Source organism: Canis aureus, chromosome 1, assembly GCF_053574225.1.
Source record: "Canis aureus isolate CA01 chromosome 1, VMU_Caureus_v.1.0, whole genome shotgun sequence".
NCBI lineage: Eukaryota > Metazoa > Chordata > Mammalia > Carnivora > Canidae > Canis > Canis aureus.
Genome location: NC_135611.1, coordinates 24,161,696 through 24,227,707, shown reverse-complemented (window position 1 = coordinate 24,227,707; position 66,012 = coordinate 24,161,696). Strand labels below are relative to the sequence as shown.

Sequence of the window (66,012 nt, the reverse complement as noted above, 5' to 3'; positions counted from 1 at the left end):
GACAGAGGCATTGGTCCCTGTGGTTATGTTTGCACTAAAGTCATCACCAGCAAAACTTCCCCAGGGCTATGTTTTTGTGCTTCATTTTCAGACTTGGTGCCACAGGAGCGGTTAAAATTTGCGAATAATGCCTGTGTCCCCCGTGGCAAACAGGGCGGATGGCCTGCAGTCTGTTCATATTCATGGCAAGGGATTTAACAGACTATTGTGTTGGTAACAATGTGGGTACAAATTGTAAACATTTATCATCTCCAAAGGTTCTTGCAATTTCCAAAGCAATGCCAGTTGAAACAGATGCTCTAAACCTCCATCAAATAAGACAATCTTTAGATGATTTCTCCACATTCCTCAAAACCATTGTCTCCCCGTAACAGCTAATGTATTATATCAAATAATATTGTAAAACCTACTAGAAAGTGAATAGTAGGGATCCCTGGGTGGCGCAGCGGTTTGGCGCCTGCCTTTGGCCCAGGGCACGATCCTGGAGACCCCGGATCGAGTCCCACGTCGGGCTCCCGGTGCATGGAGCCTGCTTCTCCCTCTGCCTGTGTCTCTGCCTCTCTCTCTCTCTCTGTGACTATCATAAATAAATTTAAAAAAAATCAAATTAAAAAAAAGATTTTAAAAAAAGAAAGTGAATAGTAATGGATAGAAAATGTAATGCAATGTCTTCTAAAATTGATTTCCTGTCTCTTTAGTTGCTGTGAACTGTTATTCGGATGTACCAATAACTTCTGGTAGAAAGTTTCCTTTGCAGGTTTATGAGGAGGTAAACTATGTATATGGTAATGAAAATTTCCTGGTATATTTATCTACAATCTCAGAATTGTACGATTGATAGTCTCTTCACTCATGAAAATCACTGATCCCAATAGGAAAGGCCAAGGATTTGGAAGGCTTACCATTGAACTAAGAGCGAGAGGAAGAAGAGGAAAATCTTTAAGGATTATTATGCCTCCTAATACAGCAGGTTGGAGGAGACAGACGTGGATCAACAAGTATTGACTCATTTCTTCTTATAAGACCTTGGACTAAGCATGTGGGAATATGAAGAAATATGAGGCATGGCCTCGATCCCAAAAGGTTCACAATCTACCTGGCGGGATGGTCAAAAGTTAAAACAGTACACGGGCAAAAAAGGCAAACAACGTGGGTATCGGAGAAGCATGTTTTAGGCATTTTGAAAAAACTATTTTCGTGAGGTAATCAGGAAAGCCTTTATGGAAGAAGTGAAATTAAGCAGCGATTCAGGGGAGATGAACTCTCAATAGGTGAAAAGGGGGGCGCGGGGTAAGGGTGGGGTGTAGGCAGAGCATTGGGGAGCAAGTACTTCTTCATCCCAAGTAAAGAGAGGAAGACAAAAGAGAAGCCCGCAGGCTTGGGATTAGTGGTGGTGAGACTGGGAGGCAAATAGGCAGGTTTGATTAAAGTGAGAGATGGAGGTATAGCAACAAAAGAAAGCCAAGCCTGGAAATTTGGAAAAGTTTGAGGTGTTTCGACTGTACTCTGAGGCCCATCCACTGTGAGGAACTTGGTTTCCGGTATAAGGATTCAGGCAACGTAGAGTAAATCCCAGCACCACCACATCCATACAACATGTTCCTTAGTGATTTTGCTTCTCTGAGGCTGCGTGTCCCTCTCTCCAATGGAGATTTTATCTACCAAGCAGAGTTGCGAAGGTGGACGAGACCCTTTCACTGACACTTTAGCTGCCAGAGGCAGGGAGGCTTGGAAGAGGAAGGTGACATCACTGAAGGGATGCTTGGGGTATTTTGGGAACATCACTTTTGTGAGGGCCTGCAGGAGGGACTGAGGAATGGGAGCCTGTGTGGGAGGTGGGAGGAATCAGGAAAATGAGCTCATTGGACCACACACAAAGACACAGGGCCCCGAACTAGCCATTCTGGCTACGGCCAAGCCAGTGAAAATGATGAAGTGAATGTCAGGAGGGGGAATGAGGGATTTGGTGAAGCTAGAACCAAATGTAAAAAAAAAAAATGAAATTCAAAAGAAAAATTTCTTGATTTGGGGATGAAGAAAGAAGCATCATACCAGTAGAAGAAAATCCTAAGGAAAAAAATCTCTAATGGACATTTAGTTTTTTGTTTCTGTATTATTTTGCTTTGTCCACCTAGTGCTTTAACCCATTCTTTCCTTCAAGTTAGCTGCTCTATTCTCTCTTGATATATCCTTTATCTGGCAAACCAGAGTCCTTTATTTTCTTGGCACAAGGGCTGGTCTGGAGGTGAGCTTGGCACAAGGCTGAGCCAGCCAGAGTCCTTCTCTAGGATTTTTCTGCCTGAAGATAAGTCTTCTTGGCCTCTCTGTGTATAAAAGCTAAAAGGATATCACTCTGGAGAAAGCTGATGGAGGAGTATATGAAGCCAGATGGAGACCAGGGGAAATGAGAGAAGCAGAAGGAGGACAGAGTTTTAAGTTTTATGATGTTGAGAGTAGTTGCCTTTCCTAGAGTCCACAGACTTGCCCTGATTTCTGTGGGATCTCTTTTTAAATTTCTGTGAGCTAACTACTATCCTTCTAATAAATCCCTTTTCATTTAAGCTAGTTTATACAAAGAAGACACCAACAGATTTGACTGAACAGAGGTTAAAATGTTTCTGCAAGCCAAAATATTATAAACAAAAACAAAACAAATCGGGAAGCATTTGCAATAAATACATTATGACAAAAAAAAGGGTACATGCTCTTGTTACACAGTTTCTATATCAGTAAGAGAATACTAACATTGCAAGAAAAAAAATGAGCAGAGGCTGTGAACCATTTGCAGAAGAAAAATTACTGTCGATAAGTAAGAATCTGCCTCAATAACAATAAAAAACATGAATCAAGATCATTGGATATCTATTTCACGAATCAAATTGCAAAAGTGAAAAATTTGGTAAAGATGCTCCGGTACCATGTGTATGAGGGGCATCCTGCTTTTCTTGAAGACTTTTCTCTGTTTTATGTATCAAGAGCCTTAAAAATCTTCATCATCCTTTGAAACATTTTCCTTCAAGGAATTATCCTAAGGATATAATCAAAGATGTGACCAAGGTTACATGCAAGGATGTTTATTGCAATGATAACTATATTAGCCGAATTGTAATGCTCTAATTGAGTGACAGGTGAATAATGAATGAGGAATGGACAGGTGTATAATGAAACATCACAAGCCAATAAAAATCACATTTTTGGAAAATACTTGCTTGACATGGGGAAAGCTCACCGTGTGATACTAATGGAACTCAAGCAGGATGCAAAATGATGTGATGTGGTTCCAATTATTATCATTATTTTGTGTGTGTGTGTGTGTGTGTGTGTATCTACGAGGATGTGAAACGGAACTTTCTCTTTTGTCTATTTTAGGATAGACAAAAGCTGAGAATAATTGATAATAGTATCCTCATATTCTCAAGCAAGGAGTTAAGGCAGTCCCACAGCATTTAATATAAATTTTAAAAAGAAAAAGAAAAATTAAAGAAGTCTAGTACTCCTGGCTCCCACTAGGAACAATCCATATTAAGTGGTTCTTCAGGAGGAATTGTTTGAAGTGCATTTATAGGACTAGGGTGTGCTTTTCAGGATTGAACCTGATGGCAAGACGCTGCCCTGGAGGAGGAATCCGAAGGTGGAAGCTGGCTGGACAGATGGCAGGATGAGGCCGTGGGACCCAGGCCTTGCTTTACCTTTGGGGCAGTGCATGTGGATTTCCCCCGGGTTTGGTGGGGTGGGATGGGGAGCAGGAAGGACCAGGCCATGCCTCCGTCTCTGCTCCTCATCCACGAGCTCCACAGAGGGCTGGGCTTGTAGGAGAGACGAGCACTGGTGTAGATCACACAAGACTTTTCCATTTCTGTGCTTGCAAGGGTTCTGGTGTCCCACAGCCACGGGGCGGGTGGCTCGGCCTGCAGCCTGGCCGGGGGCCGAGCATGCGGGACTGAGGAAGCAAGCTTGAAGGCAGTGGTGGGAAAAAAAATCCAGTTGTCCTATCCCCGTAGTCTACCTCCCTCATCCTGTTTAGTAGTTAGTCCCAAAGGCGGCGAGCAGGGCTGGGAGAGAATGCGCCCCAACAGGTATTGAAGTCATCTCCGGGCATGAGGGCACCGGGGCTTCTCAAGGCCTTCCTGCTCTTTTCTCTCTAGTTTTTCAACCTTTCCAAAATAAAACACCGGCACTTAATAGTTTAAACAGAACATAAAAAGGAAAGGAGAGGGACTGGCTCGAGAGAGAGGACCCCAGGTCAGCACTTCGCAGGGAACGACGGCCTCCGGGTCCGGTTTCCCTGCGGCGCCCCCTGCCCGGCTCCCCTCCTCGTGCCCAGGCCACGGCGGCTGGCCTCCCCCTCCCCCCCGCAGGCCCCCTTCCCAGGCGTCCTCTCCTCTCCTGCACGGTTCCCGGTTGTCCCTCAAGGCCCCAGCCCTCCGGCCTGCAGCCAACAATGCCCTTGCAGGGGGCTCCCCTAAGCTCTGGCCTTGCCCTCCTGTCGGAGAGCGAGGGGCACCTGCTGTGGGAGTTGGTTCCTTGTAAAAACACACAGCTCTACTTTTCCATGCACGTAAGTTGAATAAAGACGTGTGGACTGCACGGTGATGGGGCCACATGGTGTGCCTTGTGTGCGTGACTCCGGGCCACACCCTGCGGGGTTTGGTCCGTACTGGCTTCGGGAAATACCGTGGAGTTGATTGAATCAAAGAAGTTACTGACCTATTTACCTGTCCATTCGTTACCAAAGCTCCTAGGATTGTGGCACATAAACTAGCCCATCGGATCCAGCCTTCCCTGAATCTGGTAAATTCTCTAAATCATCTTTCTCTTTTTTCACGTCTGGCATGGGGTCGTGGGAAAGTAGTTTGGCCTCCGAAGGTCTCAAATGTAGAATAAGAGAGTGGACTTAGATAAGAGAAAAAAAATCCCTCTTTACATCCGTTCAGTAGGTTGAGGGTTGGGGGAAACAGGTGATGGGGACTAAAGAGTGCACTCGCGGTGATGAGCACCGAGTAGCGTATGGGATTGTGGGGTCACTATGCTGTACCCCCGGAATTGATGTAACACTGTATGTTAACTCTACTGGAATGAAAGTAAGAAAACCCTAAAAATTAAATAAATAAACAAATCCACTTGTACCTGCAATTAACCCCCCCCACGCCCACCCCCCCACATGTTACTATTGTCTGAAATTTACTTTTTGGAGGCTCCAAACAGGAATCATTAAAAATACAGCAGTCACCCTTTATTTGCGGTTTTGCCCTCCTTGGTCTCAGCCCCATCAACAGCCGACTGGAGCTGCTGCTCCTCCTCTGACACTTGGTCAGGGGCAGGCAGTCGCCTCCCACTGAAGCCACAGCGGCCACTGCTTTGTCAAGGCGCCTGGTGGTCCACAGCACTGCCACCCAGCATGCCGGCGTTGTGTCCCCTCACGCCGTCACGAGAAGGGTGGGTACAGTATAGTGGGATATTTTAAGAGAGAGAGAGATCATAGTCTCTTACCTTTTATTACATTACACTAACTTATAATGGTTCTTTTTTTATTATTCTCCTTAATCTCTTACTCTCCCTAAGTTACAAGTAAGACCCTCCTAGGTAGGTAGGTGTGTACAGTAAAAGCATACACAGGGTCTGTACCATCTGGGGCTTCAGACATTCACCGAGGGTCTCGGAACCTTGTCCCTTGGGATAACGGGGGACTACTCTACAGAAAATATGTGCACCCCTCTCCCTACTCCAACCTAGGAAAACATTTTTTTCTTGATCTTTCAAATAGATCCAAGGAAATAAAATGGAATCTCACATACCTGTTTTCTCCAGACTTAAATTTTTTTAATTGCAAGTAAATTTCCCGCGGCTCCATGCAAGCCAAGAATTAATTAAAGAGCAAATAAGAGAGAGAGAGAGAGAGAGAGAGAGACGAGATGGGACATAGAAGCCAAACATGCTCTCCGTCTGCAAAAGGGGGTTCGCGAAGACTGCGTGTTCCGTGAGCTGTGTGTCGGAGGGCGGCAAGGCGGGGTACTGCGTTCGATTTGACCTCCTAAGCGTAGCACTGACCATAACACGCCTCTAGCTTTAGTTTTTAAAAGTGGTTTCTTTTTAACTCCTTGTTTGACCTCACAGAGAAGCTCACGGACACAGTTTCCTTAGTCCCCGCCCCGTCTTCCCCTGGAACTCCCCCTCTTTCTCCCCGTAACAGACCAGGCCCGACCAGGACCAGGCGTGTCTTCTGGGTTAGAGCCTGGGGGAGAGCCCGCCTCTCTGGAAGACCCTGAAACCCAGAGGCAACTGGGCTCTTCCACCCTCAAACCTCCCTCTCTGCTCTCCACAGCCTGGTTCCACCTCCCAGAGTTCCCCTCCCCCTCAACCCCTTTCTTAAAAACAAAACCCACTAGGCCTCTGGCGTTTCCCTACCATTGGGTGGGCCGACTGTGGAAGGTGAATGCTGGGCTGTTCCTGCTGATGGCAGAGGCAGAGGTATGTTCGCAGCTGGAATTCAGAACTCATTTTTTCCATAGAAACTATAGGAACAGTGGTGTACTGTTAGGTAGGTTCTAGAGTACATGTAGAACTCCAGATGACATATGTTGAGTCAAATGGACTTTTTTGAGTTCTGGGCACCTACGTACTCCTTTTAGGTCATTTCTTTAGGAAGATGGCTCTGAATTCCAAACAATTGACCTTGAATTGTCTTTGTGTAGAGGGAACCCCAGGGGCAGAGGCCTTAATTGTTTGCTCTGAATACAGACTGGTGTGGGCCCCTTTGAGGGGCATAGCCTCCTCTGCCCTGCACCAGGCCCAAGACTTCTGAGCTGTTAGAGAAACCACAAGCCCCCTTAGAGTGAGTACCAAAAAGGGAAAGAACAGACCTGAGCAGGGAGAGGGTGTATATAAACTTGGTACAAAGACTATGGGTAAGGCAAGAAAGCAGGAGGCTCAGGAATGGAAGGAGTGAAGGTTTCCAGAAGGTCTTTAGGCCTAGTCCCTAGAGATTTTAACAGTGTTATTCTTTCTTTCTTTCTTTCTTTTTCTTTCTTTCTTTCTTTCTTTCTTTCTTTCTTTCTTTCTTTCTTTCTTTCTTTCTTTCTTTCTTCTTTGTTTTTAGAGAAGGAGGAGAGAAGGGGCAAAGAGAGAGGGCGAGAAAGAATCTTAAGTAGGCTCCACACCCAGTGCAGAGCCCAACTCAGGGCTTGATCTCACAACCTAAGATCATAACTTGAGCTGAAATCAAGAGTTTGGACACCTAAGTGACTGAGTCACCCAGGTGCCCCAGCAGTGTTATACTGTTAAGGTAGTTTCTAGAGACAAGTGCCAGGGTTGTTGGCAGGAGGGTTGTAATAAAAAAACAAGTGGAATGAAGAACTAAATCTTCAGTTTTCTATGGAATGGAGGCTGGGAGTAGACTTATTTTGTGGCCTGGTAATAGAGTACATCACAGATATGTGTGTGTGTGTGTGTGTATGTGTGTGGCACTCTAGTGTTCAGCTGGAACAAAATAAATGTGTGGCTATAGCCAAGGCCACAACAACCTGGTGATGATAGGAGGTATGACAGTAGCAGCAGGGAAAGCAGATATGCTTTTAAAATGATAAATGAACTGGAAGCCACCATAATGTAGGAGAAAAAAATGATCATGGCCATTGGTGAATCTGTGTGGGGTCCCGTAGGATCAGAAGGAAGAAGTTTAGTGGCATCGGAATCTAGACACTGGGATGGAGGGTCTGATCTAGATTTAGCAAATAATTACTATCTTTGTCACTCTTTTGATTGTGCCCTGGGGACACCTGGCTGCTTTTATATACCTTTTGGTGTTTAGTACGGTATCCTGCATAATAGAGTAGCCCTCCGTAAGTGTTACCGACAGCCTAAGCAAATAAAACTCCGTAAAAGAAATATATTGAAGTTCAGACAAAAGGCGAACAGTGTCATGTGCCACAATATTGAAAACTGTAGGCCTGGAAGTTGATTTTAGTTCGTAACGGTTGAGCGTGCCCATCCAGTCTTTGCCTTCAGAGGAACTCAATTACGAAGAGAAACCAGCTTTCCCTGTGAGGGTTGTTTTATGATGCTGAAAAGTGGTCTGTTGGGGCTCTGAGCCTTCTCTCCTAACTTGTAGGTAAAAATGTGGGGCACAGGTTTGTAAAATCTCAGTGGTGATGGTAGCAGTGCGGGTGGTGGTGACTAGGGAGGAATTTTTTGATGAGAGGCCTAAGACGCATCATGACTCCTGTAGCCAGGAGGAGCTCGCGTAGGCATTGCAAGTGGGGTATGGCTGCAGACAGAATGGCCAATGGGTATGGCTGGCCTTTCTGTCAGAAAATTCTACCTATGTGTCATATTTGGCACACGGGTTAGGTGTGGGGACAGAGGACTGCCTGGCTCTAGTCTCTGTAATAGATAAAATGTGTGCAACCAAACGATTTCATAAATGCCAAATGATCTTACTCATGGAAAGTACCATTAATCATCTTTTGATTTAATGAGCATTATATTGAACTCCTAATATGCACCAGGTTTCAGCCCTCTGGAGGTACTGGAGATAGCCTCAAGTTTCTGTGCTTTTATGACCATGTCTCCTGAGACCAGGGACTTAGACCATCTCATTCATTCTTTTATTCCTTGGGGTGTCTATGGATTTTTCCATATTGGCAGGGCAAGTTGTAACTCTCTTTCTTAGATTCCAGAACCACTGTTAGACATGTCCCTTGCCACTCGGAGGGCCTTGACGGAATGAGCCCTAACTGCAGGTAGAAGCCAAGTGGAGAGAGAGAGAGAGGGCAGGACAGGGAGAAAGTCCTGATGATTTTAGATTTAGTTGTGAAATCTTTGCTTTCTCTACCTTTCCATCATCCAATTTTATCAACTGTGAAGTCTCCTAAGGTAGTTTGACATGGGTTTCCATGACTTGCAGCCAGTGAGTCCTGGTTTACATGATATGCAACTCTGAACTCATGACCTTCCTTTCCCAAGGCTGCTCCTCTTCCTGTATCCTGGTTAATGGTTCCACTTCCCACCTCATCCCCTCAGGTCAGAAACCTGGGAGTCATTCTAGAATCCTCCCTTCCCATCACCCCTAACAGTCAGTGATGGTCATCAAGTCCTAATGATGTTGCTTTCAACTATCCCTTGATCCCATCTCCTTCTCCCCAATCCTGTGGTCACCACTGTCGGATAGGCTCCATGACCTCTTGCCTAGGGCTTTGCCTTCTACTTGGGCTCCTGATTTAGTCTCATCCTTGTTAAGTCCATCGTCCACGTAGCAGCCACAGTAAGATGCAAATCTAGCTTTGTTAGTACAACGTTCCAATTTCCCATGACCCAGTCCTAACCTCCAACATCTCACTTTTCATTTTACACTGTGTTGATCAACAAAAAGTTTATTTCTCACACAAACCGAGTCGAGGCTCTTGTGTCCATAGCTATGATGGCTTTAATACTGAGGAAGAGAGATGATCTGTATCCATCGGCTCAATCTTTGGCAGTCCTTGAACTTTATTTCCTACAAGATGAAGCCTAAATTTTACAGGCCATCATTTAATGACTTCCTGATCCTTTCAAGCCACCTCCCTCCAGCTAAAACTCTGTAAGAGTCATTGCTTTAGCAGACGACTCTATGATACAGTTACCTACCAACACCTTTCTCTCTGCTTCTTTGTTAATACAGAGCTTTCCGTCTGCTGAGCTCTTTATTTCTGCCCATTCACCCGTGCCTACCCTCAGGGCATTCTACCCCAAACTGATTTCTTCTTCTCCCAGCATCTAAGGTCTTGTTTGTACAAATCTTTTTTATCGCGTATTAGATACTGTTTTATATTGATGTGTGACTCTTTATGAATATGTCCTACTTTTGCCACAAGTTTCCAAGCTCTGTGAAAAGCAAGACAATTCCTCAAGCCTCTGAGTGTGCCTAGCACATTGTCTTGTATATGGTGGGTATTCAGTAGATGCTCATAGATTTTCTTCTCCTAGATCCATGCTCTTGAGTCATGGCAGACCCATACTTTGGTGAATTTTTAATAAATGGGTTCAGAGAAGATAAGGGGTTAGTATCCAAAATATATAAAGCACTTATACCACTCAACACCCAGAAACCAAATAATTCAGTTAAAAAATGGACAGAAAACATGAACAGACATTTCTCCAAAGAAGACATCCAGCTGGCCAACAGACACATGAAAAGATGCTCAACATCACTCATCAGAGAAATGCAAATCAATACTACAATGAGATACCACCTCACACCTGTCAGAACGGCTAAAATAAAAAAACACAAGGAACAACAAGCATTGGCAAGGATGCAGAGAAAAAGGAACCCTTTGCACCATTGGTGGGAATGCAAACTGGTGCAGCCACTGTTGAAAACAGTATGGAGTTTCCTCAAAAAGTTAAAAATACAACTACCCTATGATCCAGTATGGGGTATTTACCCAAAGAATACAGAAATACTAATTCAGAGGGATGCGTGCACCCCAGTGTTTATAGCTGCATTATTTATAATAGCCCAGTTATGGAAGCAGCCCAAGTGTCCCTGACTGAAGAATGGATAAAGAAGATGTGGTATATATACACAATGGAGTAATTACTTAGCCATAAAAAGAATGAAATCTTGCCACTTGCGACAACATGGATGGAGCTGGAAAGTACAATGTGAAGTGAAATAAGCCACAGAAAGACAAATGATTTCACTTATATATGGAATTTAAGACATAAAACAAAGGAAAAAAGACAAACCAAGAAACAGACTCAACTACAGAGAACAAACTGATGGTTACCAGAGGGGAGGGGGGTGAGGGGGAAACTGATGATAGGGATTAAGGAGTGCGTTTCTGATGATGAACGCTGAGTGATGTATGCAAGTATTGAATCACTGTATTGTATGCCTGGAACTAATGTACCACTGGATGTTAAGTATACTGGAATTATAAAGAAAACATAAATGGGTTCAGAGAAGCTGAGGCCAGTAAATTTTAACTTCCCAATGTAAAAGTTATTCAAGGTCAAAATCCTCAATTCCCACAAAGGGGATAATCACTTTTGTGAGGTGCCTAGCAACAGTCTTAAGTTCTACTGAGCAAGTCCCAGGAGTCTGTAACTTTTGTGTCAATGAAAATTATAATTACTGAGTACAATTACAATGCCATGGAAATCATGAATATTATAATTCATGCATCTGTAAAATTGCCATTTCAGGGCTCATGAAAGATACAAGCTCAAGACAAAAGAGAACAAGAAAATCTTGGAACCAGATTTCTGGTCACAATAAAGAAATTACTTTAAGACAGCCTGGGACTATAATTTTTAACTCTAATTTAATATATTCCTATTTGTTTCTGAGTGCTTCACAAATTGGAGCTCATGAACATAGAAACTCTTCTGGTATTTCTAGCTATTTTATTTTCCTGCTTTCAAGTTCTGTTATCTGCTTTCACAATCTCTTATGATTTTGATGAGAATTTTAGTCAACATCTGATCATCTTAACATATAAGGCAGTTTTTCAAAAGGTCTTAAACACAGATTTCATTTATCCTCCTGTAGAATTTAGCATTCTTCTGTTGTAAGTGACATTTTGTACTTATTTGGCTTATCAAAAAACAAACAAACAAAAAGAATTTATTGGCTCATCTAGGTTGAAAGTGTAGGGCTAGATCAAGCTTCAGGCACAACTGGAGTTAGAACCAAAAAGATGTCATAAATATTTGGTTATTTACCATCTTTCTTTTCTGCCAAGTGTTGTTTCTAGTTCTAGACTAGTAGCAAAATGGTAGCAATGTCTTCAGGCTCTTTATCTCCTCAAGTATCTATATCTCCTCAAGTATCATTCCCAAGACAGTGGGAATGATACGCTCTTTCCTTGAAGTACCAACAAATGGATCTCATTAGCTCCCTGTGGTTATGTGCCCACCTCTAAAGCAGTCACCATGGCCATGATTAACTTAAACTTGGTACAGAGGCATGGCAGGCAGCCCTGGCCTTACTGGTGTAAACTAGTAGAAGTTTATGGACTAATAGTGTAGGTGAATTCCTATTGGTCTTTCAGAAATCCACTTACTGAATTCTCAGGAGTAATCAACTTTATTGACCACATCCTCTTTTAATAATATATTTTTTTGGCTTTTGTGATGCTGTAGGCTCTTGGTCTCTTTTTTATCTGTCATTGAATGTTCAACTCTCTTAAGGCTATGTCCTAGGCACTCTTCCTACTGGCCTCTATTCTAGGTGTTTTCATTTATACACAAGGCTTTAATAACCATGTAAAAACCAAAGCTCTGAAATTCTTCTGCTACCCAGAGGAAACTCTGCACTTCTACCTCCAACTGCCCCATGATTTTCTATCTGGTTCCCTTAAAGTCACTTCAAACCCAACATGTTCAAAACTGCATTCCTTGTCCCCCAAACAAACCTGGTCTGAGAGGTATTTTTTTGTTGTGGTAAACGGAACCATTATCTATCTAGCTCAGGAAGTTGGAAACCTAAGTGTCATCTTCAACGTGGCCTTGACCCTTAATCTCCATTGCTTAGCTTATCTATTGCCAAGTTCTACAAAATTTACTTCCTCAATCTCTCTCAAATATTTCCGTTTCTCTCCACCTCTACAGCCACCTCCTTAGGCCAAGCCATTACCTTCAAACATCTAATTACTACACAGGGTCTCAACTAATTTTCAATGTTTTTTTTTTTTTTTTTTTGCCTTCCTTCAATCTATTTTTAATTTTTCAGTTAGAATGCATTTTCTCAAAATGCAAATTCAATGACTTTCCATTGGTCTCAGATACAGAACGAAATCCTTGCCGTGGTCTACAAAACTTTGCTGCTGTGGCTCCTTCCTCACTTACCATCACCATAACCCTCCATATTTCCTTCTTGACCTTTCCATCCATCATTGTTGTCTTCTTTCATCTTCTTGACATGATAGCCCCCCAAAGATATCTACAACCTAATCACAAAAAACCTCTGGATATTACCTTGTATGGCAAAATGGACTTTGTAGATGTGATTAATTTAGGAATCTTGAGATGGGGAGATTTTCCTGGATTATCCAGGCAGTCCCAATATAATCACAAGGGTCCTTATAATTGCAAAGCAGGAAATTTAAAGAAAATCAGGTGGAGAAGGAGGTGTGATGATGGAAGCAGAAGTCAGGACGAAATGAGCAGATGGCAAGTTAAGGAATGCAGGCAGCCTGTAGTAGCTGGAAAATGAAAGGCAACAAACAGATCTTCCTCTAAAGCTCTCCAAAGGAATGCAACCCTATCAACACCTCAATTTTAGGAGTTCAGAACTGCCACATAATAAATTCATTTTGTTGTAACTCACCAAATTTGTGATAATTTGTTATAGTACAAACAGCAAACTAATACATGCACCTTTGAGCTGCATTCTAATTCTAACAAATTAAGTTTAAGAACTAATAAAGGTAGCAGAATTTTTTTTTCATTTTATTTATTTTTTAATTTATTTTAAATATTTTATTTATTTATTCATGAGAGACACAGAAACAGAGAGAGGGGCAGTGACACAGGCAGAGGGAGAAGCAGGCTGCACGCAGGGAGCCCGACGTGGGACTTGATCCTGGGTCTCCAGGATCAGGCCCTGGGCTGAAGGCGACGCTAAACCGCTGAGTCACCCGGGCTGCCCCTAGCAGAAAATTTTTAAGTATGTTTGAAAAATCTTGAGCATGTGAATCTACTTTATCAACTGTAAATTTATGAAAATTAAACACAAACTAATACATCTGATGAAAATTTAGCATCTGAATAGAGATAGGCTGTAAGTATAAAATACACATTGGTCTTTAAAGAGTTCATACAGAAAAAGGTAAACTATGTCACCAGTAATTAAAAAATGTTAATTACATGTCAAAATGAAGTGTTGGATCTATTGAGTTAAGCGAAATATATTATTAGAATCCCTTTTACCTGTTTCTTTTTACCTTTTGTAAATATGGCCACTGGAACACTCAGAATTATATATGTGGTTCACACTGTTATTTCTTTTGGTAAGTTCTTCAGACTGGAGAATACAATTCATGAGAACAGTTTTTTCATCCTTGTGTCCCTTTACACACTGATGCTTCTTAGTGGGTGTTCCACAAATACTTAATACATGAGTGAATGAATGGAGGTATGTACTCCAGCAGGGCTCACTAGCCTTAAGGAACACTTCATCAACAGATTCCTAGTCGGCCTCACTATATATCTTAAGAGTCAACGTTTTAGCGGCAACAATGATACAACCAATAAGTTTAGTGAGTTCCTAGCATATTTCTATCTCCTGGAAGTGAAGATGCCTGCAGCCCGATAGGTGTAGTAGCTGTATCTAAGCAGTGGCAAACGAGGCCCTATCCGGTGATGGGGTAGAGAGTGTGCTGGTAGTGGCGCAGTAGACTTTGCTGCACTTTGCAGGAAGCAGGCTTCTAGGTGGTCTCAAGAAGGGGAGAGCCAGCTGTGCCAGAAAGTGCTGTGGCCCTCACATAGAGAACAGACCTGTTCCCTGCGGGCAGTGCTCCCTTCTCTACAACACAGATGTTTCCTTTTTGTGACTTTCCCTTCCTTTTTCCCCAACAGGATCATCCTTGTCATTTTACTCTGATTTCACCCAGACTAATCCCACTGGGTGTCCTACCCAACACCCTACATCCACCTGGGGATGCTTATTTTGTGGACGATAGGCCTCTGGACCCTTCAAAGGAGATGGGGAAGCTTAGGTGAGGTGACAAATAGATCACCGCCCAAACTGATTTTTGTTGGAAGGAAGTCAACTGTGTTGATAAGACCTCTGCATTTCAGGTCACGCATCTTCATCTTTTTAGCCCCAAATACCTTTTTCCAATTTACAAAATGGCATCCTCCCGATTCCTTATCTCTTGTACCCACTCAAGCTCTTTCCTCTGTGTCAGAAGAAGTGCATATAGACACAGGCAAGACAGTGACCTCATATCTTTTTGATTAAATCCCTTGAATATTTACTCTGCCCGTCTGACTAGTAATGCTGTAAGAGCTGAGTCATGGGGCGGCTAACAGAGGGGACTTCCTTTGCTGGCCCAGCCCTGCCACTCTGCCCATCTCCTTGCATTTTTCACAAATCTCACACAAGCCAAATCTAGCAGCTTATTTTCATTCATTCCATCTTTATACTTTCTTTAGAGCAATGACCTACTTAAGTTAAAGGGAAATACAAACCCCCAAGGAAATTTGCTGACAGCTGGTTTCTGGGTAGAAGTAGGTTGGGCATGTGTCTGAGAGAAGCTTATGAGCTCTAAGAATCATTTTGGCTGGGGATGGCAGTGGAAAGAAGGGCCTGAAGGTTTAAAAAAAAGGTGTCCGATGGCAAGTGTCTCTGGGTAAGTGATGGGAGATGGCTGATGGTGGGAAGAATTGGGTAGGGGACAGTTTCTCAAGAGCAGATCTCAGCTGGAATTTCCATGTTCCCTTTAGCCCTCCTCCCGTGGTGCCTGCTCCAAAGCTCTGCTCCTTAGGTCATGGGTCTAAAGAATATCAAGGTCCAGATGCAACGGACAATTCCAAACCATTATTTGAAATAAAGCACACTTTTTGACAGGTGGTACATGAAAGTGCAGTTTGGAAGATACATTAAAGATGAAAGATGACAGGTAGAAACAGCTTTTTATTTATTTATTTATTTATTTATTTATTTATTTATTTATTTATTTATTTATGATAGGCACACAGTGAGAGAGAGAGAGGCAGAGACACAGGCAGAGGGAGAAGCAGGCTCCATGCACCGGGAGCCCGACATGGGATTCAATCCCGGGTCTCCAGGATCACGCCCCGGGCCAAAGGCAGGCGCTAAACTGCTGCGCCACCCAGGGATCCCTGGACATTTGAATTTTTATCTTGAATTTGCCAGAAACTGCCTATGTACCTTAAACAAGAACTGGCTATGTACCTTACACTACAAAAGCTGACCTTTCTCAGCTTCCCCTTTCTCATCTGTAAAATGCGTGGTTTAGACTAGCTGATGGCTAAGATGCCTTTCAGCGTTTCAGTTCCTTGAAAACCATAAAATGATTCACCTATTGGCTAAGTTAGCTAATAATCAATACTATTTTGTATAGTTGTTAACAAGTCATCAGACTGATTTATGTTTTATCTTTTTCCTTTTTAGAATCTTATTTAAAATAAAAAAAATAAATAAATAAATTTCCTCTTCCTTTATTTGACAGAAGTATTTTGTAGGATGGCCAGAAGGTGGGGCCCAGAAAAGATCAGAGATTCAAATAAATCCCGACAATAGGGCTCTGCGCTGGCTGTGGACTGTAGAATCCTTTTGGCGCCCTCTGGTATGAGTCACAGGCCTCATGATCCCAGGCATCCAATCCCACGAGGTGACCTTTATCTATTTGTCTGGAATGTGGGAGGGCCAACTCTCTCCATGACTAACCGACCAGATGCTCCTGGCTGAGCCCTAATGCGCGGTTTGCATGCTGGCTTCATTCAACAGTAAGAGTGTGAATGCGGTGGGCGCTGATGCTGTTTGATGCTACCTTCCACAGTAGATCACCTACTGTTTATTAGAGAACTGTCAAAACTAGGTATAGCAGACAAAACTCCCCTTAGGTCAGTTTTTAAGCTTAAGCGTATAGTGCTATAGAACTTTAGAATTAAAGTGGAGTCTGTCTCATTTAACACTTTAGAGATGAAGTGCAGATGACCTGATTTGCCCAAGGTTACAATTTAATTAGCGCAGAATCAAGACGTGAAAACACCACCAGATTCTTAGGTCTGTGGTCTTTCTACTATACTATATTGCTTATGTAAGAGCTACATTTTCCAACAATTAATTTTAAATATGCAACGCGTGCACAACAAAATATAAGACACAAAGGGTTTTTTTTTTTTTAAATAAAGATTTTATTTATTTACTCATGAGAGGCACACAAAGAGAGAAAGGCGGAGACAGAAGCAGGCTCCATGCAGGGAGCCCGATGCGGGACTTGATCCAGGGACTCCAGGATCACGCCCTGAGCTGAAGGCAGATGCTAAACGGCTGAGCCACCCGGGCGTCCCAACACAGGGTTACAGTGAAAATGCAGCCTCCTTATCCACAGCTTTCTCTAACTACTTTGTCTCCTCCCTCTTCAATCAATCTGGACTTCATTTCAGTTTAAGGTGTGATGGAGGGATGCAACTGTATTTTCTTTCAGATGGCTCTTCAGTTATTTTACTAGCTAATAAGGTGCATTTCCCTTATTTGTGCCTCTCTTTTGGAATTTTTGAGATTTGTTTTTTTTCTCCTATGTGAATTTGATAATCAGCTTGCCTATTTTTTTAAAAAAAATTATGTTGGTTTTTAAAAATAGGATTGTGTAAAATTGATAGATTAGGAAGATTGGATGGTGTTATGAAGCTCTAGAGCTTCTGGATGTAATTCCTTCCCTGTTAAAAAGAAATGTGGGAGATACCATCCTTTCTGTCGTTTCATGTGGTTCTGTGAGGGCGTGGTTGTCACACCTTCAAGCAACACATCTTTTCTCACACCTTATACTACAAAATATGCAGCTACATTGTCTTCCTTGCCATTTCTTGAACTCAACTGGTAGGTTCTCTCCCCCCTTTCCCAGAGAGCTGCAGGTGCTTCCTCACCCCCTCAAAGTATTTGTGACAATGCTGCCTTCTTGTTGAGCCTACGCTAACCACCCTATTTAAAATCACTACTGCTGGGCCCCTGCATGGCTCAGTTGCTTGAGCGTCTGACTCTTGATTTTGGCTCTGGTTGTGATCTCAGAGTCATGGGACTGAGCCCCCTGTTGGGCTTCATGCTGGACGTGGAGCCTGCTTGAGCATCTCTCTCTCTCTCTCCTCTCCCTCTGCCCCTCTCCTCTACCTCCCTCTTCCTCTTTAAAAATAAATTTTAAAAAATCACTATTACATCCACTCCCAGCTTTCCTAATTTTCCCCATCCTACTTCATTTTCCATACTGCACACTGCCTTCTGACATATTAGGTAATTTGCTTAATCATTATGCTTATTTTTATTGTCTGTCCCCACCACTACAATGTAAACCTCAAAAGGGCAGAGATTTTTGCCTGCATTATTCACTGCCATATCCCAAGTGCCTAGAACCGTGCCTAGCATATAGTAAATGTTCAATAATTCTTTGTTTCGTTGTTTTAAACTAAAGATGGTCTTTATCCAGTAAGAGATTTTAAGAGTAGACATTACATTTTTATCAAATATCAAGTGTGCTTTCAGCATCCATAGAAATAAGCATGACTACTTTCTCTTTTTTTATTCCCTAGACACGGTCAATGAGATGTTAAATTTCCTAATAGTGAAATATCCTTGCATTTCTAGAATAGCCCCTACTTGGTCATGGTATGCTAAGTATTTTCTGAATTGCCCAATTCTGTTTACTATTTTATTTATTATATTTAGGTTTTTGAATTGATACGCAAAGTGAGATTGGTGTGAAGTTTTGCCATGACATCTTTGGCTTTGTTATCACATCACACTAGTTTCAATAAGTAATATAGACTCTCCCACCCACTTTTTAAAATGCTCTAGAATAGTCTAAGTAGCACTGACTTTATTCTTTCTTTGAAGTATAGTTACTTGTGCATTCCCATGATTGTAATCTCTGGGTCCTTAAATTTTCTATTTTGTTATGCTCAGTATTTTATAAATATAGCTATATTGTTTTTTATTTGCACATTCAAAATTGAACTAGAGTTAATTAGCTCAGGAAATTGTCAAGAACAAGTCATCTCATTCCATACATTCTTTTTAACCAAGTTTCAGTTAACTTGAGAGTGTAGGTAACATTACTGCAACTTTCCTCCCCTCCTCTCTCCTTCCCCCCTTACTTCTTCCTTCCTTCCTGCCCCCCTCTCTCCTTTTTTCCTTTGAAATAATCAAGTCTTTGCTCCATTTTAGATTTATGTCTTGCAGATGCACATTAAAACAAACAAAACCCAACTCCTAAACTATGTATTTTTCTTGAATGCTCATAGTCCTAACTTTATAAATTCCTTGTCTTCTAGATGATAAAATAGAAGCCCAGGAAGTTCAAGTGCCTTGCCTTAGGAGGGTCAGAAACAGGTCCCAGATTCCTGTGTGTGTGTGTGTGTGTGTGTGTGTGTGTATACACATGTCCTCTGTTCTGTTCTTCCTTCTTGCCTTCTTTCCTGAAATGTTAAATATCAACTATGTTCCAATCATTGTTCAAGGTGTTAGGAGATATGATGATGAACCAGACAGTCTTTGTTTTCTAGAAATTTGCCATTTAGTGAGAGAATCAGACAAGTAGACAAATAATTACAATATAGCACAAAGATGGTGCATGCAAAATGAAAAAGAAAGGAAAATACGGTGTGGGGGAGGGTCACTAAATATGACTGGGGCTCAGGAAAAGCTTGACAGTCTTGGATTTGACCTGACAAGGAGGATTCTGTTCCTGTTTATCATTTCTTGAACTCAGATATTCTATCAAGAACCACATGTGTCTACACATATTGTCATTCCTGGGAAGTTACTTTTGTCTATAGAGCTCTGCAGTTAGTTAGAGGCCCTATATTCTCTGTGCTATAGTCTCCATAATACTTTCTTTCTGTTGGTTAACACTGGGTCTTGAACCTCTTTGTGGAGTTACCTGCTCCCTCCTCTGTGGCTTCTACTCTCAGATCCTCTAGGTAAAAACCATCCCTTTGGGAACGTTCAAAGCCTTCAGTGGTTCTCGGGAGGTAGGAATTTATTTTTGAGAGAGCAGAAGATGAAGGGTCTCATGGCAAATGGCCAAACTGTTCAGTTGGTGCACTGAGGTTCAATACTGATTTATCTATCCCAAAGAATCTCTGAGTTTATTTTTATCATCATTCTCAAACTAGCTCTTTTATTTAACACATTGTAAGTTCCTGCTGTGTGCTCATCTCTGTATAAGGCATATCCTTCCTGCCTGAAGGAGTTTTTAGTTTAGTTGGAAAGACAAGACAGATAAAAACCAAAGATAAACAATAAATCAGGTCACTGTATGATATGTCTCAAACGAATGTTAGAGACAATTATTAGTATTGAGTGCAGAAGAGGGAGTGATTGCTATAGAATATACCAGTTTTATTTACCCATCTTCGAGCCTGTGATGGTGCATTTTATGTGTCAAATTGGCCAGGCTATGATAGTCAATGGTACTCGTTAGTTATCTTTTTTGTGTGACTATAAACCAGTGGCACTATGCTTGGATTTGTAGAAACAATGGAAAATATTACATAGAGCTAACTCTTAAGTCGCTTATGGTCTATTTGGGGAGCTGGAGAAATAAAAGTACAGTTCCAGTAGAAGATGCTAGGAATGTTGATGGAGGTATGTACAGGGCCATGGCTGTTCAGAGGAGCATGGAGTTGGTGCTCAGAACCCTGAATGGTCTGGACAAGGAAAAGCCGTGATCTGAGCTGCAAAGTCAGAGGAAGTGACCCCATGGGAGACTAGAAGCTGTGGTGGACTCAAGGGAACCGTCTGCCTAGAGCAGAGAGTATGAGAATGAACTGGTGGCAGCTGAAGCAGAAGAGGTAAGTCTGGGGCCAGATGACGGAATGCTTTATATTGTGAATAACAGATCATCTGATCTTTACGTTGCTGGTAGTTAAGAGCACCACTTGCCCAAGGGCCTAAAGCCCTTTGAAGTGTCCTGGAAGGAGAAGCAATATGGTAAGACAAAGAGGTATAAACATGTATAAACAGGCACCATGAACACATACATATATAATTGAATGAATAAATGAATGAATGCTTTTTTTTTTTTTTAAGAGGGAGAACAATGAATTGATTAGTACTTTGGATGTGTGAAGTTCCTGGAGAGTGATGGCTCTTAACTGGGGTGATTTTTGCCTCCAAGAGGGCATTTAGCAATGTTGGGAGACGTTTTTGATTGTCATAATTGGGGTGGGGAATGTGACTGGCATCTAGTAGGTAGAGGCCAGCGATGCTACTCTCGGTTCCATTGGCACAAGGCAGTCTGTGACAACAACAAAAAATCATCAGGTCCAAAATGTCAATGGTGCTGAGCTTGAGAAATCCCACTATAAAGATACTGAGAAATAAGGTTGGAGGAGGAGGAAGTTATGTGCACCTTAGCATTCCTTTAATGCCTTGACAAGTACTTTGGACTTTATTGTACAGGCCATTGGGAAGCCAGGGAAGGCTTTTGAGTAGAGAGTGACAATGAAGGCCATGTTATGGACTAATCTGTTTGTCTGTGCAGGGAACTGAAGAGTTCAGGACATGCTACCCCAAAGTATGCTGCTTTGGGATATTGATTAGTTTGAGCTGAAGACACTTGAACAAACACCAGCTGCAGGGAGAGGCTTTCTCTGAATTCCATAAGGGGAATTCAGAGAATTTAGGGACTTCATTATGGTTAAGTCTATTCCTTGGGGGTTCCATCAACTAGGGAAGAGGAGTTCTGATCACAGGAGAGGACACTAGAGTTGACACCCAGATAAACCTTCTCATAAACTGTCAAATCTCCCATCTATTCTTCTAGGGCCCCCTCATTTTCCCTAAAAAACATTTACTCTCCTTCAGTTGCCTACATTCCCCCTTTCACCACTAAGACAGTATATATGGTTTCAAATCTCACCACTTTTCTGGATAATCACTTCTTCCCCCTGTGGTGCCCCCATCCATGTAATTTTCAAAATTAATAAATTTGTATGCTTTTTCTTCTGTTAACCTGGCCATTGCCAGTTTATTTCATAGACTCAGCTATGGAACATGGAGGTAGAGGGAAAAGTCTTTCCTCCCGTACATTATATTGGAGGGTAGGAGGGACTGAAAGTAGGAGAATCATGTTGAAGGCCACCGTGATTATTCAGGCTCAAACGCTAGGAGCCTGACGGGGAGGAGATGGAGAGCAACATAATGAAAAGTGATGGACATAAAAAGGCTGGAGAGGAGAGATAATGTGTTTTTTAAGAAAACATTCATTTTAAGGTAGCAGTGCAATTCATGCCGAAATCTCTCCTAAGCAGACAGTTGTGTGCTTAGGAAGGAAGATAGGACTGAGGATACAGGAGTCCACAGCCTAGCAGGGACAGGCAAAATGTTGATAGTGGGTTAGTTCTTTGGGGGAAGAGGTGGCAACGTAAAAGCAGTAGACTGAGGACCGAGGGTGGTCCATGATGTCTCTTCTCTTTCCCTGTTTTATTATTATTTTTCTTTAAAGGACCCCCATTTCCCACCAACGTTATAAATGAGAAGAATAGAGAAAATACTGTCCCCAGATATCCTGACTCCTTCGGTATTCGAGACCCATCAACAATTGATTATTGAATTGATTAACCGGATGTTTCTGGGAAGGTTGACTCCCATCTGAGGAGTAACTACTGAAAATCATCTTCACGCTTCTTGGTACCTGGTTTCTCAGCCAGGCTAGACAGTAAGTAAATCTGTGAGCACAAATGAAACCCTGGGTAGACCCCCACCTCTCCCGTCACACCGATAACTGAACTGGTGGTATTGCATAGATCAGATTTTTATTGACTCTTGATTAGTCAATCAAGAGTCCTTCCCTGGTATGGGTTTCTCTCATATTTTACTGATAGTTTTGTCTCCCATGTGCCAGGGTAGCCATAAATTCTAGTCTCTGCAAACTGAAAACTCAATTTGGGTCTATAGCGATGCAGTGAAAAAGGAGAGGGTGTTGAGGAAAGTAGGCAAATTTATATGGCTTAAAAAAGAGAAATTCGGCCATTAAAACATGTAGTCAAGAATTTTATGCAGCCTTAAAAAGGAGGAAAATCCTGTCATTTGGGACAACACGGGTGTACCTGGAGGACTTTATGCTGAGTGAAATCAGCCAGACACAGAAAGACAAATATTGCATAATCTCACTTAGACATGGAATCTAAAGTAGTCAAATTCCTAGAAGCAGAGAGTAGAAGGGTGGTTGCCAGGGACTGGGCAGGGGGGAAGGGGGCAGTGATGGTCAAAGGGCACAAAGTTTCAGTTAATGAACATAAGTTCTGGAGATCAACTCTGTGGTATGGTGCCCATAGGTAGCAGTACTGCATTGTATATTTAAATTTTTCTAAGGTGATAGATCTTATGGAAAGCATTCTTACCACACACACACACACACACACACACACAGACACAGGGTGGGGGGAGAAAACTTGGGGAGATGATGGATATGTCAATGGCCTTGATGGTGGTGATGATTTTACAGGTGCGTAGCTATCACCAAACTCCTCAAGTTGTATCCCTTAGATGTGTACAGCTTTTTACATGTCAATTAAAGCTCAATGAAGTGGCTCTCCAAAAATTTATATAATGGTTTAAATGATTATTGTGTAGTAGATACGGACCATCTGTTATCTGATTCCTACAATAAGAGTTTAATATGATACCATTTAGTATAAACACACATCGAATTCTAAATTTAAACCTCAAGGCAACCTTCTAAAGTAGTTATTCTTAGCTCCATTTCACAGTTGAAGCTAGAGCTCAGAGGGCTGAATGGCCAAGATCTCAGAGGAAAACAGGAACACTAGGCTGCAGGTCAGTTGTGGTCCTTTCTGTCCTAAGTCCAACAGTGTAGCTCCTTGAAGGTGCTTGTGTGTATGTGGGTGTGTGTGTGTGTGTGCCCCTTCTTTTTCTTTTCTTTTTCATATTGATGTCCTAGTAGACAGAAGTTCTATTGTTTTCTTGGAGTTCATTTCATAGCACACAGAGTGCCTTACTAATCTTTTTAGTGGCTGCATCTTGTAATGGCTATAACTTATTTACTCAGCATTTAGGTTTTTCCTTTTTTTTTTTCCTAGGAGAAATGGTGCTGTAGTGAACAATCTTGTGCATAGATTATTTTGCACATATGTGACAAGTACAACAGGAGAATACATTCCTAGAAGTAGAATTGTCGTATCCAAGGGCATATGCATGCGTTTGGAGCTTTGCTAGTTGTTGTAAACCCACCCTCCACAGAGAATATACCCAATTTAACTCCCTGCAAACAATCTACAGGATTGCTCATGTGTTCTTAAACTTTTATTTCTTGTCCTTCTGATTATAGCTTCTTGTACTTTTCTTTATTTCCCTTTTTCTTCTCCTTTTTTTATTTTAGAGAGAAAGCATGATGGTGTAGAGGGAGAGGGGGAGAGAGGGGATCTTAAGCACATTTCAGCTCAGTGTAGAGCCCCATGTGGGGCTCGATCTCACGACCCTGAGATTATGACCTGAGCCGAACAAGAGTTGGGGGCTTAACTGACTGAGCTGCCCATCCATCCCTTGCACTTTTCTTTTTATCATGTGGCTGAACATCTTTTTATAGGTTTAAGAGACATTTGTGTCCATTTTTTAAAAATCAGCATTCTTGATACCCTCTGGGCCTTGTGAATCCTATGAAGGGTCCAGTTTGTCATTGGATCTACTGAGTCAGGCCGATCAGCAGACCTCAGCTTTACTTCCCCCAGTGATACTTATTGAATTGATTGGCCTAGAGTTCCCTCTTCCTCTGGCTTTGTGAGAGTTCTCCTGGAACACGGAATCGTCCCTGCTGGCCCTTTTGCCATGCTCTCCCCACCTTGGCCACCAGCCCCACTGCTCCGACTTTCTTGGGTGTTGGTCATCATCCAGGCCCACCTGGAGTTCCATGCTTTCCTGGCCAGCCTCCAGTCCCCTAATCTCAATGCCACCAATGACATTTAGCCACCGGTGATGACGACATCTACACCTTTTTTGAGAGTTACTACGGACTGGGGGTCTTATAAACAATAGAAACTTATTTCTTACACTTCCGGTGGCAGGAAAACCCAAGATCAGGGCGGAGGCAGATTTGGTACCTGGCGAGGACCCTTTTCCTATTGTAGATGGCTGTGTTCCTTTTGGTCTTTGCATGGTAGAAGGGCAAGGGAGCTCTCTGGGGCCTCTTTCATAAAGACGCAATCCTATTCATGGGAGCTCCACTCTCATGGCCTAATCACCTCCCAAAGGCCCCAACTTCCAAATATCACGTTAGGCATAGGATTTGACATGTGAATTCTGGGGAGACACAAGTACTTAAGTCTATGGCAACAGTGCTAAGTATGTTATAGGAATGATCTCATTAAGTCCTTACAAGAACGCTCTTACAGGTTAAGTGAACTTCCCAAGGGCAGAGAGGCAGCAGGCCCAGGAGGTGGAACTGCATCTCTGTCTCACTCCAAAGTGCATGTTGTTAGTTGTCCTGGTGCTGGTGCTAACTGCATCTTGCGGTGGTGCTAACTGCATCTTGACCTTTGGGATTTGCTCTTTGTGACTTTTTTGGGGTTTGCCAACATCTCTCTCCAGCTCACGTGAACCTTTTTCTCTCTCTCAACTGATATAAAATGATCTTCTTCAAATTGGCTAGGTCTGTGTTTCGGGGGAGGAGTGGGAGAAGAGAAGCCCCCATAGGGGTCCTTCCTCCAGCACGAGAACCAGAGCCCAGAGAGAACTGGTTCTTGTCGTTTGAGTGTCCAGGTTTCTTCTCCCTGAAGCACGTACACACCAGGGCAGAGGCCAAGTACGAGGGTGCCGGGGAGGAGGGATGATTAATAGTCTCCCAATTGGAAAGAACCCATCCCTCCCATTTGGCACTACAGCCTTGCTGCCTGGTCTGGCCTAACCCACCATTCCAGACTTTTCCATCACTCAGAGGAGTTTTCCTCTCAGGAGGCTCTTTGTCCTCCTCAGAATCTGGCTTCTATCAGGTGACCCCGGCATAGATGGATCCCTTATACCACGTGGCACCCCAAAAGATTCCCCAAGGGGTCCTTGGGGTCTAGCACCTCGGGCGCCATCTCTAGACCATTGTTGGAGGGTCCCTGAACCTTGCAGCAGACAGAGGTTCACTGTGTGCTGGACGGATAGAAGGCCAACAGGGTACATGAGCAAACTGCCGAACCGTCTCTTCCCAGAACCTATCCCCTCATCCCGCTGTGCTCTCTGGTCTCATCTGGAGGTTGGACAGTGGACTCAAAAGGCTCTTAAAGTTGAGTTCACTTCCACCTGCAGTTCTGTTCCATGTTCTCCCCAGAGACCGCTGTCTGTGAATTGTCCAGCTGCTACCGCCTTGGGCAGCTGCCCCTTGGCACTCTCCTTCCGGGCGGCTTGGTTCACACCCTCCTTCCCAACTGCATGTCTCAGATCTCGGGGCACACACCCTGTCCCCCCCCATCCGTCACCGCAGGCTCATCTGCCCCGCAGCCGCCCTCCCCAACTCTGCTTCCTCCCTCCCGGCCCCGGGCGCCTTGGAGCCCGTGTCTTCCCTCTGGCCACGGGCCGCAGCCCGCGGCCACCCCAGACGTGACCGTCAGCGGAGATCTCCCCTCGTTGCTCTGTCCGCTGGAAGGAGCCAGAGCAGGAATCCGAGTTGGCTACCTGGGCCCGGAGGGTTTGTATCTAGGAGCTGTTCAACTCCATAGCGATTCCATGTGCTGGGGTCCCCCCGCCCAGGGTAGAGGTATGGAGACAGGAATCCTGGGGATTGAAGAACATCAAGGCTCTTTGATCTCCTCATTAGCTCCTGGCTAAAGCCTTGGGCCGTCATGTCACCTACCCTGCCTGCAATCCAGGTCTGGCAGGATAATCCCTTGAAGTTCCCCCCCTCTTAGAGAGGGGCAGATTTATTCTACGGGGGCGGGGGGGCATCCAACACACACATGCACATGCACACACAGAGTTCCAATGTGAAAGTTCCAAGAGTTTTGGAAAAAGAAGAAAAATCCTCTCCAGTAGCAGCATTATATTGTAACTTGTGGCACCAACAGTTTGGTCGAAACTAGAGTTGGTTTGAAAGCACATGGCACAGGGGTGCCCGGGGGGCTCAGCGGTTGAACGTCTGCCTCTGGCTCAGGGCGCGACCCCGGGGTCCTGGGATCGAGTCCCGCGTCGGGCTCCCTCTGTGGAGCCTGCTTCTCCCTCTGCCTGGGTCTCTGCTGCCCCACCCCCCAAGTCTCTCATGAAAAAATAAATAAAATCTTTAAAAAAAATAAAAAGACCATGGCATAGCGGAGGGGCCACAGCATGATGCAGTAGCCCTGTGCTCAGTACCCAGGTTCTACTGGGCTACCTTGGGTGACTTCAGAAAGTCACTTGGTGTTTTCCCAGCGTCTGTAAATGCTGCGGTTGGGCTGCCAGTCTCTGGGTTTGTGAGGGGAGCAAGCATTTGTGAGTCTTCTTCACCCAAACAAACAACTGGAGGCCCAGCTTCCAGTCACAGGAAGGAAGAGCACATCTTTCCCTTACATAGTCTACCTCAAGGCTTTCTCAGTCTCGGGCTTATTGACATTTGGGGCCAGACAATTCATGGTTGTTGGGGGCTGCCTCTGTGCTGTGGGATGTTCACAAGCACCCCTGGCCCATAAGGCCAGGCACTCCAGTTGTGGAAACCAAAAATGTCTTCAGACGTGGCCAAATATCCCCTGGATGGGGACATAGTCCCCGCCCACTGAGAACCACTTCAGGTGGGTTGCACGGATTCTCTTACGGGGGCAAAACCTTCCTTCGAAGAGGACAGACAGTGGGCCGCAAAGGTGCTCCACCAGGCCTCTGCAGGGGCGGAGCTGAGGGCTGCAGATGAAGGCTTAGCAGCTGTGAGGTTGTTTCCACATCTCAGCATGTGCTCCGGTCTTAACCATCTGCATACCGGCTACCTGGCAAACAGTGGCGCCTCATAAGTGTTTGGAAGCTCTGGGAGAGATTGGTGTTTGGCCCCCATGAAAAATGTTTCCTTTAAATATTTTTTTTTTGAGAGACAAGGAGACTCCAGATCAACAATGAGGGAGGCTCTAAACTCCAGAGTCTAACCCCTGAACCTCCTAGCTTTTGCTCCAGGCTGCTTGTGCAGGACGGGCCTTTCCAGGGGCCTTTCCTTCAAGGTCCTGCAGTGCTCAGGGCAGCTGTCAGAGTGCTGGGGGTGCAGTGCCAGGGTGTTGAAGTTCCGCCCAGCGGTGGAGGCCAGTGGCCCTAAATCACAGAGCTCGGAAGCTGCAGAGGACGAAGGAGTGTGAGTGTGGGTCGCTGAATCGGTTTGCTCCTCAGAGAAGACTATCACTCAGTGCAACTCAGGCCGGGCTTGAGTAGCTCGTGAGGAACGCCACTGTCAGGGCTACAGGTGCTTGCGGGATTGACCTTCACCCCCGCAGTCAGCCGCCTGCCAACTAGATATAATCAGGCTGCGCTTCCAGGGGGAGAAAAGGCTGGATGGAGACTTCGTGCAAAGGTTAAGTGCAGCCTGATGAGTGTGAGTGTGTGAGTGTGTGTGTGTGTGTGTGTGTGTGGTGGGGGCTGGCGAGGAAGACGCTGGACCTAGCTGCAAAGCTTAGTCCTCTCCCTGCCATTTCCTTGCTGATTCCGGACAGGGGGCCTCGCGTGTTTGCAGCAAAAGCTCACAGTCGCGCAGCCCCCCCGTCCATCTGGCTCTTGCCATAGCATTTCCTCCTCATCCTCTGACTTCTCACCCCCACACCGACAGCCAGTCCCGTCTGTGATTCCTCAGGCTCGACACTGCAGGTCAAGAAGGAGAGTGTCTTCCCACATGGCTGCTAGGAGCGTTAGAAGTGGGCAGTTCCTGTTGGTTTTCGTTCCCATCCTTTCTGTCCCGCTCTGCTTTCTCTGCCTGAGCAGTAGTTCTGGATTCTGGACCTTTCCCCGTGGCATTCCTCGTCCCACCCCCTCGAACTTCTGATTGTCCTTTAACGCTTAACTCAAGCCTGTCTCCTTCGAGAAGACTTCCTGCCCCCTTTGGCCGAAGGGGAGCCCCTCACGGGGGCTCCTATAACCCCAGTGCTTCTGGCCCGGTACGCGTACCCCATCCAGTCCATGTTGGCTTCTGTGTTCACTTCTGCTGTTTGCTAACTCCTTTAGGGCAGGAATAAAACCTTTAACTCTCTCTACTTTAGACCTTTGGATGTTGAGCCACAGTATATCTGTTAACCAAATTAATAAAGAGAATTTAGGGGGCCCATCAGAATCTTCTGGGTAGACTTTCAACATTTCATATTGCCAGACCCACCCCCAGCCAGAGAGTCTCTAGGTCTGGGCTGGGGTTCGTGGATCTGGTTTTTGAAAACTAAACCAAACCAAACCCAAACAAAAAACTCCACGTGATTTCGGAGGTTCACTCATGGTTAAGAACCCTGATATCACTCGACCCATTCTTCTGCCCTTTCTTTTGTGTTCTAAAGAAAATTAAAGATGTGTTGGGAAGAAAGAGATTTGATGTGAGGCACAAAACAAAATAATCGGTATGAGATGGAGCTTCTCTAGTTCTTCGATAACGGTGCTTATCATTAACGATAATAAACCCCATTGTGTTTGGAAGTGTAGACATTACTAACGACGGAGCAGATGTTGGGGGGAACACACAGGGTGCCACTCAGCTGGTGGCAGTGTGGGGAGTGACTCGCCTCTCATCAGCCCTGTTTCCTTGCTTGTAAGACGGTGGATGGCATCTGCCTAAGCAAACACCCCTACAGTGGGCCATTCTTGGCCTTCCTGGATTGCTAGAGGAAGGGGGGATGCAGTGCATTTAGTCCGGTGACCCTGTTTTAGAGATGAGGAACCAAGGCTGGGGGTAGGGCGTGGGAAGTGACCTTCTCAGGTGCTTTCCATTAACCTTCTCAGGTTAGTGGAAAAGCTGGGCCTACAGCCTAGTTTCTCAACTCTTTGCCAAGTATACACACACTGGTTATTCTTGAACATGTTCTCATGTTGGGGGACAGCCTCCTGATTCCCCCAGGGGTCCCCAAAGTGTCCTAACTATCTAATCCTTGCCCCAATCTGACTTGTGCGTTTCCTCTCAAACCTTCTCCCACCTTTGTGTCCAGTTATTTCTCTAAATCTCAGCACCGGCCAGTGACTTCTCACCACAGAGACTTATGCTGGGTTCTCATGGTCATAAAATAAATCCCAAACTCCTACTGCAGGCCCTTCATAACTCAACCTGAGCCTGTCTTCTGATGTCATCTCTCACCCCTCCTCCACCATGGCTGTGACGGGCACTGTTGCTTGGGTGCCCATGCTCATTCTGACTTCTTTTGTGTCGGGTGGCACCCACCACCCATCAGAGAGGTTGCCAGGCTCCATACTCACTTTCCCAGCTCCCTTGAACCTAGAACACGAGTCTGTGAGCAGCTCTGGCTGAGGGGATGAAGCCCATGGAAGTCTGTAGGGGAGGGTAAGGATCACGTGTAGTGAAAACTTCTTTCTTTCGACAATAGAGGGGTAGACACAAGGCAGCCCTTCATCCTCGTCCTTGTTGGGGAGGACCTCGTGTGAACACCTGGACACTGCAGCTGTTGCAGCCATTCTGCAGTCCAGAGGGAGAGGACACCCAAAAGAACCATGGAGAAGCTGCTCCACAGCCCAGACCTCCCTGAATCAACTCAGCCAGCACGGAAGCTTCCCGTAGCTCAGTGTATTGTCATATGAAATATGAAGGTATCATATAATAACATAGCTAATAGTCTCTAAAAGTAAACTTAAAAATGTGCACTTGCCTCGGTTGTGCATTACTGCTCTCTGACTGATGCAATAGCCCGTCTTTAACCCACCTGACCTGGGGGAACAGGAGCTCCCTCCCTAAGCTGAATCCTCAGGGAGCGGAATTGCAAGTCTAAAAGAGCTCACATGACTCTCCGAGCTTGCGGACTTGCTCCTCACGTCTGCCGTTCGCAGCTCTGTGTGCACCCATTCCTGCCTCCACAGGCTCTGGTGTTCCAGCAGAGGAGAGCCCCGGGCCCTTGAGTGGGTCACTGGTCACGGACCCATAACTCATTCTGCCTGACTCTAGACCCTTCAGTTTTCCTTTTCACCTAGCAATTCAGATTTGACAGAACTAGGCCTCCCAGGCTTAGTCGCTTCCTGTCTGAGGGATTAAGTCTTTTCAGTCCCCAGGTCTCCAGGGTGGCCTCCCCAGCCCTGCTCCGTGAGGGACTCCCCCTTGTTTTGACTCTCATGGTTGGAGGTGAACATGAACAGTCCTAACTCTTATCTCTCCCTAAGCCTGGAGGGTCAACCCCCTCTTCTCAGTTTATTTATTTAGATCCAGTGAGCCAGCATGCAGTACACCGTGGGTCTCCGCTGTGGCGTTGAGCCCCTGACCAGCTGCATGACCCCCAGAGCTGTGCCCTCTTCACCCCCACCCCCACCTCCCTGTAGTCACACAGTCCACTGTCTCTTCTACTTCCACCTCTCCCGCACCTTGAATGCCCTCAGGTCAGCATCTGCACCTGCCGAAGCATCTCCGGTTCGTCATAGTCTCCCCACATTCGAGCCCCGCGAGGTAGGCCTCACAGGCCGTTCCAGTCACACAGCTCTCTTCCCCTTCCACGCCTCAGGAGCAGGAGCCCAGACCAGTGGGTGGGCGTGTGTCACACGGCCTTGTCTCGAGGCCGTGAGCACGTGTTTCCCCATTGTCCCCGTGCCCCGGCCCTCAGTGTGCGGGTGCTGTCCTCTGCCGGGGTGGAGGGGGGGCTGCAGGGCAAGTCAGGTCAGCACCCCCCCGTGCTTCAAGGTGCGTCTCAGGACTCTTGTTATGAGGAAATGTATTGCTCGAAGCTCTTTTTATTTTTGGGGTGCTTCCTCACAGCTGAAAGCACAGTCACCCATATGTGCACCACCGGCCCAGTGAACTGGGGTGGGAGCCGAAGCAGACTTTGTCCAGGTCAATTCAGCCTGGGGCGTGTGTGAAAGGGGGTGATGGGGAGAAGGAGGGGCTTCAAGTCCGGGCGTGTGTGCGTGCGGATGCGTGTATGCGTGTGCATGCGTGTGAAAGCACGTGGTGAAGGACACAAGTTGTGAGTGTGTACGTGTAGGAGAAAGGGGGGGGGTGAGGAGGATGTTTATTTAGAAGCAAGACTGGAATAATGAACTCCAGGCACGGCGCTGGATTAGTAATTGACTAATACGGATTAGTAAAATCTAGATATTCCCTTAGCAACAAACGCTTCTTGAGCCTCAGGTATGCTAGAGTGGCTAATAATACTCTCTTCCCTAAAATTTTAGCTCACCTCATCCAAACCAATGCTTCCTAACGTGAAATTTGATTTTACTCTCAGCAGATAAAGAAAATAGTTTTTATTCTCCATTTAGGTCAAAAGCAATTTTGGCAGCAGTTCAAATACTCCTTGGGGCCCAAGAATAACTAGAAGCTTATCTTTGTGAATGTCTTTTTTTTTTTTTTTTAGGCCTGATTCTCACTCTCTGATATTTTCCTTCCCTAGTCCTTTGAATTTTCTTAATTTAAAAATTTTTTTTTTGCAGTTTTCATTTATTTTTCATCACATCTCTCCTCTTTGATGTCTCCCCGCAGTTTCCTTATCGAGGTCTCCTTTCATTCCTCTCTGGGATGGCAGTAACATTTCAATAATTTATATCAATGGAGGTGGGATATTGGGGGTTCTTGGAATAGCAGGACAGCAGTTGGGTAAAGCAGAGAACGTCTTGACCTGGGGTTCAGGAGACCTGGGTTTGCGTGCAGGACTTTATCGCTAACTAGCTGGATGACCTTAGGCAAAATTGCAACTTCTTGGAGTCTTAGGGCCCTTATCTCTAAGAGGAAGGATTTGACCAATATGATCTCTAGGCATTAATGTTTTATGGTGTTTATAAGGAGTAGTTTTGTTTAAGAAATGAGATTTGCACTTGTATTTGAAAATATGGGCCTTTGGTGATAATTAACGCTGGCTTTCAAGTCATTTTGTATTCTGTACCTTTGCAGTGACTTGAGTGTAATAAATGAGGGCTGGGATTTGGGACCTGCGGTTTCCAGGTTGTCATCAATCAACACTAGAAACTTTTCCAAATAGGAGCTGACTCTGAAGGAAATAGGGAGACAGAATGGCAACAGTCCTTGGCCTGTGTTAATTTTTTTTTTTTTTATTGTGGTAAAGGCTCAGCATAACATCTACCCTGTTAACACATTTTTAAGTGTACAGTACATATTGCTCTTGTGCAGGGATCTCTAGAACCTTCTCGCCTTGATGATTGAAGCTCTATACCCCTTGTACAGCAACCCCACATTTCCCCTCCCCCAGCCCTGGCAACCGCCATTGTGCTTTGTTTTCTATGAGGTTGGCAGCTTTAGATACTTCATCTATGTGGAATCACGTGGTATTTGCCTGGCTTATTGCACTTAGCATCGTGTCCTCAAGTTTCATCCCCATTGTGGCTTGTCACAGAAGTTCTTTTTAAAGGTTGTGTAATATTCCTTGACTTGCATACTACGCCAGAAGTTTTCCTGAGCTTGATACAAATAAAATGACAACTCACGTGTTTTGCCTCAATACCCTTTGCTGGTGGCAGTGCATGGTGCTCTCACCAATGCAAATGCTCTTTGGGCAGACCGGCCCAGGAGCCACTCACATCCAACCATGGCTCTCTCTTACCTTTTGCTGTATTATAGATATTGTGTGATTATTATTTTTTTTTTTTTTACTATTTTTCATCAGAGTTAGCTTTACATAAAACAGTCTGAAAATATGGCCTTTATGATCAAATGATCAATTTTGGGGGGCAATCTAGATTCTCGTTTTGACTCTCTGCAGCCTTGGGCAAAATTGCTCCCATTATGAGCCTTGTTTTCCTCATCTGTAAAATGGAGAGGTCAGATTAGTTCCGTGGGGCTCAACAAGGGCAATTTTGCCCTCCGGTGGACATTTGGCGGTATCTGAAGACACTTTGGTTGTCACACCTGGCCTGTCACTACCTGTACTGAGTCCAGGAATGCTGCTGAGCATCCTATAGTGTATTAGGACAGCTCTCTCCACACCCCAGCTACCCAGCCCCAAATGTCAATAGTGCTGACGCTGAGAAATCCTGGACCGACTAGCTAATGTCCCAATTCTCTAGCATCTCCAAAATGCCACGACGTCTTCCATCTCTGTTTTTCTCCTCACTCTCATTGACTGGGCATAAGGTAAAAGTGTAAAGTGGGAGAGCACATCTGATTTCTTCCTTTTCCTTCTGTGGTCTGTCTTTCCCAAGCCTTCTTTCTCTTTCCCTTTCTTCACTGTCTCGTCATAATCTGGGACAGATTTAAGAGGCATATGCCTTCGAACAGGGTTTAAACTCCAGGTGGCGTCAGGCTAGCTTGAGGAAGAAAGACATTTGACTCCCACATAGACTACTAGAAGGGGAAAAACGGGAGGCAAAACATGGAAAGGATGGGATGAAGGGACTTGACAAAAGAATCAGGGTTCCAAGAAATATAATTGAGTCTCTTTACATCTCAATCTTTCTTATTCTCATCTCCTCCCCACGCCCCACCTCTTTGCTTCTCTCTGGGTTTTCTATATTGTATTCTGTAGAGAAGCTACTTCTTGTGCAAGAAAAGATGGAACCATGGGCTTCCCCAGGAATATATAGTCTGGTGGCCTCAGTAGCAGAGACAGTATCTTTCTCCCTGTATCCAAATGCCAGGGAACTGGTTGGTTCTGCTTGAGTTGCATACCTGGTCCAAGGACCAATCCCTGTGGTGAGTGATAAGGACTATCCTGATTGGCTTGGATCGGGTCTGGTCGGGTACTGAACCACAGCCCCACTGGAACCACATGGGAGAAAGGAAGAAAGCTGCTACTACTAAAAGAAGGGAAAATTCAGGGCACAAGAAAACAACAGATAATCCCACACAAAGGAACTGGTTTGCTTTTTCATTCATTAATGAATTCAGATACTCTTTCATTTATTAAAAAAAAAAAATCTAATGATTCTCTGTTACGACCGGATAGTGCCAGAGAGGAATAAAGATAGTTTCCTTCCTCAAGTCACTCAGTGTGGTGGAGGTGATGGACAAGGAAAGAATTATAATAGGAATCAGATAGGACTCAGCTTTCGAGACCTTATGCTGTTGGAGTACCCCCCCGCAGGAAATTTTAAACAACATTTCTGAGGTATTTCCAAAGGAGCTGGGAGTTGCCATGAACATGAAGACCGTCTTTATTCCTTCTGACTCCAGCCAGAACAAACCTGTTTAGTTGCCTGTCTGCTCTGGAGGTAAGGTGGGGGAGATGGACAGGAGGAACTCGAAGATACATTGAACACCTACTCAGACAAAGAATCCTGCCGGTAAGGGGAGATCACTGCCATTCCGAAGATCTCTGATTAAGAAAAGCTCTTAACTCTCCTGGACTTGGAGAATCAACCTCTATGTCTAGAGCTAGAAGAATCAATACCTTCCTGCTTTGCTGGGAGAATTTCTTAGCAAAACTTGACTGTACACTAAACTTGCCAGCACCAAACATTTATAATATCGCAATTGAACAATCTCATTTCTTAAATGGTATTGTCAATCAGGTGTGCTCCTATGGAATTTTGGTGGCCTTGGCCAATGTGCCACGGAGACACTTTTTTTTTTTTTTGAGAGAGAGAGTGAGAGAGCTCAAGTGTGTCTGTATGTGTAGATCATGACTTGAGCCAAAGGCAGATGCTTAACTGACTGAGCCACCCAGGTACCCGCATCCCACTTGTTATAGCCCTCCATACTTTAGGTCTCAGAACTTTCCCAGTAGGGAGATAAAGGCTATATAATTCACACAAGTTCCGAGATTTCTTGTGGAGAGGAGGTCTTCGTCACCATGCCCATGTGGCAGGCATCTGCGTAACATGCACCCTGACATGAGGTAACCACACCTGTCATTTCAAGCTTCCGAAAACAAGTCAATCCTCCGAGTAGTTCAGGAAAGTCAGTGACAGGCAGATAAACTACCTAAATCTAAGAGGAATAAATCTCAATACTTACTCAGCCATAAAAGGCCAATGTGGATAAGCGAAATTTTATGATATATCCAACTTCCAGCATATATAATAGCAAATCTGTTAAAAGTCATAGGCAGTGTCCATAGATATCGAATCCATCTTCCACCTTGAACAGCAGGGAGCAGTGAAATGATTTTCCCAAGACTGTACCCTGACCAAGGGGCAGAGGAACGGCTAAACTCATTGTTTGCTTTTTTTGATACTTTTCTCTTGGTATCAGTGAGAATGCTTTTAGCTACAAGTAACAGAATATCCCACTGAATATTTCCTAAGGAAAAAGGAAAATGTGTTAACTTACATAGTATGATTGACAGTAGGGGGTGCCAAGGTTGGTTAATTTAGGATCTTAATCATGTTATCAAGATTCAGGCTCTTCCATTGTTTCCTCCTTCTCCTCTGTTATCCTCAAAATATTGGAGTTCAACTTCTCAAGACTGCAGTTTGGCTTTAGCATCACCTCTCCACACATCATCAACCAAAGGCTAGAATTGAAATCTGTTTTCTTATTTTAAGATCCCTTTTTAATTAAATTTTTATCTTAAGTCCAGTTAACATACAGTGTTATATTAGTTTCTGGTATACAATATAGTGATAGTCCTACACGTCACCCAGTGCTCGTCACAAGTGCACTCCTTAATCCCTGTCACCTATTTTATCCATGAGAACCTTCTTAATAATTTTATTTGATTTAAAAATCTTAAATATTTTTATTGCAGTAAAATACACACAGCATAAAATTTAGCACGTTTATTTTTAAGTATACAGTTCAGGAGTGTTGTGTTCACATTGTTGTGCAACTAATCCCTAAAATTTATTCATCTTACAAAACTAAAACTCTCTACCCATTACACAATAATCCTCCATTTCGTGCATGTCAGGGTCCTGGCAATCACCATTCTACTTTCTGTCTATGAATTTTACCACTCTGGGTAGGCCATATAAGTGGAATCATATAGTATTTCTTTTTGTGTCTGGCTTGTTTCACACAGCATAGTGTCCTCAAGATTCACCCGCTGTGGCATGCATGTGTCAAAATTTCTTTCCTTTTTAAGGCTGTGTAGTATTCTATTGTGTGTGTATATATGAGGGTTTGCTTATCCATTCATGCATCAATGGATGTTTGGGTTTTTCTACCTCTTGGCTATTGTGAATAATGCTGCTATCGACATGAGTGTACAGATTTCTCTTTGAGTCTTGAGATCCCTTTTAAGAGTGAGGAAAACTTTTCCAAAACTCCCCAAAAAGATTTCTCCTCATATCTCCTTGGCTGGAATTGTACCAGTCAACAAGTAGGCAAATGGATTTACTGTGATTTGCCTAGACCAGAGCTTCCTGAAGTATGGTCTGCATACCTCTGAGGATATTGACATCTTTTTAGGAACTCTGAGAGATTAAAACGGTTTTTGTAATAATTGTAAATAAGATGCTATTTGCCTTGTTCATTGTGTTGATGTTTCTTGTGGTGGTGATACAAAATTAATGAGGGATAAAAGTCCTGGTACTTTATCATGAATTATGGTAGTGACATCAAATTATATTAGTGGTTAAAAAAAAACCAGTTGTACATAAGAATTATCTGATAAAATGGTAATAACTGAATTTTATTAAATTGCCATCCCTGGGCACAGATATTTTCAATGTTCTGTGTGAAGTACTTCTGCTGCAAATCAAAGTGTGATGATTGTCTCAGAGAAAAGCACTTTTGCTATTGTTTGCTTTGTCAGTTGAACTTTTTTTTTTTCATGAAACATCATTTTTACTTGAAAAACAATTGTCAGACAAAGTATGGCTATTCAGACTTGGGTATTTGACAGATATACTGTTGAAAATGAACAAAGCGAACCTGCTACTTCAAGGAAAATAACTGACAATATTTACTGCCAATGAAAAAATTAGAGTCTTAAGCAAAAAGAAGAATTTCAAAAAGCTTGTATCTGCCACTGTGATCTTGACAACTTCCAATCCTTAAAGTCTTTTATGATGAGAATGGTGGTGATATAAGTGACTGTGATTCTTTTTGATATTGTATAATGAGACATGCCAATAGTTAGAAGCTCTGCATAGCTTAGTAAACCAATGTCTCAAATGACTGATGCGTGATGTTATAAAATCATGCATGGGTAAAAGATCCACTCAAAGTTCAAGGCAGATGAGTGGAATTTAATGTAACAGAGTGTGAAAATATTTAGTGAGTTGATTTCAGGTTAGATGTGTTAACATCACAGCTAACCTTTAAGAATATGTCACTTGTGTTAAATAACAAAAATTCAGTTGGCTGAATTTTATAGATCTACTTGGCTTTATTAAATGATTCATAATGAATCAGGCAATATCTTATCTAGCAAGTAGGGGAGACTTCCAAAGGGCTACAGAAAGAGATGGGCTTCTAAAGGCAGGATAACAAAGTTATAAGCAGAAAAGAAGGCTTATTTCAGGTGAGATCACCTTTCACTGTAGATAAAAGGGTCTTAGGTAAATTATCCTATCTTCCTTTGGGGGATGGAGAGGGCACATGTGACAGATGTTGATGAACATCAGAAAACTCCAGACTGACCAGTTAATACTATCTATCTGAGAGGTTGACACTGCAAAGAGGTTAGGTATTAAGCCCTGATTTGGTGATGTGGTCTAGCAGAAGTGACTCCATTTGGGGCCTATGATTATGATGGAGAGCATTCTGGTTTATATTCCTTGAAAATGCATGGAACAAATTCAGTTTTACTTAATTTTCATAATGTTCATAATGGGAATGGTTTTCTAACACTCGTCTAGTTTTAGTGTAATATCAGAGAAGAATATTTACAATTATTGGAAAAAGCTATTCAGATATTTCCCCCTTTTCCATGTGTATTATTTGTGTGGGGCTGAATTTTTAAAATTTGTGCCAACAAAAAAATCCATATCATGACATGTTGAATGCAGAAGCAGAGATGAGAGTCCAACCTTCTTCTATTGAGCCAGAAATTAATTTGCAAAAATATGAAACAATGTCCTTTTGCTCACTAAATTTTTGTTTTGAAAAATATGGTTATTTTTATAAAAATACGTTAGCATGTAATTGTTTTATTATTGTTATTTTAAATGGATAAATATTTTAAAGTTTATTCTTTTGTTTACATTTCTTTAATTATGATTGTGAGCATTCTGGTTTATATTCCTTGAAAATGGATGAAACAAATTCAGTTTTAGCTAATTTTTGAAAATAACCATATATTACTCCAGGTATATAAAGGTAGGATGGCCCCAGAGGAATAAATGAGGCTTCTCTTCATTATCTTTCTTCCTCAGAGAATCCCAGTTTTATTCAGGTAAGAGTATAAACTGATGGAATCTTTATTACTTTTTTTTAAAAGATTTTATTTATTTATTCATGACAGACACACACACTCACACAGAGGGAGAGAGAGAGAGAGAGAGAGGCAAAGACACAGGCAGAGGGAGAAGCAGGCTCCATGCAGGGAGCCCGATGTGGGACTCGATCCCAGGTCTCCAGGATCACACCCTGGGCTGAAGGCAGGTGCTAAACTGCTGAGCCACCGGGGCTGCCTGCCTTTATTACTTTTATAGGGAAGGGAATTTGGAATTTGATGGAATTTGGTGATAGTTATCAAGATTTCACATGCTGATTCCTTTTGACCCAACATTTAACTGTTAGAAATTTATCCTACAGATGTACTCCCAAAGTTTGCTAAAATGCTTATTGCAATATTGTTTGAAGTGGGAAAAAACTGGAAATGATCTAGATGCCATCAACAGGATGTTGGTTGGTTTAATATGAAACATCCATATAATGGAGGATTAGATCATTAAAATTAACTATTTATTTATTTATTTATTTATTTATTTATTTTTTAAATTTTTATTTATTTATGATAGTCACACTGGGAGAGAGAGAGGCAGAGACATAGGCAGAGGGAGAAGCAGGCTCCATGCACTGGGAGCCTGATGTGGGATTCTATCCTGGGTCTCCAGGATCGCGCCCTGGGCCAAAGGCAGGCGCCAAACTGCTGCGCCACCCAGGGATCCCAAAATTAACAATTTAGATATGTATGAATTGTTGAAAGATCTGCAGGATTTTTTTATTAAAAGAAAAGGAATTTCATAGCAGTGGGTAAAGTGTGATCACTTTACCGTTTTTATCCGTTGCTGTGTGAGAACCGTCCCAAACTTACTGGCTTCAAACTGCAGCAATTGTTAATTTTGCTCACCAATCTGCAAGTTGGGAGGGTCTGATGGGGCCCGTTCATCTCTTCCACCTGGAGGCAGGTGGGACGGCTTGAAGACATGGGGTGACCTGACATTTGCGGCCTGGGATCATTTGAAGGTTTGGTCATTCACATGTCTGGCAGTTGATGCTTACTGTCACTTGGAACAGCCACATGTAGCCTCTGTGGTTTCTTGGCTTCCTCACAGCTTGATGGCTGGGTTCCAAGAACAAGCATCTCCAGACCCGAAGTGCCAAGAACCTGGCACCGCATCACTTACCATATTCTATTGGTCAAGCAGTCAATAAGCCCAGATTCCAGGGGAGGGGATTCAGATTCCACTTTTTGATGGGATGAATATCAAAGAACTTAGCATTTATGGAGTAAAACCTGCATGACACCATTTGTGTAAACTTTTAAATATATTTATGTATAAAATGCAGATATATGCAAAAACAGTTTTTTTCAGGGAAGATAAATGATAAGCTATTAACAATGGCTACCTTTTGTGGAGAGATAATGTAGGTGGAGGGTCGAGTGAGTAGGAGTCTTTAATTTCAAATTTTAATGTCTTATGGTATTATTTGAATTTTTGTCCATGTGGGTATGTTACTTTTGTTTAAAACACACACACACACACACACACACACACACACACACACACACAAAAACCCAACCAACCCAGAGTCAGAGTTTAGTTTTCCTCAGACTCCCGTGTCAAGTATTTTTTTTTTTTTTAATGTGTGCCTTGAGGATCTGTCCTTAGGGCAGATGTGACTGGCCCTATTTCCAGAAGAGGACCAGAATCCAGGTCTCAGTTTCCAGTTCCGTGTCTTCTTTACTTGCCAAGTGATTAAGAAAGACCCGGGTCTGGAACTGAGCCTATCCACCTGGAGAAGCATATTTTGGAAGGACGGTCTTAGCAAAGTTGGGAGAAGTTCAGGCTGGGACTTGATGCAGAATCCACGGCCCCGTGGTGACAGTAGTGACTCTCTCAGGCCCCAGCACATTGTCTAGTATCAGTTTGCTGAACGAAGGAATGTAGACATTACGGGTCAAGTCTAGCTCCTCCACTCTCAGTCCCAGGCTGACGTGCAAAAATGGGAACCTGATCCCATTACTCTCTTGCTCAAGACCCATTGTGAATATTCATAATGGGAAACCTCTCTGAAGTGGAGTCAGGGAGAGGGCTCTCATGCCTTACCACTCCTAGTCAATTGTGGACCCAACAGGAAGAGCCAACTGCCCTGGCCCTGCCTGTGGGTATTGCTTTACTATCCCAGCAGGGGAGGAAAGGCTCACCTGACCCCATCCAGCCCTTCAACAACTCTGCCAACGAGAAGCCACTGCAGTTGGAACTCCCAGTTTGCTCCAATGGACTTTTAGTTTATAACTCCCAGTTTACCCCTTTTCTCCTTAAAAAAAGCATCCCTCTCTTTTGTTCTCCTTACCTCCTGACTATTTTTCCAGGGTTTGTTTGTTCCTGAGTGCAATCCTTTTATTTCCATACTCATTTTTCCTGGCGAAGCAACCTGCGGTTTTTATTCTAAGGTTAACACCTTCCAGCCTTCCGCCTTCACCCATAAGAAGATAAGAAATGTAAAGAGCTTCGTGCTCTGTGCAGATACTGTACTAAAAGCTTTGTAAGGACTAACTCATTTCATTCTTTCAATAACTCTATAGATGTAGTCACTGTTTTTGTTTAGTATTTCCTTTCTACAAATGAGGGAAGCAAGGCACAGAGAAGTTAAAAACTTTCACACAGCCAGCAAGAACAGTGAGACTGCCAAGCGAGGCATCCTGACATTAGAACCTGGGCTGTCAATCACATCATTACGCTGTCTCCAAACTTTTCAGTGCCATCGACCAGACCTTCTGCTGCCAACAAGGTGTCCAGAAACACAGCGGTGCTGGGACGGTGTAGCAGGGTTCTCCAGGGAACGAGAACCAGCAGGAGGTAGATACATATCCGAGTGCATGTGCATATTTATTTATGTAGAAAAGATTCATTATGAGGATTGGCTCATGTGATTAAGGAGGCTGAGAGGTCCCACAAGATGCCACCTGCAAGCTAATGACCCAAGAAAGCAGGTGGTACAATTCATTCCTGAGTCTGAAGGCCTGAGAACCAATGGTGTAAACTCCAGTTTGAGGGCAGAAGGTAAGATGAGATGCCATTGCTCAACAGGCTGGCAGGAAACAAAAAAAAAAAAAAAAAAATGGGTGAATTCCTCCATCCTCCACCTTTGTTTCTATTCAGGCCTGAAACAAATTGCGGGTGATGCCCACGCACATATGGAAGTGCAATCTACTTCCCTGAGTTCACTGATTTAAAGGCTAATCTCACCTGGAAACACCCTCACAGCCACTTCCAGAAATGAAGTTTAATCTGGGTACCCTGTGGTTGGACAGGTCTACACATAAAAGTAACCACCCAGATGGGAAGGAACTTGGGAAATTGCCCAAAGCTGATCAGGTTAGAATGAGGCCTACGAAGGAGGGAAAATGTTACTTTGGGACAGAGCAGTAGGCAGGGCCAGATCACGGAGGGCCTTGTTAATCAGGGCAAAGGGTTTAGATATTATTTATTTAACGTGAGATGGAAAGTCCTTGGAGGATTGAAAGCAAACTAGTGATAAGATTTGATGTGCATTTCTAAACAATTCGTCTGACTTTTTGGTGGAAGATGGGGCCACAGAGGAGTCAGGGAGACCAGTCAGAGCAGCTGTGGTAGTTCCTGGGAGCTGGTCCTCCAAGGTCCTGCGCTGGGCCCTTGCCCTTTGTCATTTCTTCCATTGTCTATACAGTGAACACCTGTCATGTTTTAAGATGCAGCCACGGCTTCCTGTCTGAGGCTTTCCCTGACTCATTGCCCCCAATAAAATTGTCCACTACTTTGTTTGTGTCCCCTTGAAACCCACTTCGAATATTTTAATACTGCAGTATAAAACAAAAATATATCGGACTTTGCCCCAGTTTCTGGGAAGGAGGAACTAACTAAACTGCTGGAATTTCCCGAGTGTTAGGACTGACTTTGCCATTCATAATGAGCCTGAGTTTGTGCTAATGGGAACTTAGAGTGGGCCCCTAGATAGCCTCGAGATGGGACTGGTCATCTACAAGACCCAGTGATTGGGGGAGTGGGAATATTCAGCCCCTCCCACTGAGCTCTGGGCAGGTGGAATGGGCTGGAGAGTGAGCTCCGCAAGAACTTCTGAACAGGATTCAGAGAGCTTCCAGTTGGTGGACACTACGAGGTTCTGGAAGGGTGGCGCATGCAGAGAGGGCAAGGGAGCTCCGCGCCTCTTCCCCAGACCTGGCCCTCTGCATCTCTTCCATTTGAATGTTCACAAGTTGTATCTTTATAATAAACAAGGAAATGTAAGTAGCGTGCTTTCCTGAGTTCTGCGATTCATGTTAGCAAATGATCAAAACTGAGGTGGGGTTGTCAGAAACTCTGACTTTGTGGCCACGCTGCTCAGAGGTGTGGACAACTTGGGCACCTGATACTTGTGACTGGCGTCCAGAGAGGGGCTGGTCTTGTGGACTGAGCCCTTCAACCTGTGAAATCTGACACCATCCCTGGGTAGTTAATGCCAGAGTTGAACTGAATTGTAAGACCGCAGAGAATCGGTTTGTTGGTGTGGAAAACCCCCACATCTGGTGCCAGAAGTGTAGTCGGTGGGGGGGGGGAGATCTTCAATCTCTGAATTGTTTTTTTGTTTTGTTTTGTTTTTTTTGGTTTTCACTTCCTCTTTAAATAACTTGTAAGGGGAAAAAAAAAAAAAAGCCAAGGCCATCCTCATCTGTGTGTCATCCCAGGTCAGCCTAGTGCATCGTACCTGCTCAATAAGCATGCGCCCGTGATGGAGAGGACCGGCTAGTTAACATCTGTGGTGCGTGTGGTCAAACCTGTGTTCATCACTGCAATCTCACTCCTTGTTCTTTAGGATACAGCACTTCTGAATTTTGAGAATTAACAGTTTCTTTCTTTCTTTCTTTCTTTCTTTCTTTCTTTCTTTCTTTCTTTCTTTCTTTCTAAGATTTTTAAATTTTATTTTATTATTTGGGAGACAGAGAGCAAGAGAGGGAGAAAGAAGGAGAGAAAGAGAGAGAGACAGCACAAGTAGGGTGAGGGGCAGAGGCGGAAGCAGACTCCTTGCTGAGCAGGGAGCCCAATGCAGGGCTCCATCCTGGGACCCTGGGATCGTGACCTGAGCCAAAGACAGATGCCTAACCGACTGAGCCACCCAGGGGCCCCGAGAATGAACAATTTTTCTAATTTTTACAAGCTTTAGCTTAATTATGACATAGTTCCACACTTTTAATCTAACGTATATATTTATACGGTGGTGTGCATGAATGTTTTGTCATAATTGGGTTAGCTCCTTAATTAAATAGATGACAGTATTTCCTTTTCCTCCTCATAGTCCCTAGCAGCTGGTAAAATATTATGGGGCAGCTCTTAAAACATCTTGATGCGGCTACTTTCTCTTATTGAATCTGGGTGGAGACAAGACAGGGTTCTCCATTCATCCTGTGCCTTTTCTTAAAATCAAAACAATCCCCGCTGGGTGTAAGGCCTTGGGCCGCTGTCTGCTTTGCGGGAGGGAGCAGCCATGTGGAGGCCTGAGCTACTGTTTGTTTGGCTGCATTCTTGGCTGGAGGTTAAGATCGGAGTTTCTTCTGAAAGAAGCTCGTAGGCACTCTTGGGGTGTGGCTTGGGCAAATCTGATCTGTTTAGCTCTTGTCCAGCTCCTTAGGTAAAGGATTAACAGCTTCTGATGAATAGAGGGGCATATGGACCACCACAACCAGGCTCACGGTGGGATGTTACAAAGAAAGCGAATCTTCAACTAAATTGTGTGAGACACGTCAGAACCAGTCATGCAGTCTGCTTTGTGAGCTTGGGCGAAGGTCCTTTCATTGACCTGGTCAAAGCGTTACTTCAAGGTGAATGCTGTGGTTTCTGATGACTTTGGAGTCAAGTTAAACTCAGAGTCCAAGAGCAAGACTGGCTCTCCTTGCCATCATAAACCACCGCATCCACCCTGGATTAAGATACTCACACAAGTACTTGTTGGAGTCCCTAAGGTGTGGGATGGGATTTTGTAAAGGAGGCAAGTTTCTCTGAAGGTAGTATTAGGTCCTGGGCTTGCCTGATCCTAATACTTCATTTATGTAGGCACAGAAGGGACTGGATACATACGTATTCTTTTGTTTTGGTAAAATACACATAGCATAAAATTCTACCATTTTTTTAAGCGTCACACACCATTCAGTGGCATCAAGTAAATCATTCACGTTGTGCTGTCATCACCATCAACCATCTCCAGAAACTTTTCATCATCCCAAACAGAAACTCTGCACCCATTAAACATTCTTACTTTCCCCTGGCAACCGCCCTTCTACTTTCTGTGTCTATGAATTTGACTATTTCAGATCCCCCATATGAGTGGAATCATGGTTGTCCTTTTGTGTCTGGCTTAAGTCGACATTAATGTCTACAAGGAACCTGGGTAATTTTAATAGCAACTATGTTTCTTGAATACCACTCACTCACCAAAATAGATCATCTTTCACATCTTTTTTTTGCTATTTAACAAACTGGTGGAGGAGGTGTGAGCAACAACGATTGAAGGGCTTAGTAGCCACCTCTGAATTGTGGATTCCTGTGTAGGGTTTTTCATGCTAACTGATCACCTCTGCAGATTACATAGTTCAAAGCCAAAGTCTTTAAAGTGAATGACCACACTGCCACTGTGGCGCAGTTAAAATTCAAAAGCTCCTGATGGAGGCAAAGTGCTGAGTGTTAGTAAGGAAAGGATACTTCTTATTGAGTCGCGGGATCACACTTTGGTTCTATGAGGAGTAGGGTGTTGAGGATGGGCTTCAGGTTGTCTGCAGTTTTTTTTTTATAAATTTATTTTTTATTGGTGTTCAATTTGCCAACATACAGAGTAACACCCAGTGCTCATCCCATCAAGTGCCCCCCTCAGTGCCCATCACCCAGTCACCCCCACCCCCACCCGCCTCCCCTTCCACCACCCCTAGTTCATTTCCCAGGGTTTGGAGTCTTCCATGTTCTGTCTCCCTTTCTGATATTTCCCACTTATTTTTTTTTTCTCCATTCCCCTTTATTCCCTTGTCTGCAGTTTTGCACAAAACTCTGTGTGTGTGTATGTAGTTGAGGTAAGAGTTTAGAGCTTTTATTGGACTCTCCGGGTGGGTCACTATCTCCCTACAAATGTTATAAGACATACTGAAAGAGGAAATTCTATTTTCTGTAGTGTCTTGGAGGAAACAGATGGCAAAAAGTGCAGATATCCAGGTGGGATGGTTCAATGCACGGAGCGTCTATGTCCCGGCCCAGTTCACGTGTTGAAGTCCCAACGCTCAATGTGATGGTATTAGGAGGTAGGTGGGCTTTGGGAGGCAATAGGTCATGAGCAGAACTCTCACGAATGGGCCTAGTGTTTTTATTAAGCAGACCCCAAGAGCTTTCTTGGCCTTCCTGCCGTGTGAGGACACTGAGGGGATGTCCACCCATAAACCAAGAAATGGGTCCTCACCAGACACGGCATCTGCCTATACCTCACCTGGACTTCCCAGCCTCTGGAACTTGGAGAAACGGGATCCTCTGGTTTGCAGCCTGCGTAGGCTGTGGTGTTCTGTTCCAGGACAGTGAGAGTAGTTAGCAGCTCAGGCTTGTTGCCTCTGAATCCTCGTGCCACCAGAGCTGGGGCTCCTGGTTGATGGCGTTTCTGAGCTCCAGGATGGATGGACTAGAACAGCTATGATCTTCCTTGCTCCCAACATTTTGGCCTTTGGATTACCTCCTCGGAACTACAAGTGCTGTCTTTGGTGTTTGTGCATCCAGAAAGTGACCCAGGTTGACAGTTCTGATCGTCACCGGATGTGTGGGGATCTCTGTGTGTGCATGTTTCCCTCTGCTTTACTTATGTCGCGGGCTTCACTCTGGGCGTTTGCAGTCCCCCTTAGCATAATTAGCCGTATCAGGCTTGTAGCCGGAGGCATTTCCTTACCCAAGAGGGCAGCCGCATCACACAACTTTAGAGGACACGGTTCACTTTCATCCATGTTGGTGGCACCTCTCAGAACTGGGCCATACAACAGCCTTGTTAGTAACTGAGGCTTTCTTGTGGGTGCAAAGGCCACTGGGGTCTTCACGGACACCGTTCTTTCTCATGGCCAATCTATTCTTTCATATACATGTTTAGCATGGGCTGTGGAAAAGATCAAAGAAGCATCAAGAATCGGAGCCTGGCCTCTGTGTTCCAAACTAGCAGAGTGATTATTTGGTATTTTGAAGAGATTCTCACCATGATTGGCTAATGAGGGAGTTCAGGGAAATAAATAACATCAAGAAGCTTTCAAGGCTAATCATACCCTAATTTTCTATTGTAGCCTTTCTTCCCTAGACTTCTAAGTAACAGGCCAATTTAGCAAGCGGACATCAACCATTCCTTCCCACCTGGGACGCTGTTCTTCACCCTGCCTGTTTAATTTCTCTACTTTCTCAAAATACTAGTGCAAGTGCCACCAGCTCTACGAGGTACTCCCCGACCCCTTCTCCCCACAGTCCCGGCTCTTTCTTCTGAATTCAGTAGCACTCAGCCAGCGACTCACTGTTGGCACTTACCACGGATTGCTATGCCCTGTTGGTTTCCCTTTTATACATGTGGGATGGGATAATATTTTCAACAGTTCCCTGGTATAGTTTTCATTGTTGGTCATTTTTGTCCTCTGTTTCCCTCTCTCCCCATTGAGGCTGAGACATCTACTGAATCGGGGGGTGCAAAGTTAGAGAAGTTAGAGGCACAGCTCCCAAGGCTGCCCTCACTTTGACATAAAGCGCACGTTTCCAAGACCATCTTCAGGCTTGAAATAAATCAACAAAAGCTGTGACACTCATGTTGTGGTTTATTACAGGGAAAGGATGGGGATTTAGGTCAGCCAGATGAAGAGGCCCATGGGGCAGGACCTAAGAGAGTTTCATGTGCAGAGCTTTCAGTTGGCCTCTCCCGGCGTCATGGACAGTGTCACTCTTCCAGCAAGGATGGGTGATAACGTATGTTCTGGTTCGCCAACCAGGGACGCTTACCTGAGCCTCAGCGTCCAGTGTTTTTGTTGGAGTTCCATGGCCGACTGCCCACGAGGCTCCTGTTGGGTTCCAGCTCTTCCAGAACTTGAACTGATAACTTTGACTCAAAGCCCCTGCTATAAATCATATTGCCGGACTTTCTGGTGTGGCTCCAAGCCCCCACGTAAGCAAGGGCACTCTTATCCAGCAGGAAATTCCAAGCATTTAGAGCTGACCTCCCCAGGGGCCAAAGGTGAAGGCCAGACCTCTCTTCAGGCAATGTTAGATTCTTGACCACAAAGGACGCTTCACAGACTCTAGCTGAAAAGCAGAGACCAATTCCAGCCCCTGACTTCCTAGAGAGGCCTTCCGAGTGCCCTGCAGAGGCAACAATGGGGATTTTCATTTGTAGGAGCTTTACACGCAGAGCCAGCTTCCTTGAGGGAAATGGAGTCTGTGGGCTCTGTGGGAGACAACGCTGCAGGACCAGAGTGTAGTCTATGCAGGTGAACCACAGAAGAGGAAGCCAGGTGGGGTGTGACAGCAGGGCACTTGCCCACCACCCAGGGAGCCAGTAAAAGCCCCTTATGGACTGGGAGGAGGAGCCTGAGAGATCAGGAGAGGAGAAAAGAGAGGGGCTCTGGGTCGATCCACTGGGGAGGGGGTGAAGGCAGGGGGTGGAGGTGGAGACAGCAGCTCCCCAGATGTATTTGAAGACTGGGCTGCAGAAGGGGCACTCCCTCTTCCTCCCGCCTGGAAGCCTTGGAGGAGACCAGACCACAGAGGGAGCCACCCCGACGAACCAAGAGGATGAGCCCATGCAAAGCTTTCTGGGTTGTAAGCAAATCCCATTGTGTGGGAAAACAACACCCGTGGGACCGTACTCAGCCCACATCGAGGGCAGCCGCTAGTGCTGTATTTTCAGGCACAACAGGCAATTTATACCTTTCTTGTCTTCCCGGGTTAGTCGCCTGATGTCCGCGTGGACACAACTGTGGTGCTCGGGGCTGATCACGTCGGGCCGTCTTCGCTCAGTCCTGGGGCCAGGACCCTGGCTCCGGCCCAGCCCCCCGGCCTCCCCGTGGCTCCTCCGTGGACCACCTGCCCTCCACCGACTGGGCCCTGAATGCCCTTTCCAGCCTTGCACCTGACTGGCCCCGCCCAGCCTTCACAGCCTCTTCCTCCGGGAAGCCCTCCAGGCTCCAGACCCGGGGCGGCCTCCCAGGCCACGTGGCCTTGCCTCTGCTGGGGCATCCGCAGACTCTGCCTTCCGTCACCGTCTCCGCCGCCTGCCCCAGGTGGTCCCCCACGCTTGCTCCTCCATGCCAGAGGTGAGCGCCGGGCCTTTCCCTCCCATCCCCAGGCCTCCGCGAGCACTGGGCCCCGGGCCGAGGCCGGTGCTCAGCTCTGGCAAAATGACACACAGACACACTCAGGTGCTTGTGCGCGTGCAGACACAGACCCTCACATAGAGGCGCAGACACGTAGAGGCAGGAACACACAGACTCACACACAGACGCACACTCACACATGCACAGAGGCCCAGGCACATGCACGGATACACGGACGCACACGGGCCCACACAGACGCACATTCAGACACACAGACACCCAGACACAGACACACAGACACAGGCTTCGGTCTCAGTGCCTCAGCTCCGGGTGTACCAGGGCAGAGGGACGTGAGGACGCGTGACCTGGGAGGTCCCCCGGGGCCTGGGGCATAGGAGGCAGCTGCAGGTGGGCTGGGCTGAGCTGCATCTGGGGGGGTCGCTGCAGGTCGGGTGGCTTCGGGGTTCTGCAGTTAGAGACTAAAGAAGCCGCCGCTGCTTCATCAGATGGGCCTGAGCCTCTGGGCCTCCGTAACCAGATCCGGGGAGCGGCGAGGGTGCAGCCGTGGGGGGCCAGGCCCTGGGAACGGGAGAGCTGTTCTCTGACCCCTGCGGAGCCCTCGGCGCACAGAACCCAGGCTTCGGCTGTTTTACCCCAAGGCGTCTAAGCGGCGGGACATCCCGGAGTCTGGGGCGAAGCTCGAGAACTCTCCCTTCACAAAAGACGGGACGAAAATAATCTCTTGACTGTTTTCGGAATTATTTACTCTCATGGGCAGTTCAAAAAAGTATGAATTGAGCCAACGGGCAGCAGTCACCTAATCTTTAAAATGTGTCTTACGTTCCCTCGAGAATTTACAAATAAGAAAAAAAGACAGCAGGTGGGTTGGTTGCCCTTTCCTGCCATATTTTTGTCCAGCGGCAGCGAAGGTGAGGATGGGGTACAGACCACTCTTCTTGAGCATTTTGAGACACGAGTCTAAGACTGATACACCCTCGGCCAATTCGGTTATTTCAGAGCCTTAAAACCTGTGGTTTTCTTTGATCCAGAAGTTCTACGTCTGGAAGCTTATCTTTGGGAGATATTTATGGGAGTGCACCGAGATCTGGCGTAGTGATGGGACTTATCTAAAAAAATAATGAGATATCCTAAATGGATGCCAACGGGAATCCTAAGTGTCTGATAAACGAGTGTGAATATACCTTCTTTTACCGTAGAACACTCTGAAAACAGTAAGTATCACGTTGAAGATTCGGGCCGCTTTCCTTAAAGCTCACTGTGTCTCTGACCCGGGGCCGGGGGGTGCACCTGCTGCACCCCCCGCCCTTCACCCCCGGGCTCCTGGGGTCCAAGGCCCACTGAGGCCAGGATAAGCTGGGCAGGGTCGGATGCTGAAGCTCCCAAACCGGCCTCTGGGGGGCTGGCGGGTGCATGGGTGCCAAGGCGGCCAGCGGCCTGTGCGGGGTGCGCCGTGAGCACCACCCCCCCCCGGTGCAGCTGGGGCGTCTGCTCCTGCCCTTCGGGGGCTTCTGTTCCCCGATCTTATCGATGGAGGAAATGGTGCGGCATCTGGGCTGAGGGCAGGGCTGCCTGCCACGACCACGAGGGCCCGCGGTCGTGCTGCCAAGGGGAAGGGCGGGGCACACGAGGGCCCGGGCGGGACTATTGCACTTTGTCATAGGAGCCCTGTCACCTTGTCTGTCCGCGTCCACGGCCGTGCAGACTAACAGCCGCAGGCCGGCTTGCTGATGCGCAGACGTGTGATGTTTGTGTTTCTTAGCCTTACGGGCTCCTTTCCTTTCTTCCTCCTCCCTTCCTCTATTTCCTTCCTCTTCTTTGCCATAAAAACATGTATTACTTGCATCTAAGAATCCCAAGGAGCGGTGACCTCTGGGACGAGCTGGTCTCCTCCTGTGGCCCTGAGGCCTGCGGGGAGCTCCAGTCCCGGGGCTGGGGAACACCCTGGGGAGGCCACCTGTGGGGAGGGGAGGCCGCCTGCGAGGTGCTGGGCCGCCAGGGGCCTGCGGGGGGAGGCCCAGGAGCCCCCCCGGGCAGCGCCGTGGCAGCCGAGGCCACCCCTGGGCCCTCTGCCACCCTGTGGACGGGGCCATGCTCTGGGGCTGCTAAAGCTGACTTCTGGGCCAAGGCTGGTCCCCATCATGGAATGTGGGCACCGCTGAGGGGCTGGGCGCCTGGTGTCGGGCGGGGGGGAGGCGGCCGTGCCCAGCCTCATGCCCCCTCAGCCCCGGGAGAGCGCCGTGTTGACGCGATGTTCACTCCGGGCAGTTTGGAAGTTGCAGTGGCTCCTCGTTCAACTCTTGGGGAGGGGGGTGGTCGAGAGAGTCCCAGGGGAGTCACGTGGCTGTTCTCTGTCCTATCCTGACTGCTAGAAGCCCCGTGACGGCTTTCAGGACGTTTGCTGCTTTTTGGACACTGGAGGCCTATCTTCTTACAAAACGATGACTTCGAAGAAAACGTGCTTGTTGATGATGGACCCAAGGGTAAAGTCCCGAGAACAGAGCCGTATGTCCCTGCTGACCCACGTATGACCCAGTTCAGGACTGATGCTCGCCACAGTGTTGACCTCAACCTATGTCAAGTGAAGAAGAGTGCATTGGTTAGGAGGAAAATCTCTTTTCGGAAGCCCTTCGCTGAAATTTGCTCAGGTCCACAGGCCAGGGTTAGGTCTCAGGCTCATGCCTCCGCCGCAGGGGAAGCTGGGAAAGAGGGGAGCGGCCTCCTCACCTGTGCGGTGGTGATGGGCTGCTCGGCAAGGAGGAAAGGTCGAGGGGACGCTTGTTGGGCGGGCAGCCAGGAGCATCTGGTCCTCCAAACATCTGATCAGGGCCATTGATGGCAACGTCCAAAAGTCCATCAAATTTCCGTCGCCTACCTCAGCTTGTTTCCTCGGTAGCTTGGGAGATTCTGTTGGCGTGTGGACATCCTGTTCTAGCCCATGACACGCCATCCTCTGCCGTCATCTCTCATCACTTTGCCATAGTGGCCGTAGGTGCTAGTCTGCTGGTAGTCTGACGAGCGGTCCCCACTCTTGTCCCACCCACCGGACTGTCTCCCTGAAAAGCTGTCTTCCTACTGCACCTGTACCCAGCAGCACCACTCCCACCAACAGGGCGCCAATCCTGTGTTCGGGCAGGGGGTGACGGACGCCATGACAGCCTCGTTGGGCTGACCTTGGGGCGTTGCAGCACCTCATCCGGTTGCTTTCTTTAGTCTCTTTCCTTAGGAGTCTGAGAGACCATAATTGGGACAATAGCTCTAACTCATGGGATTGCACCCATGGGGGTTCGCTGCTGTGATTCTCCTCCCAGTGGGCTGGTTTCCAGGAGAGTTGGTGTTGCCCTTATCCACGTTGTGTTCCTGACTCATCAGTTATGATTACATCCGACAGTTTGTAACAGAAATCTGCTTGTGGTGAACCAAACACAGGTTTCGTGTTCCTCTTACATGAAGTCTGGAGGAAGGCGGTCTCCAGCTGATAGGAAGTATCCACAGTGCAGCAGGGGCTCAGGCTTCCTTTATCTCCCTGGTTTGCGATCCATAGTGGGCGGCTTTGGTCTCCGCGATAGAAAGACGACTACTTCACCCTTAGGAACCACGCTTTGCTTCAGTAGGAAGGGGAGAAACGACAGTAAAAAGGCCAATTTCTTCCTCCCTCCTTCCCTTCCTCCTTCCTTCCTTCCTCCCTCCCTCCCTCCCTCCCTCCCTCCCTCCCTCCCTCCCTCCCTCCCTCCTTCCTTCCTTCCTTCCTTCCTTCCTTCCTTCCTTCCTTCCTTCCTTCTTTCCAAGGAAACAACCAAGCTTCCCTAGGAGCTCCAAGCCGTAGGCTTCTTCTTATTTCTTATTTGCCAGAACCAGGTCACATGGCCCCTTCCCTGCCTGCAAGGAAATCCAAGGGAGCTGACATGGCACCTTGCCAAGCCCGTCGATGTTCTCTAATTGAGGAGGAAGCAGGAAGGGCTGCCGGTAGACAGCATGGAGGGCCTGCCGTGGGAAACCATCCCTCCGGGTCAGGTGTGGTCTGGGGGAAAGGGCAGTGTTCCCAAGTCCTGGAAATTTCTCAGGTCCGTGTTCCCACGAGGCAGGCCCCCTTGGCGAAGGGCCCGTCGCGAGGCCGTGCCCTCCCTCAGCATCCTGACGGGTGGCACAGGGGCGCGTCCGCGGGGCCCAGCCTCCCGAGAGGGCGTCCTCACTCTGCCTTCCGCCTTGCTCCCTCTCTCCCTTCTTTCTTTCCTTCCACGAATCCTCCTCGAGTCCCCAGTGTGTGTCAGATACTGTCCCAGGCACTTGGGGACACAGGCCGACGTCATCCCTCCTCTGATGAACAGGTGCCAAGGGAGGCCGCTGGGTGCTAGACAAGAACATCGCCCGGGGAGAAGAGGGACACGTGGCCAGGAGAGGGGCACGTGATCACGGCTGCTCGGGAGCTCGGGGGGTGGGGGGGTCCCGGGAAATGAGGCCCAGCAGTCTGCAGGCCTTGGAAAGGCCGCTTCGGGAGGGAAGACGCAGGCTCTGCCCCCCTCTGAGGAGCCGTAACCAGCCCCGGGCTTCCATCTGTGGGCTCCACACACGCGCGTGGGGACGTGCTTTCCCCGTGGCAGATGGTTGGCCGCGCCGATCGCCCCGGCCCAGCTGCAGCACAAGGTGTCCCTGCTCCTCCTCTCGGCAGGTGGGACCGGGCTGGTGACGGATGCCAGCAGCAAGGCAGGGTCCGCGACGGGCTCAAAGAGGCGAATGAGGGGGGGCCTGTCCATGCGAAAACACTTTTCTGGAAATTTCTCAACCTCTAGACGAGAAAGATGTGCGTGATATTCAATCTTACACAAAGGGAGAAGGCATCTGATGGGGGAAACCTGAATCAACCAGGAATCACTAGTAACGTGCTATTAATAATGACTTACGTTTGTCTCGCAGGTTATACTTGCACCTTTCGAAAAGCTAATATGTACGTGGGTCTCGTTGGACCTTTAAAAGAATTTTCGCTGTAAACTCTGCTTCTTATTGTATATTGGAATAGTTACAACCCTTTTCCTAACACCTACCGAAGCCAACAGACCTCCACAGACACTGAATACCAGTATCGGAGGGACGCTTACCCCCCCAGTGTTTTCCTCCCCCCCCCCTTACTTGCTTGATGTTCCTGTTTTATAGGATGTGGTTAGTACTTCTGATCGCCCCTGCAGTTTTCGTGTTCCTGTTACCCCGGAATGTCTTCATCCCTCGTATTGCGTATTGGCCGTCCTACTCCGTCCCGTCTTATTGTTTCTTCTGTTTGAGTGTTAACCACTTTATTGAGGTATAATTGACGTACGTACGTTTTGACGTACGTGTAAATCCATAAAACCGTTACCACAACCCAGATAGTGAACAGAGCCATTTATTTCGAGTGCTCTAGGTTGGTCTTTATGCTTTGCAATCAAAAGAAATTTATCTAAGGTACCATTTTATTTACATTTTCCTGTTCTTGGGTGTGTTTGTGCAGCACGCTCTTTCCGGTTCCGTACTCTTAGGGCTGTCGGCCTGTGCTGGACTTCCACTTTGATAAATGGTCATACATTCTGTGTCTGTCTCATATTTATTTATCTTTCGGCAAGTGCTGTCTAATCTCACGGGAGGGTTAGAAGAGCAGTTTGGAGCTGGAAGACCTGAGTCCATGTCTCTGCCTTGTTTCTTTTAGGGATATGACCTTGGATGATAACGATGGTCATGTCACACACCTCACATGAGAAGCTTGTTATGCAACAGAATACTAAAATAGAAGTTTCTGGGCAGCCCCGGTGGCTTAGTGGTTTAGCGCCGCCTTCAGCCCAGGGCATGATCCTGGAGACCTGGGATCGAGTCCCACATCAGGCTCCCTGCATGGAGCCTGCTTCTCCCTCTGCCTGAGTCTCTGCCTCTCTCTCTCTCTGTCTCTAATAAATAAATAAAGTCTTTAGAAAAATAAAAAAATAAAATAGAAGTTTCTATACAGACCCTAAGTCATGATACGTCATATTCCAAAACCAAATCACTGTATGGACCATTTACAAAGAAAATGTCCCCAAATGGGTTCAAATTCTCTCGGACTGCTCAACTGCTTGAAATAATACAAATTTGAGAGAGGAGAGGACAGAGAATGTGTGAGGGAATTTTCTTGAGAGAACAATTGCCACAATGTAAGTCCCCACCTCCTGTCCAATGGGGGCAAGTGACTTCAAGGGAACCATTAGGAGAGCTTGATCTCCGTCCCTGCAGGTGGGGGAAGAGCTGACGTGGGGGTGCCCGACTCATGTCCGAGAAAGTCACAGAAATGTAGGGCCAGCAGGGTAGGTGTATTGCTCACACTCACAGGGACTTGGGGGGCTGTGGAAGGGTACGAGGATTTCCTGGGGATCAGAGGTCGATTGGCCTTGCAGGAGTGAGAAATGGGCTGGAGCCATGTAGCATCTTGCCCCGCCCCCAGAGAAGGTGAGGGAACAGCAAAGGAGGCCCTGACAGAGTCTGTGGAGGGGACAGCAGAGGGCCATAGGGGGCAGGGGGTAGTGGCCTGAGGAGCGGAAGGCAGGCCCCCATATGGGATGTTGGCCAGAGACGTCTAGCAGAGTGGCCTCCAATGGGGAGGGGGGAAGTTGGCCAGAGACGTGTAGCCGACTGACCTCCAATGGAGGGGGCAGAGACGTCTAGCAGAGTGGTCTCCATGGGGGGGCGTGTGGCCCTAGATGTCTACCCCCGCAGCTATGAGAGCAGGCCCATCAGTCACAAGGGACCTCTTCGGCCCTCCTTACCCCTTGCCGTCTTCTCTTCCTATGTGCCAGACGGAGAGGGACATCATGCCACCTCGCAGGGCATGGCCAAGAGGAGGAGTCTCATCTTTGAAGATATCTTGTAGTTTCTAGGTTGGGAGATGTTGCCTTAGAGCGAGCAGACAAAGTCCTAAGGCCCGGCTGTGTTTTCAGCGAAGGGACAGGTGACGTTTACTCCGACATTTGAAAGGGAAAGTGAAAGATAAAACAAAATTGTCCTCTAATTATGTCACCAATTGTGCTTGTCCGTCCGACAAGCTACACTCTTCAGGTGTGACATCATGCAAACCCTGGGGACTGTACTCAATACAAACGTCACCGGCATCTTCTCCTGCTGGGCGCGAGGACCGTGGGTCTCGCCCTTGAGCTGCACCGAATCCCTGACGTGTTCCTCGAGGCCCGAATTGCCGGGCTCTGTTCCCGGGTTGTCACTGAGTAAGTGAAACCGTGGTTTCTAGTAAGGAGGAGGGATCGGTCTGGGTCCCCGTATCTGGCACAGAGCTCCCGAAAGCCCGGGAGTTTCCTAAGAGTTGAGAGCAGTAAAGGGATCTTTTTCTCTGTTAACGGGGTGACTTTTGAAGTGCTCCTGGGGCCGCCGAGGCTGGGGGCGGGTTGCCAGGGAAATCCAGCCTGTGCCTGGGACAGCAGAAGCTTCGGTCCTATCCCCGCCCTCCAGGAATGACGAAGGGGGTTGCAGGTTGAATCCGTCGCCAGCCGCCAATGATTTAATCAGGTGTGTGGGTATATAATGAAGCCTCCATAAAAACCCCAAAAGGAGAGGGTTTGGAGAGCGTTGAGGTTGTGAGCTCGTGGAGATTCTGGAAGAGCGGGTACCCTGGAGGGGACCTGGGAGCGCCCCACTGTTCCCTGTCCCTGTCCTTGCAGCTCTTCTCTCTGGCTGTTCCTGACTTACGTCCTCGTCTGTGAACGGGTGACCCCACGAGCCACGTTGTCTCGAGTTCTGAGAGCTGCTCTCGCGACTTAATTGAACCTAATGGGGGTCATGGGGACCTCTTCATGGCCAGTCTTGGTCGGAAGCACAGGTAACAGCCTGCACCTGGACTGGGGTCTGAAGGCCAAGGAGGGGTCATTGGAAAGTCCGTGGTCGGTGGGTCCGAAGAACGGAGAGTAACACGGGTGCGCAAGGGCCGCTGCAGGGGCGGTAGAGGCCCGCAGGACTGAGCCCTGAACCGGTCAGCCCTAAGCCCTAGGCCCTAAGCGGACACTGTCTCTGGCCAGATGGTGCCAGAACCGAGTTGAACTTATTTTCTGCCTTCAGCGTTTGAACACGCGCCTTTGCTCCAGCTGTTTCATGTGACAGCCTCTGCCAACTTGACGGCGAATCCCTATTAATATTCTCAAAAAAAAAAAAAAAAAAACCAAAAACCCACTACTCTTTATTCTATTAAACCATGTTGTGTTGGGTGCTGCATATGACTCTCTTACTGCTGTTTCTTTTCCCAGAATCATCATAGCCAAGGGTTGTTTTTGTTTTGCAAAGTTCTTGAGATGACAATACCCATAATTAGCAGACTTTTATGCACAAACTGTGATCTGCTGCTGTCCAGAGAACTGCTCTTTGTTGGTGTGGGGCGTACCCTTCGCCCCCACGTTGGAAGTTAGTCTCAGAACACCTATAGTAGTGGGGGTGGGGTTGGGAGGCCAAGAATTTGCACTTCTACTAAGTTCCTAGGTGTTGTTGCTGCTGCTGCTGTTTCGAGGCTCACCCTTGAAGGTCCACCGCCCCAAGGCCCTGCTTCTCCTTCTGGGCTGCCCCCTGGAGTCACCTGGGCAGATTTAGCTACGGATGCTAGAGTCTCACCTCCACAAATCTGGCTGAATTGGGAAATTCAGTTCATGGATTGCAAGCTGCTCAGGGAATTGGAGGAGGAATATTTACTTTTATTTTTCAACGCCAACCTACATAATTGAAGGCGGATACTTTGACTTCCTGCCTTATACGTGCTGGTATTATTTGGATTTTTAATAATGAACACATGTCCCTTTATAACTGGCAAGCAAATATGTGACATTATCCTTTCATCAGTTGTGTCCATTTTAGCATGTGCCATCCTCTCCGAAATCCTGAAGGATAATTGGAGCCCTCTTTCCCTCCTTGCTTTGATCGTTTAAAAAATTCCTTCTTGATCTAATACAATCTAGCTCATTCTCAATTCAGACAAATTTATTACATACTGAAAAATTGATCTCAGCTATGGCTCTGGAATGTTGGAAGAATATTATTTTACACCTTATACTTCATAATCTCTGCTCTTTCTTTCTCTGTCACAGTCCAGAAATTTCTACCAATTCCTTCTCTTTCTGGTACGTATATTTCAGACACATGAATGGAAGTAAATGATCTTTATTTAGGTGTTCTCACAAGCCAGTAGAAATACTTACTGAGGGTTAGTAATGTGTCAGACACCGAGAATCATTTCCATTCTACAGATCAGGATACAAAGGCCTGGAAGGTCTCCAAATTCATCATTACAAAATTGTGTTTGAAGCTCTCTCGGTGCCCTGTCTGCCCAAATACTTACTGAATATCTATCCTTAGCAAACAGAGAGAAGAAATGTGTTCGAGTCTTGATGGACGGGTAGCCCAGTTGTCATTTTCAATTCAGCTTTCCCAAACTCTGCCTAGACACCTTACTTATTATAGATTGAATTTTTTTTGATGACTACTCACGTGTCAGCCTCTTGAAAAACAACACTGAAACATTCTTGTACGGAGGAAAAACTCCTTTTGGGAGACAGTTAACACGTTTTATTATTCCTAGGCTCCCATTCACGGACAGCATTATACATATACACCTGGCAACTGAGATTTTCTTTCAAACATCCTCAATTGCATATTGAACAAAATTCTCCTTCTATGTGATTCCTTTCCTCTGTTACTGAGTTGTAGGAAGACTCCAAAACCTACTCCCTTTATGTTCAGTAAAATTCTCTGTAGGTCTTAAGCTTTACTTCTTGTAGTAAAATCATATCTGGTTTCTTCTTTCTCAGGGCCAAACCAACTGTGACTATAATGTTTTTCTTATTATCACTTTTGTGTGTTTCTAGATTGTTTCTTTTCATATAGATGCAATTTTATGAAGATCTACACAGTTTCCTTTGGTGGTTGTCTCCTCATGGCTCCCAGTTTTGTTCTTCTAGGACTGAGGCCCATCCACCCTGAAACCCAGGTTCTCAATTTTTTTTGGAGGGGGGCTTTCCCTCCCCGTTGTCTTTTTTTCTCCTCTGTGATTCATTTAGACATAATTGAGTGTTTCCTTTTGTTTCCATGAGTTGGCTGTTCCCCACAGCTTTTGCCCATAAGATTTTTAAAAAATTTATTTATTTATTTATTTTATTCATGACACACACACACACACACACACACACACACACACACACACACAGAGGTGGAGACCAGGCAGAGGGAGAAGCAGGCTCCATGCAGGGAGCCGGACGCAGGACTTGATCCCGGGGCTCCAGGATCACTCCCTGGGCTGAAGGCGGCGCTAAACCGCTGAGCCACCCAGGGATCCCCCCATAAGATTTTATTACATGAATTTTCAAAATGCAAGACAAGTTTAAGGAATTTTGTAGTGAACAGCCTTATACCTGCTGCTCAGATTCCACCGTTTACATGTTAGTACACTTACTCTCCCATGCACCTGTCCACATGAACGCCCTTCTTTTTCCATCTGTCACACCACTTTCTTTCTTGATGCTTTATAAATGAAATAACAGGCACCAGAACCTGTCACCCCTAAACATTCTAGCTACATAATATTAGAATCCAATCTTTGTGGTTTTCTTTTCCTTTTGAGATGAACTTTATATACAGTCAAATATATCAAAGTCACCACTTGACGTGTTTTGGGAAATACCTGCCGTCTTGCCAACTCCACACACTAGGGCTACAGCTCAAACTACAGAGTGGGATCTCCTGGCCATTGGGCCACTGGCTGCCCAGGTGGTCTGGCTCCTGAGTTGTTTTAACATCCACACCATATGATCTCTCTGCTTTTATCTGTTTTTGTTCCTCTTTCTCTGTGTGCTTCTTTTCATCTGCTCTGGCTCCCTCCCTGTATATGTCATGACTAGCAATGAAAAGAGGAGCCAATTTCATATCATCCAGTATAAATCATTTCTGTTAGATAGAGCTTGTCAGACATTAGAAGGCTAGGGTTTTTTTTTTTTAATTTTTTTTTTTGAGTTAGGTGTTCTGGTTTTGAGGTGGGGGTGTTACCTGGCACAAAGCTGAATTATTGCTTTTGTTCCTTCATCTTAGGGGGGGCTTTGGAACAGCCTCAGATCATTAGGTCAAGACATGTGAAGATAATTGTGCCCTCCAAAGCTAGAGATTTCACAGTTTGTAAATAAAAACCACCAAGCTCAGGGCTAATAACCCTTTCCTTCCCTTGCTCTAGTTACCTCATGTTAAGTCTGAGTCAAGCCCCTTTTGTGTTTGCTCCCCGGCTGGAGCTGTTAGCTCATCTGAGAATATGACTCAAGTGAAGGTTCCTGGAGGAGACAGGTCTTGAGCTGCAAAGGGCTCATCACTCCGGTAAATAAAGAACTTCTAGAAATCATCAAGAGTAATAGTGAAAGGGAATATAAGGGAAGGGGGAAGAAATGTGTGGGAAATATCAGAAAGGGAGACAGAACGTAAAGACTGCTAACTCTGGGAAACGAACTAGGGGTGGTAGAAGGGGAGGAGGGCGGGGGGTGGGAGTGAATGGGTGACGGGCACTGGGGGTTATTCTGTATGTTAGTAAATTGAACACCAATAAAAAATAAATTAAAAAAAAAAGAGTAAGATCTAAAAACCAAGGAAGAATGGACAAAGGACATGAACAGCCAGCTCACAGAAAAATGGATTAAAAGGTCCCTCACACATGAAAAGATGGTCAGCTTTGCATTTAATGATCAGCAAATATATCAAATATAATATATAAGAATATCTAATTACTAATATATATTGTAAGTAATAAAAGGAATAATATAAAATAACACTGCAAGAAGGTATTATTGCTTACGTACCAGACTAGCAAAACCCTGGTCCTCTAACTAAGAACCCATAAGGCCAAGTCTGGGACACAGGCCAGCTTCACATGTTATGCTTCTCCAAGGTATTAGTTGTTGTAAGAAAACACTGGAGCAATAACCAGAGCAGTAGTTAAAAAAGTCCTCAGGGACAGAGAAAAAAACTATATCAAAATAAATTGTGAAAAAGTAAATAAATAGCTGAGAAATATTTTCAAATATGATAGAACGTCATGGCTGTCACACGTGGCCACTCATGATGTAGGCCCTACTATGAATGGTGTGCGGCGTACAACCTGTACAGACGTCGGTGGCAGTCCTGAGTATAGTTGTCACAAGACCTTAAAAAACTACTGAAGGATAAAATGTATTTGTCTCAAAAGTGAACGAAGAAGCTACAGAAGAAGGACAGGCAGGGGCGACTGAATCTGTCCAAAGGCAGCAATAAAACTAACGCAACGGTGGCAGTTATCATTTCAGAACACAATGAAAATGTTATAAAGAGAAAGAAACGATGCACAAAAATAAAAACGTCAGACAGCCCAGAGGCTGAGACGGTGGACAGTGGTGTAAGCGCACATGAATTTTCTCATTTTTTCATAGCAGGTGACCCAGAGATGTTGTTTGAATCTGCTAAATCAAGCAACAGGATATAAATATGTATAAATATATAAAAGAAAAAAAAAAGAATATAACAACCAAAATTGGGTAATAGAGGGGAGGAGGGTGGTCAGAGGAGATGGATTTTCATCTCCAGTCATAACGTGGAGCCAACAGGTTTCCCAAAAATATAGAGAATGAAGTTTGACTTTTTTACTATGTTGTTCGAAAGTAGTAGATAAAAATGATAAATATTGCCACTTGAAAAGCAAAAACATCGTGCTGAAAAGACTAGGCTTTGCAGGCAACTGCATAGTTTTTATTTCTGTTCACTTGCTAGGTTCACAAATTCTTGGGCAAATATCTTGAGCAAATTCATAGGACTTTCTAGTTCTCAGTTTTCTCGTAAATGTCTTGAGCAAATTCATAGAACTTTCTAGTTCTCACTTTTCTCTTTTATGAAGTGAGATGATAATAGTACCTACTTCATAAGGTTGTGAAGACTAAATCGAATAATAGGTCTAGAATGCTTAGCAGTAAATGCTCAATAAATGTTATTATTGTCCTTTATTATTTTCATCACTAATCACATATTTAGGCTTGTACAGAGCACCACACTGAAATAAATTCTGAGCTATTGGGGTCCCAGGGCATATTCAAAGACAGAAGGGCCACACTGACATGTCTCACATATACTGACAATAAAATGGCATTACTGTTAACTTAGAGATTAGGATTTTTGAAAAATTCACAATAGCAACACAATCAGATGATCTATCATCAATCCAGTAGGGGCTCAAACTTCCGTCTTTTGCAGACCCCATCGTGATTTTATGACATCTGGGGAGGACGGAATTTCTATTTACCTAATACTTCACTAGTTCATATTTTGATTGTTTAAATAATTTATAATTTATCATTATAATTCAAAATCTATTACTTTTCAAAAACAATTTCATACTAAGCAGTATATCCAGGGAATCCTTTTTGATGTGCTGGTTCAATTTTTAAAGCATAATATTAATAAGTATGTGACTATAACAACATTGGTTCCGTACCACCTACTGGTTCACATGATATAGCTTGGAAAGTTCTGCTGTTTATTCATTTGATAAATACTTTGAGTGCCTGCAGTGTAATAGGCACGGTTCTGGGCAGTGGAAATGCAGCAATAAATTCAACCTTCAGAAATTCTTGCTCTCAAAAGAAATAGTCAACAAAACTACAAGATACCCTACACAATGGGAGAAGATATTTGCAAATGACACATCAGATCAAGGGCTAGTATCCAAGATCTATAAAGAACTTATGAAACTCAACAGCAAAGAAACAAACAATCCAATCATGAAATGGGCAAAAGACATGAACAGGAATTTCACAGAGGAAGACATAGACATGGCCAACAAGCACATGAGAACATGCTCCTCATCACTGGCTATCAGGGAAATACAAATTAAAGCTGCAATGAGATCCCATCTCACTCCAGTGAGAATGGGGAAAATTAGCAAGACAGGAAACCACAAATATTGGAGAGGATGTGGAGAAAGGGGAACCCTCCTGCACTGTTGGTAGGAATGTAAACTGGTGTAGCCACTCTGGAAAACTGTGTGGAGGCTCCTCAAAGAGTTAAAAATAGACCTGCCCTATGACCCAGCAATTGCACTGCTGGGGATTTACCCCAAAGATACAGATGCAGTGAAACGCCGGGACACCTGCACCCCGATGTTTCTAGCAGCAATGTCCACAATAGCCAAACTGTGGAAGGAGCCTCGGTGTCCATCGACAGATGATGGATAGAGAAGCTGTGGTCTATGTACATGATGGAATATTCCTCAGCCATTAGAAACGACAAATACCCACCATTTGCTTCGATGTGGATGGAACTGGAGGGTATTATGCTGAGTGAAGTAAGTCAATCGGAGAAGGACAATCATCATATGGTCTCACTCATTTGGGGAATATAAAAAATAGTGAAAGGGTATAAAGGGGAAAGGAGAAAAAATGAGTGGGAAATATCAGAAAGGGAGACAGAACATGAGAGACTCCTAACTCTGGGAAATGAACTAGGGGTGGTGGAAGGGGAGGTGGGCAGGGGGGTGGGGGTGACTGGGTGACAGGCACTGAGGGGGGCACTTGAGGGGATGAGCACTGGGTGTTATTCTATATGTTGGCAAATTGAACACCAACAAAAAAATAAATATTTGTTAAAAAAAAAAAAAGAAAGAAAGAAATCCTGCTCTCATGGAGCCTACATTCTACTGGGAGGAACTGATAATCAAAAAAAAAAAAAAAAAAAAAAAAGGAAACACAACTTACAGTAGGTGAAATGGTGATATGCATCATGGAAAAAAAAAAAAAAAACAAATCAAGCCAGTGGAGGAGAGAGGTAGTATTGGAAGAGGAATGGGGGTGGGGGGAGGGTGGGTTGTAATCTTAAATAGTGGTCAAGAAGGCCTCACCAGGAAGGTCCCATCTGAGAAAAGTCCTAAAGGAGGCAAGTGAATAAGCCAAGTGCCTGTTTGGGGAACGGACTCCCAGGCTGGTGGAGGAGCAAGGTCAGAGGCCCTGAGGTGATGGAAGCACACCGGGCATGTTCGGGGAACACTGGAGAGGTCATTTGTTGGAGTACAGAGGGCAAGGGGGAGCACGATAGATGAGAGAGGTCAAAAAGGTAAGTAGAGGTGGCCATCGGTGCAGGCCTGCTGCTGCTCCTAATTCTGTTGTTCTGTAAGGAAGAAAGAGAGGGAGACGGTTAGAAGACCTAAAAATCACACATCAGTTTGCATGTGGGGCCTAATCTTTAAATTTTTGCCTGTTGGTCTCTTGGTCCCTACAAAGTACAAATCCTATATGCCACTTAAAAATCCACTGCACCCTGAGGAGGGCACATGATGAGACGAGCACTGGGTGTTATACTGCATGTTGGCTAATTGAATTTAAATAAAATATCAAAAAAAAAAATCCACTGCACCCAATCTGCCACCTAGAAACATTCCACTGGGGGATGATGAGATAAACGAGAGGGAACTTACTGGCCATCGTACCAGGCTCTGTGCAGAAAGGAAATAGGACTTGGTCCCCGACTTTAAGGAATCATAGTCTTGTTGGGGTGAAAACAAGGACAGGGAGGAAACCCTCCAAGCCCAGAGCCCAGAGATGTTTGTCTTGGGACAAATGAGCCAGGAGAGCAGAGAGAGCCATTGGGGGGGAAGGTTCTAGGTGGTGCTGGGCCGGGGTGCTGTGCAGGCCGCTCCTGAAGGCTTGCAGCGTCGGGGAGCAGGAGGTGGAGCTTGCCGGCCCCCAGCCTCGCGGAGCCTCGTGTCACCAGCACCCCGGGCCTCGGGCACGTGGGCCCCCGAGACCCCGTGCTCCGGGGGGCCTTGGTACCCCGCAGTCGGGAGGGCCGCTGGGTCCACAGAAGCCGCCTCTCTCTAGCCCTTCCTGGGGGCCCCTGCCCTTCCTTGCTGTCCGGCCTGCAGGCCTGGGTTGGTGCTTGCTGTGTGCCAGGTGCCGGGCTGGGCTCTGGGCACGGGCAAAGGGATGAGCCCTGGCCCCTTGGCAGCTGATGGGCCGCTGGGAACAGGCCATGCAGATGCCGAGGCGGGACACCTGTCCCGACAGGTGCTCAGGGCCTCCTCCCCCCCCCTCCCCGCCCCGCCCCACGCCCGGCTCCCTGGCAAGCTTCAGGTTGTGTTATGCTCATTCTGAAACCCCTTTCTCCTTCTTATAGGGCTGCACAGCCACTTCCTTGGGATGCCGGACTCTCGCCCTAATGATTATCCTCGCCCTGTGGCTTCCCTGTTACAAAGCCAAGTCCTCCTATTTTCCCTCTGCCACCGCCGGCACCTGTCCCCCGTCTATAACTTCAATATGCTTAGCCTGATCTAGCTCTACCAAGAATGAGTCACTGTTTTTGTAACTGGCCTTCCTATCCCCGGCCCTGTCCCTGGTCAATCCTTTCTCTACAGAGTGATCTTGCTTGTTTGCTATTTCTTTTTAAAAATTTTATTTATTTATTCAAAGAGAGAGAGAGAGAGAGAGAGAGGCAGAGACCCAGGCAGAGGGAGAAGCAGGCTCCATGCAGGGAGCCCAACGCGGGACTTGATCCCGGGACCCCAGGATCAGGTCCTGGGCCGAAGGCAGGTGCCAAACCGCTGGGTCACCCGGGCTGCCCTATTACATTCTTATTTAAAGAGACTTGAGCCACTTCAGT

At 45.7% G+C, this 66,012-nt stretch overlaps 1 long non-coding RNA gene across 1 annotated transcript; it reads left to right on the top strand.

Moving 5' to 3' along the window:
- Positions 1-6,187: 6,187 nt before the first annotated feature.
- LOC144310964 (uncharacterized) lies at positions 6,188-30,441 on the top strand. Its single transcript, XR_013376612.1, has 3 exons — positions 6,188-6,468; positions 22,170-22,382; positions 30,184-30,441. It is a non-coding gene; the product is annotated as an uncharacterized LOC144310964 (long non-coding RNA).
- Positions 30,442-66,012: the final 35,571 nt, after the last annotated feature.